Raw genomic sequence first — 72,089 nt, 5'->3', positions numbered from 1 at the left:
TGTGTGTGTGTGTGTGGTTAGGGTTATAGGCTGCGGGGTGTGTGTGTGTTTAGGGTTATAGGCTGCGGGGTGTGTGTATGGTTAGGGTTATAGGCTGCGGTGTGTGTATATGGTTAGGTTTATAGGCTGCAGGGTGTGTATGGTTAGAGTTATAGGCTGTGGGGTGTGTGTATGGTTAGGGTTATACAGTAGGCTGCGGGGTGTGTGTGTGTATGGTTAGGGTTATAGGCTGTGGGGGGTGTGCATGGTTAGGGTTAAAGGCTGCCGGGGGGGTGTATGGTTAGGGTTATAAGCTGTGGGGGGGGTGCATGGTTAGGGTTATAGGCTGCGGGGTGTGTGTGTGGTTAAGGGTTATAGGTGGGGGGGTGTATTGTTAGGGTTATAGGCTATGGGGTATGTGTGTATGGTTAGGGTTATAGGCTGCAGGGTGTGTGTATGGTTAGGGCAATAGGCTGCGGGGTGTGTATGGTTAGGGTTATAGGCTGGGGGGGTAAGGTGTATTGTCAGGGTTATAGGCTGCAGGGTGTGTATGGTTAGGGTTATAGGCTGTGGGGGGGTATGCATGATTAGGGTTATAGGCTGGGGGGGGGTATGCATGATTAGGGTTTATAGGCTGTGGGGGGAGGTGTATGGTTAGGCTTATATGCTGGGGGGTGTGTGTATAGTTAGGGTTATAGGCTGCGCGGTGTGTATGGTTAGAGCTATAGGCTGCGGTGGGGGGGGTGTATGGTTTGGATTATAGGCTGCGCGCGGGGGTAGGTGTATGGTTAGGGTTATAGGCTGCGGGGGGTGTGTATGGTTAGTGTTATAGGCTGCGGGGTGTGTGTGTATGGTTAGTGTTATAGGCTGCGGGGTGTGTGTGTATGGTTAGTGTTATAGGCTGCGGGGTGTATATTGTTAGTGTTATAGGCTGCGGGGTGTGTGCATGGTTAGGGTTATAGGCTGCGGGGGGAGGTGTATTGTTAGGATTATAGGCTGCAGGGTGGGAATGTTTAGGGTTATAGGCTGCGGGGGGGGTGTATTGTTAGGGTTATAGGCTGCGGGGGGAGTGTATTGTTAGGGTTATAGGCTGCAGGGTGGGTATGGTTAGGGTTGTAGGCTGCGGGGGGAGGTGTATTGTTAGGGTTATAGACTGCAGGGTGTGTATGGTTAGGGTTATAGGCTGCGGGGGAGGTGTATTGTTAGGGTTATAGGCTGCGGGGGGAGTGTATTGTTAGGGTTATAGGCTGCAGGGTGTGTATGGTTAGGGTTATAGGCTGCGGGGGAGGTGTATTGTTAGGGTTATAGGCTGCGGGGGGAGTGTATTGTTAGGGTTATCGGCTGCAGGGTGGGTATGGTTAGGGTTGTAGGCTGCGGGGGGAGGTGTATTGTTAGGGTTATAGACTGCAGGGTGTGCATGGTTAGGGTTATAGGCTGCGGGGGAGGTGTATTGTTAGGGTTATAGGCTGCGGGGGGAGTGTATTGTTAGGGTTATCGGCTGCAGGGTGGGTATGGTTAGGGTTGTAGGCTGCGGGGGGAGGTGTATTGTTAGGGTTATAGACTGCAGGGTGGTTGTGTATGGTTAGGGTTACAGGCTGCGGGGTGTGTGTATGGTTAGGGTTATAGGCTGGGGGGGTAAGGTGTATTGTCAGGGTTATAGGCTGCAGGGTGTGTATGGTTAGGGTTATAGGCTGTGGGGGGTAAGGTGTATTGTCAGGGTTATAGGCTGCAGGGGGTGTGTGTATTGTTAGGGTTACAGGCTGCGGGGTGGTTGTGTATGGTTAGGGTTACAGGCTGCGGGGTGTGTGTATGGTTAGGGTTATAGGCTGCAGGGTGTGTATGGTTAGGGCAATAGGCTGCGGGGTGTGTTTGGTTAGGGTTATAGGCTGGGGGGGGTAAGGTGTATTGTCAGGGTTATAGGCTGCAGGGTGTGTATGGTTAGGGTTATAGGCTGTGGGGGGGTATGCATGATTAGGGTTATAGGCTGGGGGGGTATGCATAATTAGGGTTTATAGGCTGTGGAGGGAGGTGTATGGTTAGGCTTATATGCTGGGGGGTGTGTGTATAGTTAGGGTTATAGGCTGTGGGGTGTGTATGGTTAGAGCTATAGGCTGCGGTGGGGGGGGTGTGTGTATGGTTTCGATTATAGGCCGGGTGCGGGGGATAGGTGTATGGTTAGGGTTATAGGCTGCGGGGGGTGTGTATGGTTAGTGTTATAGGCTGCGGGGTGTGTGTGTATGGTTAGTGTTATAGGCTGCGGGGTGTATATTGTTAGTGTTATAGGCTGCAGGGTTTATATGGTTAGGGTTATTGGCTGTGGGGTGTGTGTATGGTTAGGGTTATATTCTGCGGGGGGTATGCATGGTTAGGGTTATTGGCTGCGGGGGGTGTGCATGGTTAGGGTTATAGGCTGCGGGGGGGAGGTGTATTGTTAGGATTATAGGCTGCAGGGTGTGAATGTTTAGGGTTATAGGCTGCGGGGGGGGGGGTGTATTGTTAGGGTTATAGGCTGCAGGGTGTGTATGGTTAGGGTTATAGGCTGCGGGGGGGAGTGTATTGTTAGGGTTATCGGCTGCAGGGTGGGTATGGTTAGGGTTGTAGGCTGCGGGGGGAGGTGTATTGTTAGGGTTATAGACTGCAGGGTGTGCATGGTTAGGGTTATAGGCTGCGGGGGAGGTGTATTGTTAGGGTTATAGGCTGCGGGGGGAGTGTATTGTTAGGGTTATCGGCTGCAGGGTGGGTATGGTTAGGGTTGTAGGCTGCGGGGGGAGGTGTATTGTTAGGGTTATAGACTGCAGGGTGTGCATGGTTAGGGTTATAGGCTGCGGGGGGAGGTGTATTGTTAGGGTTATAGACTGCAGGGTCTGTTTGGTTAGGGTTATAGGCTGTGCGGGGGGGGGGGGGGGTTCATGGTTAGTGTTATAGGCTGCAGGGTGTGTGCATGGTGTGTCGTAGGCTGCAGGATGTTTATAGTTAAGTTAATAGGCTGCGGGGTGGGTGTGTATGGTTAGGGTTACAGGCTGCGGGGTGTGTGTATGGTTAGGGTTTTAGGCTGCGCGGTGTGTATGGTTAGGGTTATAGGCTGCGGGGGTGTGTGTGTGTGGGTAGGGTTATAGGCTGTGGAATGTGTATGTAGTAGCTACTAACCTGGCCCACTGTGCTTCAAAGGAGGCTGCTTCTGGGGGACACTCTGGATGATTCACCTCTCTGCAACTCTTCATTCATCCTGTCCGGTCCTCTGGTTCCAGGTTCCCTGCAGCCTTCTTCCCCCTCAGCTCTTCAGTGCACTCTCCTGAGCTTTCTAACCTTCTGCTTCTGACACCGCGCGGTTCTCCTCTTCTGCTCCCCTCCAGCAGCCAGGACTGGAACGGCACAGAGCAGGGTGAAATGTGTCCTGTGCAGGAGTAGAGACATTGAAGAAATCATCATGACTTGCGCCGTGAATGCAAATCCTGGGAATCCCGAGGCTGGCTTGCAGGGGGGGGGGGGGTGTCTGCGTACTTCCCCACTATGTACACAGGGGGAGGGGCACAGCGTACACATGTGGGGGGCAAGTCGGGCACAGAAAACACACGATGGGCACAGCGTACACACGGGGGCACAGCTTACACACGGGGGCACTGGGAGGGGGACAGCGTGAAAACGGGGGGCAGCATACACACGAGGGGCACAGCGTACACACGGGGGGCACTGGGGAGGGTCAACGTACATACGGGGGCATAGGGTACATAAAGGGACAGTGGGGGGACAGGGTACACATGAATTCTATCATGATCTCCATATCTAAATTCTGTCTGCAATATATAAAAAAAATGGACATAAATATGATTAGTTGGTAATTATACAGATGAGAATCAAAGGGTGAGAAAAAAAATGGCGTGGGGTTCCCCCTCCTGAGCATAACCAGCCCCGGGCTCATTGAGCCTGACATGGTTCCAAAAATACAGGGGACAAAAAGTTTAGGGTTCCCCCGTATTTCTGTAACCAGCTCCGGACTCTTGGGCCGGTTCTGGTTCCAAAAATACGGGGGACTAAAAAACTGGGGGTCCCCCATATTTTGGAACCAGCACCGGGCTCCAACAGCCTGTGGTGTCATGCCACAGCCGGGGGACACTTTTTACGTAAGGTCCCCCGGCCGTATCATGCTCATTGTGGCTGGTCAGCCCTGGATGGGGTCACTGGGGGAGATGGGACCCCCCCAATAAAGGAGTCACCCCCCCCATAATAGGCTTCACCCTTCCAGGGCTGAAGCCGGGGCTGTCCCCGGCGTCCCTGGGCGGTGGACGCCGGGCTGATATGGTACAATCACGCAAACAAAACATTGCTTTTTGCAGGTGAACTACAAGTCCCAGCAGGCATCCCCCCGCATGCTTGGACCTGGCGAACCACAAATCCCAGCATGCGGCGGGCCATTAATGGGAACCCTTGGACTTGTAGTCCACCTGTAAAAAGAATGTTGAATTAAAACACAGACACAGTGAAAAGTAAAAGTTTATTGTACACACACTAATTTTACATCTCTACTTATAAATTCCAGGTTCCAGCGTTGCCTCTCATGTCCTGCAGCAGCTCACCCCACACTGACTGGGGGGGGTGGGGGGGGGGGGGTGGGGGGCATTCAGCCCTGATTGGCTTTTGGCGTCTCCATGGAGATGCCAACAGCCAATCTGGCTCAAGGGCCGGTCCGCAGGAATCCTGGGAAAGTGGGGACTCCCTCTCTAGAACTTAACTGCCCATGCTGAAGCCCAGGGCTGTACCAGATGGCCGTGGGCTGTGGCCATCGGGCTGATGTAAAAAAAGAACAAACTATTGTGTATTGCTGTGGAACTATAAGACCCAGCAAGCCTGCACCGCATGGTGGGACATGGAGAACCACAAGTCCCACCATGCAGGGCAATAAAGGGCCTGCTGGGACCTGTAGTCCCACATCAGTACAAATAGTTAAATAAAAACACACACACACCTGAAAAATAAAACTTTAATGCATACAGAGCCCATTCATATAGCCATACCTCCCAACAGTCCCGATTTTAGTGGGACAGTCCCGATTATTAGGGCCAGTCCCGCTGTCCCACCCGCGGGCGGCAGTGTCCCGCGTTGAGGGGGGGCTGTTGGGAGTCCCCCCTGTCGGCTGCTAAGCAGCGGGGAATAAACGCTGTGCACATGCCAGGGGACTGGGGGCATGGCTAGAGGCTCACAGAGCCTCTGGGTCATGCCCCCATAGTCCCGGGTCCGGCGCACAGAAAGTTGGGAGACATGATTTAGATACTTACCTATGTTGCTAGTAGTTTGGTCCCCTTGTCCAGTAGTATCCAGGTAATGTTCCTGTTGAAAGAAATCCTACTCACCAGCCATCTTCCTTAAATAACAAGTGTGTAACTGGAGATGGGGGTGGTGCAGGGTGAGAGAATATGCAGGGTGAGAGTAGGACGTGGGGTGGCATAGGGTGCAGGGAGGGGGACGCAGAGTGGTGTAGGATGCGTGATGGCGGAGGATGCAGGGAGGGGGAATACAGAGTGGCGTAGGATGCAGGTAGGTGGAGGATGCGGGGTGGTGGAGGATGCAGGGAGGGAAAATACAGAGTGGTGTAGGATTGCAGAGAGGTGTAGGATGTGAGGTGGTGGAGGATGTGGAGGATGCAGGGAGGGGGGATGCAGAGTGGCATAGGATGCAGGGTGGTGGAGGATGCAGGGAGGGGGAATACAGAGTGGCGTAGGATGCAGTGAGGGGATGCAGGGTGGGTGTAGGATGCAGGATGGTGGAGGATGCAGGGAGGGGGGATGCAGAGTGGCGTAGGATGCAGGGAGGGGGGACGAAGAGTGCCGTAGGATGCTGGGTGGCGTAGGATGCAGGGAGGGGGATACAGAGTGGCGTAGGATGCAGAGAGGGGGGACGCAGGGTGGTGTAGGATGCAGGGAGGGGGAATACAGAGTGGCATAGAATGCAGGGAGGGGGGACGCAGGGTGGTGTAGGATGCGGGGTGGTGTAGGATGCGGGGTGGTGGAGGGATGCAGGGAGGGGGATGCAGAGTGGCGTAGAATGCAGGGAGGGGGGATGAAGAGTGCCGTAGGATGCTGGATGGCGTAGGATGCAGGGAGGGCGATACAGAGTGGCGTAGGATGCAGAGAGGGGGGACGCAGGGTGGTGTAGGATGCGGGGTGGTGGAGGATGCAGGGAGGGGGAATACAGAGTGGCGTAGGATGCAGTGAGGGGATGCAGGGTGGTGGAGGATGCAGGGAGGGGGGATGCAGAGTGGCGTAGGATGCAGGGAGGGGGGACGAAGAGTGCCGTAGGATGCTGGGTGGCGTAGGATGCAGGGAGGGGGATACAGAGTGGCGTATAATGCAGAGAGGGGGGACGCAGGGTGGTGTAGGATGCGGGGTGGTGGAGGATGCAGGGAGGGGGAATACAGAGTGGCGTAGGATGCAGGGAGGGTGGACGCAGGGTGGTGTAGGATGCGGGGTGGTGGAGGATGCAGGGAGGGGGGATGCAGGGTGGCGTAGGATGCAGGGAGGGGGGACGCAGGGTGGTGTAGGTTGAGGGATGTAGGATGCAGGGAGGGGGATGCAGAGTGGCGTAGGATGCATGCAGGGAGAGGGGACGCAGGGTGGTGTAGGATGAGGGATGGCAGAGGATGCAGGGAGGAGAAATACAGAGTGGCGTAGGATGCAGAGATGGGGGACGCAGGGTGGTGTAGGATGCGGGGTGGTGGAGGATGCAGGGAGGGGGAATACAGAGTGGCGTAGGATGCAGTGAGGGGATGCAGGGTGGTGTAGGATGCGGGGTGGTGGAGGATGCAGGGAGGGGGGATGCATATTGGCATAGGATGAGGGATGGCAGAGGATGCAGGGAGGGGGAATACAGAGTGGCGTAGGATGCAGAGAGGGGGACGCAGGGTGGTGTAGGATGCGGGGTGGTGGAGGATTCAGGGAGGGGGAATACAGAGTGGCGTAGGATGCAGTGAGGGGTTGCAGGGTGGTGTAGGATGCGGGGTGGTGGAGGATGCAGAGTGGCGTAGGATGCAGGGAGGGGGGACGAAGAGTGCCGTAGGATGCTGGGTGGCGTAGGATGCAGGGAGGGGGATACAGAGTGGCGTAGGATGCAGAGAGGGGGGATGCAGGGTGGTGTAGGATGCGGGGTGTGGAGGATGCAGTCAGGGGGAATACAGAGTGGCGTAGGATGCAGGGAGGGTGGACGCAGGGTGGTGTAGGATGAGGGATGTAGGATGCAGGTAGGGGGATGCAGAGTGGCGTAGGATGCATGCAGGGAGAGGGGACGCAGGGTGGTGTAGGATGCGGGGTGGTGGAGGATGCAGGGAGGGGGAATACAGAGTGGTGTAGGATGCAGAGAGGATGGACGCAGGGTGGTGTAGGATGCGGGGTGGTGGAGGATGCAGGGAGGGGGAATACAGAGTGGCGTAGGATGCAGGGAGGGGGGACGAAGAGTGCCATAGGATGCTGGGTGGCTTAGGATGCAGGGAGGGGGATACAGAGTGGCGTGGGATGCAGATAGGGGGACGCAGGGTGGTGTAGGATGCGGGGTGGTGGAGGATGCAGAGAGGGAGAGGGGACGCAGGGTGGTGTAGGATGAGGGATGGCAGAGGATGCAGGGAGGGGGAATACAGAGTGGCGTAGGATGCAGAGATGGGGGACGCAGGGTGGTGTAGGATGCGGGGTGGTGGAGGATGCAGGGAGGGGGAATACAGAGTGGCGTAGGATGCAGTGAGGGGATGCAGGGTTGTGTAAGATGCGGGGTGGTGGAGGATGCAGGGAGGGGGGATGCATATTGGCATAGGATGAGGGATGGCAGAGGATGCAGGGAGGGGGAATACAGAGTGGAGTAGGATGCAGAGAGGGGGGACGCAGGGTGGTGTAGGATGCGGGTGGTGGAGGATTCAGGGAGGGGGAATACAGAGTGGCTTAGGATGCAGTGAGGGGATGCAGGGTGGTGTAGGATGCGGGGTGGTGGAGGATGCAGGGAGGGGGGATGCATATTGGCATAGGATGAGGGATGGCAGAGGATGCAGGGAGGGGGAATACAGAGTGGCGTAGGATGCAGTGAGGGGATGCAGGGTGGTGTAGGATGCGGGGTGGTGGAGGATGCAGGGAGGGGGGATGCAGAGTGGCGTAGGATGCAGGACGAAGAGTGCCGTAGGATGCTGGGTGGCGTAGAATGCAGGGAGGGGGAATACAGAGTGGCGTAGGATGCAGGGAGGGTGGACGCAGGGTGGTGTAGGATGCATGCAGGGAGAGGGGATGCAGGGTGGTGTAGGATGAGGGATGGCAGAGGATGCAGGGAGGGGGAATACAGAGTGGCGTAGGATGCAGAGATGGGGGACGCAGGGTGGTGGAGGATGCAGGGAGGGGGAATACAGAGTGGTGTAGGATGCAGAGAGGATGGACGCAGGGTGGTGTAGGATGCGGGGTGGTGGAGGATGCAGGGAGAGGGAATACAGAGTGGCGTAGGATGCAGGGAGGGGGGACGCAGGGTGGTGTAGGATGCAGGGTGGTGGAGGATGCAGGCAGGGGAGATGCAGAGTGGCGTAGAATGCAGGGAGGGGGACGCAGAGTGGCGTAGGATGCTGGGTGGCGTAGGATGCAGGGAGGGGGAATACAGAGTGGCGTAGGATGCAGGGAGGGTGGACGCAGGGTGGTGTAGGATGCGGGGTGGTGGAGGATGCAGGCAGGGGAGATGCAGAGTGGAGTAGGATGCAGGGAGGGGGACGCAGAGTGGCGTAGGATGCAGGGAGGGAGAATAGGATGCAGTGAGGGTGGACGCAGGGTGGTGTAGGATGAGGTATGGCAGAGGATGCAGGGAGGGGGAATACAGAGTGGCGTAGGATGCAGAGAGGTGTAGGATGTGAGGTGGTGGAGGATGTGGAGGATGCAGGGAGGGGGGATGCAGAGTGGCATAGGATGCGGGGTGGTGGAGGATGCAGGGAGGGGGAATACAGAGTGGCGTAGAATGCAGGGAGGGGGGACACAGGGTGGTGTAGGATGCGGGGTGGTGGAGGAATCAGGGAGGGGGAATACAGAGTGGCGTAGGATGCAGTGAGGGGATGCAGGGTGGTGTAGGATGCGGGGTGGTTGATGCAGGGAGAGGGGACGCAGGGTGGTGTAGGATGAGGGATGTAGGATGCAGGGAGGGGGATGCAGAGTGGCGTAGGATGCGGGGTGGTGGAGGATGCAGGGAGGGGGAATACAGAGTGGCGTAGAATGCAGGGAGAGGGGACGCAGGGTGGTGTAGGATGAGGGATGGCAGAGGATACAGGGAGGGGGAATACAGAGTGGTGTAGGATGCAGAGATGGGGGATGCAGGGTGGTGTAGGATGCGGGGTGGTGGAGGATGCAGGGAGGGGGAATACAGAGTGGTGTAGGATGCAGAGAGGATGGACGCAGGGTGGTGTAGGATGCGGGGTGGTGGAGGATGCAGGGAGGGGGAATACAGAGTGGCGTAGGATGCAGGGAGGGGATGCAGGGTGGTGTAGGATGCAGAGTGGCGTAGGATGCAGGGAGGGGGGACGAAGAGTGCCATAGGATGCTGGGTGGCTTAGGATGCAGGGAGGGGGATACAGAGTGGCGTGGGATGCAGATAGGGGGGACGCAGGGTGGTGTAGGATGCGGGGTGGTGGAGGATGCAGAGAGGGAGAGGGGACGCAGGGTGGTGTAGGATGAGGGATGGCAGAGGATGCAGGGAGGGGGAATACAGAGTGGCGTAGGATGCAGAGATGGGGGACGCAGGGTGGTGTAGGATGCGGGGTGGTGGAGGATGCAGGGAGGGGGAATACAGAGTGGTGTAGGATGCAGAGAGGATGGACGCAGGGTGGTGTAGGATGCGGGGTGGTGGAGGATGCAGGGAGGGGGAATACAGAGTGGCGTAGGATGCAGGGAGGGGATGCAGGGTGGTGTAGGATGCAGAGTGGCGTAGGATGCAGGGAGGGGGGACGAAGAGTGCCATAGGATGCTGGGTGGCTTAGGATGCAGGGAGGGGGATACAGAGTGGCGTGGGATGCAGATAGGGGGGACGCAGGGTGGTGTAGGATGCGGGGTGGTGGAGGATGCAGAGAGGGAGAGGGGACGCAGGGTGGTGTAGGATGAGGGATGGCAGAGGATGCAGGGAGGGGGAATACAGAGTGGCGTAGGATGCAGTGAGGGGATGCAGGGTTGTGTAGGATGCGGGGTGGTGGAGGATGCAGGGAGGGGGGATGCATATTGGCAGAGGATGAGGGGACGCAGGGTGGTGTAGGATGAGGGATGGCAGAGGATGCAGGGAGGGGGAATACAGAGTGGCGTAGGATGCAGTGAGGGGATGCAGGGTGGTGTAGGATGCGGGGTGGTGGAGGATGCAGGGAGGGGGGATACAGAGTGGCGTAGGATGCAGGGAGGGGGGACGAAGAGTGCCGTAGGATGCTGGGTGGCGTAGGATGCAGGGAGGGGGATACAGAGTGGCGTAGGATGCAGAGAGGGGGGACGCAGGGTGGTGTAGGATGCGGGGTGGTGGAGGATGCAGGGAGGGGGAATACAGAGTGGCGTAGAATTCAGGGAGGGGGGACGCAAGGTGGTGTAGGACGCAGGGTGGTGTAGGATGCGGGGTGGTGGAGGATGCAGGGAGGGGGGATGCAGAGTGGCGTAGGATGCTGGGTGGCGTAGGATGCAGGGAGGGCGATACAGAGTGGCGTAGGATGCAGAGAGGGGGGACGCAGGGTCGTGTAGGATGCGGGGTGGTGTAGGATGCAGGGAGGGGGAATACAGAGTGGCGTAGGATGCAGTGAGGGGATGCAGGGTGGTGTAGGATGCGGGGTGGTGGAGGATGCAGGGAGGGGGATGCAGAGTGGCGTAGGATGCAGGGAGGGGGGACGAAGAGTGCCGTAGGATGCAGGGAGGGGGATACAGAGTGGCGCAGGATGCAGGGAGGGTGGACGCAGGGTGGTGTAGGATTCGGGGTGGTGGAGGATGCAGGGAGGGGGAATACAGAGTGGCGTAGGATGCAGGGAGGGTGGACGCAGGGTGGTGTAGGATGAGGGATGTAGGATGCAGGGAGGAGGAATACAGAGTGGTGTAGGATGCAGAGATGGGGGACGCAGGGTGGTGTAAGATGCGGGGTGGTGGAGGATTCAGGGAGGGGGAATACAGAGTGGCGTAGGATGCAGTGAGGGGATGCAGGGTGGTGTAGGATGCGGGGTGGTGGAGGATGCAGGGAGGGGGATGCATAGTGGCCTAGGATGAGGGATGGCAGAGGATGCAGGGAGGGGGAATACAGAGTGGCGTAGGATGCAGAGAGGGGGGACGCAGGGTGGTGTAAGATGCGGGGTGGTGGAGGATTCAGGGAGGTGGAATACAGAGTGGCGTAGGATGCTGTGAGGTGATGCAGGGTGGTGTAGGATGCAGGGTGGTGGAGGATGCAGAGTGGCGTAAGATGCAGGGAGGGGGGACGCAGGGTGGTGTAGGATGAGGGATGTAGGATACAGAGTGGCGTAGGATGCATGCAGGGAGAGGGGACGCAGGGTGGTGTAGGATGAGGGATGACAGAGGATGCAGGGAGGGGGAATACCGAGTGGCGTAGGATTCAGAGAGGATGGACGCAGGGTGGTGTAGGATGCAGGGAGGGGGAATACAGAGTGGCGTAGGATGCAGGGAGGGGGGACGCAGGGTGGTGTAGGATGAGGGATGGCAGAGGATGCAGGGTGGGGGAATACAGAGTGGCGTAGGATGCAGGGAGGGGGGGCACAGGGTGGTGTAGGATGCGGGGTGGTGGAGGATGCAGGGAAGGGGGGTGCAGAGTGGCGTAGGATGCATGGAGGGGGGACGCAGAGTGGAGGGGACGGATTTACCTGGGTGCAGCTGCAGTACAGGGGGGACAGAGTACACACAGTGGGGCACGGTGGGGGGGGCAGCGTATAAACGGCGGGCACTGGGGGGACAGCGTACACATGGCGGGCACGGGGGGCAGGGTACATACAGGGACAGTGGGGGGAAGGGTATGCACAGGGATAGGGGTGTGGGGACAGTTGGGGGGACATGGTGCACACAGGGATAGTGGGGATGGGGGACAGGGTACACACAGGGACAGTGGTGGGATGGATTTACCTGGGTGCAGCTGCTCCTCTCATGGCCCGAATGGCGGAGGCAAATCAAGGCCGGGGCTTCACCAGACTGTTAGGGCTGCAGGCTGTGGAAGCGGCTGAACCTGGTCCCGACGAGTCCCGGTGGCAGCATGAGGAGGACAGAGTCTGGGCAGGAAATATAATAATAATAATTATTATTACAACAACAATAATGTGTACACATGGGGGGGGGGGAGGGCAGCGTACACACGGGGGGCACTGGGGGTGGGGGACAGCGTACAAATGGGGGGACGTACCACAGCGTACACACGGGAGGGGTGTTTGGGGGGGCGCAGCGCGCACACGGGAGGGGGGCAGCGCACACACGGGGGGGGCACAGCGCACACACGGGGGGGCACAGCGCACACACGGGGGGCACAGCGCACACACGGGGGGGCACAGCGCACACACGGGGGGCACAGCATACACACGGGGGGCACAGCATACACACGGGGGGGCACAGCGTACACAGGGGGCAGCATACACACGGGGGGGCACAGCATACACACGGGGGGGCAGCATACACACGGGGGGCACAGCGTACACAGGGGGCAGCGTACACACGGGGGGCGCAGCGTACACACGGGGGGGCGCAGCGTACACACGGGGGGGCGCAGCGTACACACGGGGGGGCGCAGCGTACACACGGGGTGGCGCAGCGTACACACGGGGGGGGCAGCGTACACACGGGGGGGCAGCGTACACACGGGGGGCAGCGTACACACGGGGGGGGCAGCGTACACACGGGGGGCAGCGTACACACGGGGGGGGCAGCGTACACACGGGGGGGGCAGCGTACACACGGGGGGGGCAGCGTACACACGGGGGGGGCAGCGTACACACGGGGGGGCAGCGTACACACGGGGGGGGGCAGCGTACACACGGGGGGGGGGGCAGCGTACACACGGGGGGGGCAGCGTACACACGGGGGGGGCAGCGTACACACGGGGGGGGGCAGCGTACACACGGGGGGGCAGCGTACACACGGGGGGGCAGCGTACACACGGGGGGCAGCGTACACACGGGGGGGCAGCGTACACACGGGGGGGCAGCGTACACACGGGGGGGGGCAGCGTACACACGGGGGGGCAGCGTACACACGGGGGGGCAGCGTACACACGGGGGGGCAGCGTACACACGGGGGGGCAGCGTACACACAGGGGGCAGCGTACACACAGGGGGCAGCATACACACAGGGGGCAGCATACACATGGGGGGGCACAGCGTACACACAGGGGGCAGCATACACATGGGGGGGCACAGCGTACACACAGGGGGCAGCATACACACGGGGGCCACAGCGTACACACAGGGGGGGGCAGCGTACACACGGGGGGGCAGCGTACACACGGGGGGGCAGCATACACACGGGGGGGCAGCGTACACACGGGGGGGGCAGCGTACACACGGGGGGCAGCGTACACGGGGGGGGGCAGCGTACACGGGGGGGCAGCGTACACGGGGGGGGCAGCGTACACACGGGGGGGCAGCGTACACACGGGGGGGCAGCGTACACACGGGGGGGCAGCGTACACACGGGGGGGCAGCGTACACACAGGGGGCAGCGTACACACAGGGGGCAGCATACACACAGGGGGCAGCATACACATGGGGGGGCACAGCGTACACACAGGGGGCAGCATACACATGGGGGGGCACAGCGTACACACAGGGGGCAGCATACACACGGGGGGCACAGCGTACACACGGGGGGGCAGCGTACACACGGGGGGGGCAGCGTACACGGGGGGGCAGCGTACACGGGGGGGCAGCGTACACGGGGGGGGGGCAGCGTACACACGGGGGGGCAGCGTACACACGGGGGGGCAGCGTACACACAGGGGGCAGCGTACACACAGGGGGCAGCATACACACAGGGGGCAGCATACACATGGGGGGGCACAGCGTACACACAGGGGGCAGCATACACATGGGGGGGCACAGCGTACACACAGGGGGCAGCATACACACGGGGGGCACAGCGTACACACAGGGGGGGGGGGGCAGCGTACACACGGGGGGGCAGCGTACACACAAGGGGGGCAGCGTACACACGGGGGGGGGGGGCAGCGTACACACGGGGGGGGCAGCGTACACACGGGGGGCAGCGTACACACGGGGGGGCAGCGTACACACGGGGGGGGCAGCGTACACGGGGGGGGCAGCGTACACGGGGGGGGCAGCGTACACGGGGGGGCAGCGTACACACGGGGGGGCAGCGTACACACGGGGGGCAGCGTACACACGGGGGGGCAGCGTACACATGGGGGGGCAGCGTACACACGGGGGGGCAGCGTACACACAGGGGGCAGCGTACACACAGGGGGCAGCATACACACAGGGGGCAGCATACACATGGGGGGGCACAGCGTACACACAGGGGGCAGCATACACACGGGGGGCACAGCGTACACACAGGGGGCAGCATACACATGGGGGGGCACAGCGTACACACAGGGGGCAGCATACACACGGGGGGCACAGCGTACACACGGGGGGCAGCATACACACGGGGGGCACCATACACACGGGGGGCACCATACACACGGGGGGCACCATACACACGGGGGCACAGCATACACACGGGGGGGCAGCGTACACACGGGGGGGCAGTGTACACACGGGGGGCAGCGTACACACGGGGGGGGCAGCGTACACACAGGGGGCAGCGTACACACAGGGGGCAGCGTACACACAGGGGGCAGCATACACACAGGGGGCAGCATACACATGGGGGGGCACAGCGTACACACAGGGGGCAGCATACACACGGGGGGCACAGCGTACACACAGGGGGCAGCATACACACGGGGGCACAGCGTACACACAGGGGGCAGCATACACATGGGGGGGCACAGCGTACACACAGGGGGCAGCATACACACGGGGGGCACAGCGTACACAAAGGGGGCAGCATACACACGGGGGGCAGCATACACACGGGGGGCACCATACACACGGGGGGCACCATACACACGGGGGGCACCATACACACGGGGGGCACCATACACACGGGGGGGAAGCGTACAGAAATCATGTGAAAAATCCTGCCCCAGGACTTGAGGCACCTACTTTTCTTTCCTGCCTGCCCTCCGATACCCCCCTGTGTCTCTGGTGCTGTCTGTTGCCCTCCGACGGGTCCCCCTGTGGCTGTCCTGGGTTAGTGGTCCTGGGCCACGCTGTGTGGCTGTCTCCGGGGGTTAGGGTGAGATGGTGACCGGGCGGCTGCAGGGTCTTCTCCCTCCCGGCTGGCGGCTCTGTGCGCGGCTTGGTCCGGGCGGGCGGCTTCTGTCACTGCTCCTGACTTGGGGGCTGGCAGGGAGCCAGGCACCGCTCCTGCTTTGTCAAGGAGGCTCTGTCTGGACCGGTGAAGGCAGGGACTCAAGGGCTGCCTTCACCGCAACTCACCCATCGTGCCGCTTCCTCCTCTGGCGCTGCGCTGGCTGTGGGGAGCTGGACGAGCCAAGCAGGTGGCGCTGGCTGTTTGGAGCGGGACCAGTCGGGCAGGGAGAGGCATGGGCTATGAGCCGGGCAGGCGGCGCTGGCTGTGGGGAGATGGATGAACCAAGCAGAAAATATGAATGAGTCGCCGGCGCCACCCACTTTCTGTCCCCCCAGTACCTCAACGCTGTCCAGGCAGTTTATGGAGGTTCTGCCCACTGCACTCAATATTGCTTCACAGTCGGCCATGTTTGTACACCCAGTGAAGCCTCTCTGTTTACTCCCCCTGCTGGGCTGGCGGCTATTTACTGCGCATGCACAACAAGTTGGAGCTCCTATCTCTATAATGGGGCATGTTTCACTAAATTATAAAAAAACTGTACCTATCTGAAAATCCTCAACCCCAAAAGGCACTCCACTGGGACAATATCTACCTAATAAAACAAACCCCAAGTCTCAATTGTTCCCCTACCCCGAGTTATGCCTTCCCAAAAAAACCCTCATAGACTAACATGGGTGACAAAGTGTCATTTCTGAAGTGTCAGAAAAAAACTGGCAGTTGGAAGTTTAGATCGCTCCCAATTGGTCATTTTTTAATATTTCGCCCTGAAATTTGGCATGAAGCACCGATTGACGATTCTACGCGTACATGCCAAATTTCAGCTCAGTACGCCCAGTCACTTTTGAGGTGCAGTCCCTCAAACACCATGCCCCCATCCGAAAAGTTCCCTATGGGAAAAATCCGTTCGTTGGATTCAGCCTTAATATAAGGGCACTACCGTGCCCTTATAATATATAAATATATATATATATATATATATATATATATATATATATATATATATATATATATATATATATATATATATAGACCCCAGAAAGACCGCACTCACACTTGATTGTAGACAACTTGTAGGGGTGTTCAAAAGAGGAGACATGTGAACCATGCCCCTCAAATATAGTCCAGATATCCCTCCACCTTTTTTTTGGGGGGGGGGGATTTAAACACTCTCCTTAAGAATAATACAGAGTCATTGGTTTCGTAAAAAATGGTAATACTGGTACAATTTATTTCATTCTCCTCAAGCCCCGACGTTTCGGTCCATATTCAGACCTTTATCAAGGAGCCTATAACAACAATACATATACAAAATGCGATTTAGATGTCTGCACATAAACCACTAAGCAAACATCCATAATGCAAAAAGAGCAGAGTTACATACTTTTATGAAGAGTCATCAACGTGTATGTGGAGGCAAACGCCTCAGCCCAGGAGACCGGATCAGCCACACCATAGGACTGTCCTGGTCGGGCTTTTATACCCTAATGAATCAACTAAACAAGGATATTTTTGGCGCCAATCAGTTGATCGGCGCGGTGCTGCGCGCACGCACTTCCGGTAAAACCGGAAGTGCGTAACCAGGAAGTGACTCCTGGTGGAACGCACAGATGAGCCGCACATCGGCTGAAGGTATCAGTCGATGTGTTACAGGATCGGGGGGCCAAAGATCTGTGCTAAAGTGATTACAGCGGACAGTTAGCAAATCGCTAATATGATTTGCTGCAGTGCATAATCATATATGAAAAAACTGACCAGAACGTGGTCGTGTGCGGGTAAATGAATAAAGATGGCGTCTATTTGAGCCGCAGGTGGAACGCATGATGTTTCAGCGCCACCTAAGGGTTGAAAAGTATATTGCATCAAAAGACATAAAGATATTAGATGAACATATGCACTGCTTTTAAGCCCGTTGTTAATATGGGTATAGCCAAACCATAATAGGATGTGACTTAACAAGGGACCACCCATTGGGAGACATGATAGAAATTCGTCTAAAGTGACGTTTAATTTATAGAGATATTGGATTTTTAATTATTAAAATTTTTATGGAATTCTTTTATATTTTTAATATTTTTATTATTTAAAAAAAAAAAATTGTTGTTTTTCCTAATAAATTTCTAAGGTACTTGTGAGTTATCCGGGCGTCCGATTTTTAAATTGGGTCGGATCGGGACATCGCATCGCATCGCATGCGACCATCGGATGCGATGCGATGCGATGACCCGATTTTTCCATAGAAATCAATGTTAAAATGGACTGAGTCCATTTTAACATGGAATTCAATGGGAAAAAGGGGTCCTTTTCATACCCCTACTATCCAAGTGGGCATGGAGTTGGATATAAACCTGTGGCGAGCGTAGCGAGCCACTGAGCCCGAAGCGTGGCGAGCGTAGCGAGCCCCGCGAGGGGACACGGAATACCGTCCCCTCGCGGGGCTCGCTTCGCTCGCCACGCTTCGGGCTCGGTGGCTCGCTACGCTCGCCACAGGTTTATATCCAACTCCATGCCCACTTGGATAGTAGGGGTATGAAAAGGACCCCTTTTTCCCATTGAATTCCATGTTAAAATGGACTCAGTCCATTTTAACATTGATTCCTATGGGAAAATCGGGTCATCGCATCCGATGGTCGCATGCGATGCGATGCGATGCGATATCGTATCGCATCGCATCTGATTGTATGCCTTAACTTAAGGCATACAATCAAAAAATCGGACGCCCGGATAACTCACAAGTACCATTTCTAAATATTGTTAAATATTTGTATTATTATTTAGATTGTTTTATATGTGGTTACATGTGGTTAACAATGGGTGGTTCTTTATATTACAATAAAGTACAATTATTACTAATATGGGTGGAACCAAATGAAGTCTCATCCCTGGTGCCATGGTCCTGACAGTTGTTGAAGTGCCCAACATAGAGTTTATTATTCTCATGAGTCTTGGATAATGAAGAATGATGGTCTGTGTAAGAGAATAATCTCTACACAGTATTGCGGATAGATGGTGGTCTTAGCTTTTGAGGAATATAGCTAGGGGATTATGTTCATTAAGGCCCCCTGGGGACAGTGTACCCAATTGGTGGATCCACCTGCATTCCACTTTTCTCAAAAGTAGTCCTCGATCACCTCCCCTTGCTAATGGGGGGACCCAATCAATCAGACGGCATCTTAATGTTGATGTTTGATGGCCCGCCGACAAGAAATGTCGGGGCACTGGAAGCTCAGCTTTCCCTGTCTCTAACGCTGTTCTGATGGAATTTCGATGGTTGGCCATCCTCTCACGGAATTTCCGTGAGGTCATTCCTACATAGGCCAACCCACAGGGACAGTTGAGAAGGTAGATCACGAAGTCCATCTGGCAATGCAGGCGATATTTGATTTTTATCGGTTTCCCAGAGTGGGGATGCAGGAAGGTGGGGCCCTGCATCATGCTGCTGCACGAGCAATTCAAGGAAAGTCCATCAAAAGGTCCCATCACTCCCTTTCGTCCACCTTCAATGTACGACCCCGCATCATCTAATGCTAGTATTAAGACTTTTTCCAGATTAGTCGAACACGAGATCGCTGGAACCCCAAGGAAACCAGAGTTCGACAACCTCACACAAGATGAGAGAACGGCCCTGAGTACACTTAAGCAAGACTCAAGCATAGTGATCCGTCAAGCGGACAAAGGAGGAGCAGTCGTCATACAAAATTGGACTCAATACGATAAATAGGTTATGCGCCAATTGTCCGACACAAACACATATAAATTACTTAAAAACAATCCCATCCCAGATTTCAAAAAGCAAGTTGATACAATACTACTTCAAGGATTCAATTCAAAATGGCTCACCAAAGAAAACTTTGAATTCCTCACAGTACCATTCCCGGTGTGTCCAATAATATATACCCTCCCCAAAATCCATAAATCTCATGTTGACCCCCCAGGTCAACCCATTATTTCGGCACGATCTTCACTGTTACAACCGTTAGCAATATTTTTGGATCATCATTTACAACTATTAGTCACCACGAGCAGCACCTACATAAGGGATACCTCAGATTTTATTGATAAGATTTCAGATGTTAACATCACTGGCACTGAAAAACTGGCAACAATGGATGTCTGTTCATTGTATACAGTAATCCCGCACAATGAGGGCCTAGCAGTGTTACGGAAAAAATTGGATACAAGAGATGTATTGGAACCACCAACAGATTTCCTAATTCAACTGGCCACACTAATCCTCAGCTGTAATCATTTTATGTATGACGGCAGGTATTATGTACAACTCTCCGGGACTGCAATGGGGTCAAATTTAGCCCCAGCGTACGCAGGACTTTTCATGCTTGATTACGAAGTGACTCACATCCTGCCAAAGTATTCTGAGTCAATTGTCTTTTATAAACGATTCATTGATGACGTCTTTGTTCTTTGGGATGGCCCCACTGAATCCTTTGAAAACATGGTCAGTGACCTAAACAAGCTAGACAATCCCATCAAATTCACGCATGCCATCGACTCCAACTCCATCAACTTTTTAGACATCAACTTATCCTTGATTGACCATTCCATTCAGGTGAGCTTATTCCGAAAGGAAACTGACAGAAACACGTTGTTGTACACAACGAGTCAACATCCTCCTGCTTTAAAAGAAAACTTACCTATATCTCAGTACATGAGAGTAATTCGGAACAATTCCAATCAAGTCTTAATGGAGAAACAGATAAACGAGATGACTGCACGCTTTATGGATAGGGGCTACTCAAACAAAACTCTGACGAGATGTCTACATAAGGCAAGAAAGAACATTCAAAAAAAGCAAAGAACACGTGACCAAGACATAACACCAAAAACCAACCAACGGATGATTTACGTAAACACCTACAATCATGCATCTGAAGATATACAACAGCATTAAAAAACATTGGCCAATAGTGACTTCTGATTCATCACTAAAACTGCAACACCAACATCCTCCGATGTTTGCCTACAAAAAGGGAGCTAATTTGAAGCAGCTACTGATGAGACCTACCCTTAATCCAAAGTCCGAACATAAAACCACGTGGCTTTATAGTAAACGTCCAGGCTGTTTTCGATGTACAGGGTGCACCACGTGCAGCAGCATGATGCAGGGCCCCACCTTCCCGCATCCCCACTCTGGGAAACCGATAAAAATCAAATATCGCCTGCATTGCCAGATGGACTTCGTGATCTACCTTCTCAACTGTCCCTGTGGGTTGGCCTATGTAGGAATGACCTCACGGAAATTCCGTGAGAGGATGGCCAACCATCGAAATTACATCAGAACAGCGTTAGAGACAGGGAAAGCTGAGCTTCCAGTGCCCCGACATTTCTTGTCGGCGGGCCATCAAACATCAACATTAAGATGCCGTCTGATTGATTGGGTCCCCCCGTTAGCAAGGGGAGGTGATCGAGGACTACTTTTGAGAAAAGCGGAATGCAGGTGGATCCACCAATTGGGTACACTGTCCCCACGGGGCCTTAATGAACATAATCCCCTAGCTATATTCCTCAAAAGCTAAGACCACCATCTATCCGCAATACTGTGTAGAGATTATTCTCTTACACAGACCATCATTCTTCATTATCCAAGACTCATGAGAATAATAAACTCTATGTTGGGCACTTCAACAACTGTCAGGACCATGGCACCAGGGATGAGACTTCATTTGGTTCCACCCATATTAGTAATAATTGTACTTTATTGTAATATAAAGAACCACCCATTGTTAACCACATGTAACCACATATAAAACAATCTAAATAATAATACAAATATTTAACAATATTTAGAATTTTATTAGGAAAAACAACAATTTTTTTTTTTAAATAATAAAAATATTAAAAATATAAAAGAATTCCATAAAAATTTTAATAATCAAAAATTAAAATTAAAATTAAAAATCCAATATCTCTATAAATTAAACGTCACTTTAGACGAATTTCTATCATGTCTCCCAATGGGTGGTCCCTTGTTAAGTCACATCCTATTATGGTCAGGCTATACCCATATTAACAACGGGCTTAAAAGCAGTGCATATGTTCATCTAATATCTTTATGTCTTTTGATGCAATATACTTTTGAACCCTTAGGTGGCGCTGAAACATCATGCGTTCCACCTGCGGCTCAAATAGACGCCATCTTTATTCATTGACCCGCACACGACCACGTTCTGGTCAGTTTTTTCATATATGATTATGCACTGCAGCAAATCATATTAGCGATTTGCTAACTGTCCGCTGTAATCACTTTAGCACAGATCTTTGGCCCCCCGAGCCTGTAACACATCGACTGATACCTTCAGCCGATGTGCGGCTCATCTGTGCGTTCCACCAGGAGTCACTTCCTGGTTACGCACTTCCGGTTTTACCTGAAGTGCGTGCGCGCAGCGCCGCGCCGATCAACTGATTGGCGCCAAAAATACCCTTGTTTAGTTGATTCATTAGGGTATAAAAGCCCGACCAGGACAGTCCTATGGTGTGGCTGATCCGGTATCCTGGGCTGAGGCGTTTGCCTCCACATTTTTTTTTTTATTTAAATCGTTTTTATTAATTTTTCATAGAACATTCTACACCAAAGTTTTGTAGCATACATAGTTGAATTAATACAATTAAATCCATACACAATTAATCCTTTTCATCCCCCCCCGCTGTCGACATAACGTCTCTCAACATTACAGAATTATATATTCCAACTATATTCCGATAAGTTCCCTATTCCGGGAGCCAAACAGGCTTCCGCCTGTACCCTCAAATTGATGGCACGGGAGGAAGAGGGAAAAAAAAAAAAAAAAAAAAATTAGGTAATATCAGGTGTCTAATTGTATTGTGTCGTCAGTGTAGATGAAGTGAGCTAATTCCAAGTGCTTAAATCTCTGGAAAAAATAAATAAATAAATAAATAGATTTTGTGATAGTGATGAGTAGGAATGAGGCACCCGATCCTTGGTAATATCGGGTGTCTAATTGTTTTGTGTCGTCAGTGTAGTAGAGGTGAACTAATTCCATGTGCTTAAATCTCAAATGCCTAAAAAAAGAGAAAAAAGAGAAAGATTTCCAAGGAATCCCTATTGTCTTGCGGTGTCTAACCGTGAGAAAAGAAGAAAAAATATCCTGCACTGATATGCCCTAAGTGACGTGTATATTACTCATGTGATTATATACTTAAAGGTGGGAAATTATACTAAATAACCCAGTGTGTGAAATCTAATTTACCACAAAAAAAAAAAAAAAAAAGAAGGAAAAATTTTATTATTGTTGAGAGATGTTAGGTGACAGCATCCACCCCGATTACAAGTTTACTCCTGAAATCCCCCCTACTCCCACGAGCAGCTCCCGTTTATCAACTTCACTTTCTGTAACCAAGGTATCCCGCATATTCCTTAAACTTTAGGGATAGATCTTCAACCATTTATCCCATTTCAAATGAAATTTGCCTTCATTCCTTCTAACAAAATATAAATACTTTTCATGGTCAGCAGCCGAACTAACCAATGCGAACCATTCCTCGATATTTGGCCCCTGTTTTGCCATCCAACATCTAGCAATGCAAACCAGAGCAAGGGTACATAGGTTGATCACTAATTCCCAAAGATATTTATTCACCCGTCTCTCTCCATTCACCATAAGTATACAACTTTTAGGGGTGCAATCCCTTGCTGGAAAGCCCAATTTCTCCAAGGTCTCAGTAATTTTTCCCCAAAATGCATGGACCTTAGGGCATGTCCAGATCATATGAAAGAATTCGGCTCCAACTCTCCCGCATTTAGGGCAGGATGAACTCTCCCTCCCTCCCATTCTAGCTAAGCGTGCTGGGGTGATGTAAGTCCTGTGCATCACGTACAGTAATATTTGTTGATGTTTTGTCTGTGCTGAGGCCCTTTGTACGTTTGCCAGGGCTTCCCTCCATTCATCCTCCTTAATTTCTCCTATATCCTGCTCCCACTTTTCCTTTACAACCTCCAAATTATCGGTCTGCACTTCTCCCCTCAGGTATTTATAGCACTGGCCGATTAAATGGCCTGAACGTATCTTACGTAGAAATTTTTTTGTAGGGGATTCTTCTAACACAGGGGAACTTGATCGAAACTGTTTGTTCAGGGCATGTCTTAATTGGTAATATCTAAATCTGTAATTATTTTCTAACCCATATACGTCTTTCAATTCTAAGAAAGAACGCAGTCCTCCTTGTTCATATAATTGTTGAATCTCAATTATACCCTTTACACCCCATACAGAGTCCATTTCTAGCTCACGCAGCTCTCCAAGCCTGCGGGAATTAGTTAAAGGAGTTTCAGGATCTACCCCGTGTCTACCAGTTAGCCTTTCAATCTGCTTCCAGACTAAAATAGCCTGATAAATAATAGGAGGGGCTTTTTTCGAGTATGTTCCGGAAAGTAGATAGTGTATCGGGGTATGATTTGGGGAAATTTCCCGTATTAATGCTTCTACTAAGTTAGAATCTTGCCCTTGCTTTACCCAGGACCGAATGAAGGTCAATTGTGAGGCCAAATAATAGAGCCAAAAGTCTGGGAGAGCCAACCCCCCTTCTCCCCTTGGTCGCGTTAAAACTTTACGGCTTATTCTGACTCTACCCTTGTTCCAGACCAGGGAGGATATCAACCCCTCTATCTTATTGAATAACTTACGGGGTAAGTATGTTGGGGAGTGCTGCAATATATATAATAATTTGGGTTGTACCATCATTTTTACTAAATTGACTCTCCCGGTAACGGAGAGAGGCAACTTAGCCCATATCTTGATTTTCTGTTGGAGGTAATCCAGTATGGGACTGATATTAAGAGTAAGGAAATCCTCTGTGTTCTTAGATATTACCATCCCCAAATATGTAAATTCTGATACCACCTCCAAAGGGGTAAAGGCTGCGGCACTCCCATCACCCAATTTTGCCAGAGGTAATACACAGGATTTACTCCAGTTTATTTTTAATCCAGAGAACCTTCCAAATTGATTAACTATCTCAAGGACTCTCGGTAAGGAAAGCATGGCCTTATTCAAAAATAGCAGGATATCATCCGCGTATAATGCAATTCGATCCTCTCTCCCTCCCAGACAGAGCCCACTCAATCCCTGTGCCGATCTTATCATAACTGCTAACGGCTCGATCGCAATCGCGAATAACGCTGGGGATAGGGGGCAACCCTGTCGGGTGCCTCTCTTTATAGAGAAATTATGGGAGATAAAGCCATTGACCATTACTCTGGCACTGGGACAGGAGTAGAGCAGTCTCATCCATCTTATGAAGACTGGCCCAACGCCGATCCACTCTAGCACTCCCCAAAGATATTCCCATTCAAGAGTATCGAATGCTTTGGCCGCATCGAGCGAGATAACAGCAGGGGACTGCGACTCATCATGTTTGGATTGGATGTGAGCATATAGCCTTCTTAAGTTTGTGGAGGCCGATCTTCCGGGTATAAATCCCGATTGATCACAACCGATGATTTCCCCCAGAACCTTATTCAGCCGTATGGCTAAAACTTTGGCAAGAATTTTAACATCATTCGTTAACAGAGATATAGGTCTATAAGACTCTCTGAATCTAGGGTCTTTACCTTTTTTAGAAATATTTATAATTAAGGCTTCTGCCATTGATGGAGGAAGTTTTGCCTCTTGATAAAGATTATTATATAACTCGAGTAATTTAGGTGCGAAGAAATGTAAGAAGGCTTTATATAGGTCATGGGGAAGACCATCGGTCCCTGGAGCTTTCCCCCCCGGAATTGATTTAATGGCATCGGTTATTTCCGATAGTGAGATGGGAACCTCAAGGCTATCTCTGGATTCCTTGGAGAGCTTAGGGGCTTCTATGTAAGCTAAGAAATCTCTTATTTCTGCGGGAGTCACATCGGACTTGGTGTCATATGTAGACTCATAATATCTAGCAAAGCTTTGCCCAATCTCTGACGTGGACTTCAGAGTCACCCCTGTCTCCTCCTGGATTTCGAGGATCGTGGATACTGTTTGTTCGTTTTTAACTAAATTTGCTAAAAAACTACCCGGTTTGTCCCCTTCTAGAAACTTCCTATGGTTCCTGAAGACTTCTTTGTACTTATTTTTTTCCTCTATTTTTTTTTTCCAAGCTTCCTGAGCCTGAGTCCATTTCTCCCTGCTTTCGCTAGTTTTCTCTCTCAGATAAGTCTGCTCAGTTACTTTACTCTCTTCTTCTAATGATTGTTCTTCCTGCCTAAATTTAAATTTCAGATCAGCAACAGACTTGATTAGAGTACCCCGGATCCCGGCTTTAAAAGCATCCCAAACCTTTTCGATTGGAGCGGTCCCCTTATTTAGTTCTAGGAATTCCTCCCATTGGTTCTCAAGACCAGTCTCAGGAGTTACCCTAGCTAACCACCGAGAATTAAATTTCCAGTATGTGTACCCTCTATCCTGACCTGGGGTCAAAGTTATCTCTAAGGGGGAGTGATCCGATATTCCTCTGGCTCTATAAACCGCCCCCTGAACTATAGGGAAGAAATCCTCTGATGCTAAAGCAAGATCTATCCTCGAAAAAGACTCATGTGAGCCAGAGTAGCATGAGAACTCCCTGGTCGTAGGATGGAAACTTCTCCAAATATCCCTTAGACCCATCTCGTCAGTCATTAATGCAAATTTATTTTTAGGCCGCTGGGTGCTCTGTGGATTGAGCGACCATCTATCTAGGTGGGTGTCCAGGACATTATTAAAATCCCCAAGTACAACCGAGGGAGTTCCAGGATGCTCGGCCATAAACTCTGCTATCTTACGCAGTGTTTGGAAATTGAAAGGGGGGGGGGAAATAAACAGCAAACAATAGAAATACATAGGAATCCAGTCTGCACTTTAGGAACACATAATTCCCCCCAGGGTCCACGTTCACGTCATCTACCCCAAAGGGGATACCTTTCCGTACTAGAATAGAAACACCCCTGGAGGAGGTAGTAAATGTGGAATGCCATGTCCATCCTAGCCAGGGCTTCTTTAAGGACAATACTCTAGTCCCCTCCAGGTGTGTTTCCTGAAGACACACTATATCAACCGCGTATTTACGTATTTCTCTAAGTACTAATGCCCTCTTGAATTTGTTATTAAGGCCTCTTACATTCCAGGTAAGAATGCTATACTTCATAACCCCCATAACACATAAGCAATTTTATATTGAATCTTGCGGGTATCACCTTGTATGATAAATCTAACTTGAAAGCTGCTCCTAGCACCAACCCCCCAGAGTAAACTTGCAATCTTTCTTCCCTTCCCTCCCACCCTCCACCCTGCATGCCCCCCTCCTCCCACGACATGCCTACTCCAACCCTCCCTACCCATCCCCTAAAGATCCCTCCTTGAGGTTTCTTTTCTAGGCAATAGATTTAATAACCACCCTGTAGGGCTCTCTCCCACCCACCCGTGTTTGATCCTTTAAATTATAATTTCTTTTTAACCACCCAGATCCCCCGGGCCACACATAAATATATGATTCAACAAAATAGCTCAAAGGCCCATATAACTTCTCCGCCAGCTATTTCCGTTAGATAGTGACGGCATACACAACTAATAACGGTAGCATCCTAGATCATTCAAACAATGTAGTGGATAATCAGTTATCCAAATCTAAGAGCCAAAAAAAAAAAAAAAAAAAAAAAAAAAAAAAAAAAAAAAAGGGAATTGTTCAATTAACCGTCTTATAGCCAAGTGTATTCTTCTACTCAAGAGCCGTTCATAGCCCGTGCTGCCGGAAAGTTCCTGTCTAACCAGTCACTGACTTCAGATGGAGAGGTAAAAAAGATGGATTTCCCCTCAGATATAACCCTGAGTTTGGCTGGGAACAACATTGAGTAGTTTAACTGGAGCTCCCGTAACCTTTTTTTCACCGGAATAAACTGGGCCCTGTCCCTCTGAACCCCTCGGGCATAATCAGGGAAAATAGAGATTCTCTTATCATTCCACATTATCTGGCCTTTTTCGCGGCTTAGCCGGAGGATTGAATCTCTGTCTGGATAAAATACAATCTTAGCAATGAGAATTCTGTCCGGCGCTCCTGGGGGTGGGGGTTTCAGAGGAACCCTATGAGCTCGTTCGATAGCGAAGAGATTAGAAAAGGCCTCTTTTCCAAATGTATCAATTAACCAATTCTGCAGGAACTGAGTGGGGTTAGTTCCTTCACTTTTCTCTGGAAAACCCAAAAATCTCAAGTTATTGCGCCGTAAGCGCCCCTCGATATCGGTGATTTTGTTATCCAGATTCTCGACCTGCCGCTTCATTATTTCCAAGTTCTGGATTAGGGGTGGAACCAGATTCTCCAGTGACGAAGTCCTTTTTTCTATCTCAGCTGTGCGTTCGGTTATTTTTTGTACTGATAATCGGATACTATTTAAGTCTTCCTGGACCTTCTCAATTTTCACAGCTAGGCGCCCTTCACTTGCTACGACTGCATCTAAAACCTTCTGAAGTGCATCTCCATCTTGGCTTTTCTCAGGGAGCTTGGGGGGGGTAGTGGGAGGAGTGCCATCGCCCTTGGTTGACGAGGTGGGGGTACGTGCGTATTTAGCCAGTTTGCTGGCTGCTGAGGAGTTCTGGGATTTTCCCATGGTAATGCAGGGGTGAGCTTTTTGACTGAACAAATATTGTTACCAGGGGCCCTTTAACAGTCACACAGTGGGTCTCTGAGCCAGTATTAAATTGGTGCACGTCCACCCTCCATATAATTATATGATCGCACAACCGGTTTCAAGGTTGTAAGCAAATACTTGCCGTATCATTTAAACAGTTCACCCTCCTGCCAATTAGGTAGTACGGCTTCCTCACCTCCTATTTCAACACTTTTATGTCCCCAAGAGGATATGATAATAGTAAATGTCCTTTAGCCTTGTTGTTGTTTAGCAGACTTTGATATTAACCTTGAGCTACTGATAGAGCAGAAAAGTAACTCACCCCTCCCTGCTGGACCACCAGAGTAAAGCCGGTCAGCAGAGTTAGAGGGAGTCCAGCTGTATTTGAGTCTCCAAGCAGGGGCTTTGTGGCACGTGCAGCCAGAACGGCGTGCAGGAGGAAGGAGCAGGTAAGACAGGCTGTCGGGTGGCTGGCGGGCTATACAGCGGCGATTATCCACTCCAGCCCCAGAGTCCGGAACCAGCCAGGCGGGGTAAACTTACAGCGTCTGGCAGGAAGATGGTAAAGTGTCTCGGCTCGTCTCTGCACTGCGATGCGCTGCGATCAGATAGAACAGGCTGCCGGGTTAACGCATCAATCAAAGCTGGCGTCTGCGCCTCCCAACACTGGTGCCGCACACTTCAGGTTCCTGCGAGTAGCTAGCCGGCTGCACGGCGTCACTTGTTATCTCCAGCCCCAGTGTCCAGGGCTAGCAAGGCTGAGGAGATTCTCGGCGTCTAGCGGGAAGGGGTGAGGTAGCACGGCTCCTGGGAATACTCAGCCACGGGTGGGGAGAGAGAGACGTTGCGTATCACACCCTACATCACGTGGTCACCTTGCCTCCACATACACGTTGATGACTCTTCATAAAAGTATGTAACTCTGCTCTTTTTGCATTATGGATGTTTGCTTAGTGGTTTATGTGCAGACATCTAAATCGCATTTTGTATATGTATTGTTGTTATAGGCTCCTTGATAAAGGTCTGAATATGGACCGAAACGTCGGGGCTTGAGGAGAATGAAATAAATTGTACCAGTATTACCATTTTTTATGAAACCAATGACTCTGTATTATTCTTAAGGAGAGTGTTCAAATCCCCCCCCCTCCAAAAAAGGTGGAGGGATATCTGGACTATATATATATATATATATAATTGCCGTGTTTAATATTTAAACAATCTATGCGCACCACTTGTTTTATATGTAGGAAGGTGTATTTGTAATGCAGTGTGTATCCACACCTGCAATCTGGCAATACAATGGGTTGTGCAAAGTCACTATAGTTTTCTTGATTTATGGTTTTACACAGAGAGCGGCTTAGAAGATTTTGTATATAATTGCTGTGTCTTTTTCATGCCGTTCGTACACATAACTAATGCTTGACTAGTGGGTTTGGTTAGTCAGTACATGCAATTTTAACAATTTATTTTTCATTAGACCTATGCCCAGTCGTTGTGATTTTTGAAGTTCCACATAGAGAACGGCTCAAGAAGTTATGTCTACAGTTGCCGTGTTATGTTCCTACAGTTTTATACACGCAACTGATTTATCAAACAAGGACAAATGGCTAATAGGTTTGAGTGGTCTATGCGTAGAACTTGTTTTGCATGAAAAAGAGGAGATTGGATTGGGTTGGGTGTGTACCCACGCCTGCAATCTTGCAATGTAGCAATTTATGCAGTTGCTTAAATTAAATCATCTCAATTTTACTTGTTGTTTTCACAAGGAAAGGATTTAAGAAGTTGCATGTGTGATTGCCATTTTTTGTATTCATACAGTCTGCACATGCAATTAATTTCTCATGCAAGAGAGAAAGGCTAATGGGTTTGTATACCGATGCTCATAAGAAAAATACATTTACGTCTGGACCCCACATTGATAAACTGCATGCAGACTCATAAATCCTCTCAGTGATTCCGCTTTTTATTATATGTATGCGGTTTCCATGAATTTGAAATAGAGGTAGCTGCAATGTCTATCATCTAGCCTGTCTTGTAGTCTCGACTGACTGACAGGATCTGAGCATTGCAGCTCTCCTATGCTGTAAGAGTTGCCAATGTCACAAACCGCACTATTAGTATCTTGTTTTAATTACATAGCGGGGACATTGTTAATAACATTGGTAACAAAAACTAAGTTTTCTAACACATTATTACAGCACGTGCATCAGGCCAACGCGCGTTTCACACTACGGCTTTTTCAAGGCTGGACCCGAGCGTCACAGCCGGTGGAAAGATATTGAGATAGAGGACCAATCTGGTTCATTGTTGTGGTCACCTGATGTTCTCGCATCACTCGTACACATGTCTCATTCATATTTCTGTATTCTGGTGTTTCATGTAGACAATGCAAGCTGTTGTAGTTATTAGTTCACTGTTCAGATGGGATGCGGTATCGACTTTGTGTGTCCGCATTTGGTTTTATGATACTTGATTTATAATTGCGGGACCGGGAGAAGAGAGTGTCACTTTTGGTTTTTAATTTTTGTTGTTTCATTATTCATTGTTCTGTAGAAGTATCGTAATATGCACAACCGGGTGAACATTACACAAAATATAAATATAAACAAATAACGGTGTAGTGAAGTGAGGTACAAAAATGGTGAAAAATTGTGAGAACAGTGGATGTGGAATGATCAGTGATGTGAGTTATCGAGATCAAATAATAATAATTTGGCCTTGAAATCATGTTGCTTGTGCAAGCAAATCCTAACCGTATGTGTTTGGGTTGATTCCAAGAGGTGTGATGTGATTGTGTGGTTGTCATTGGGTGTCATGAGAGGGTGATTATGGCGGATTATTATAACCCGCACTTAATATTTGCTGTGATCCCTGTAAGTTTGTGCATGTGTGTGTATATATAAGAAAAGAAAAAATGGTATTGTTTTAATTCCATAGACTCAGTGTTCTTCCGGTTATTTGTGGTTGAATAGCATCTTATTGATCTTCATATGTATGTTGAGAAACTATTATTTTCATTGAGGCCCATAGGCTGTAGGCTATTCATCAAGAATATCATTTTGGTTTCATATTTGAGGAGGGCTTTGTCGACATCACCACCACGCATGTTCATCTGGATATTTTTCATGCCAAAGGCTCGTAGTCCTTTGGGGTCACTATTGTGGACTTGCAGAAAATGGTTGGCTATTGGTGTTAAGGTCTTGAATTTCATTCTGTCCTGTTTGGCGTTTCTAATGCTGCCAGCATGTTCTAAGATTCTCGTTTTCAGCTGTCGCTTAGTCTTGCCTATGTAAATTTTGTCACATGGACAAATTAGTTGGTATACCACTCCTATTGTTGTGCAATCTATATAGGAGTGAACTGTCCATTTTTTGTTATATCTGTCCAGAAAGTGTGTTGTAGTTGTCATGTGTTGACATGCTTTGCATTGTCTACAATTGTATGATCCTTTCTTGGTGTAGAGTGGCCTGGTTGGTGTTGTTAGGTGACTCTGTACTATCTTTTCCTTTAGGCTTGGGGACCTTCTCCAGCTTGTTTCTACTTTAGCTGGGAGAATTTCTTTTAGGTCTGGGTCTGTTTGTAAGACCTTCCAATGTTTTTGGAGTATTCCTGTTACTTCGCGCCATTTATCATTAAAAGTACCAATGAATCTGACTGGTTCATCTTTGGTTGTTTTTGTTTTGGGTACTAGGAGAGATTCCCTAGAATAGTTTTTCACTTCTCGTTTGGATGTTTTGATATTTCTATTGCTGTACCCTCTTTGCTTCAGTCTGTCGCACAGTTGTTCTTCTCTCATGGCGAAATCTGATGGTAAGGAGCAATTTCTCTTAGTTCTTAAGAGTTCTCCCTTAGGTATTCCTTTAATTGTAGATGGTAAATGGGAGCTTGATGCATGCAAGATATTATTAGTTGCAGTTTTCTTGCGATACATGTCTGTTATAATTCGTCCCTCTTCATCTATCTTGATTGTTAAATCCAAAAATTTCACCTCCTTCTGGCTTTCTTCTCCAGTGAGTTTGAGGTTCAGGTCATTCTGGTTCAGGATGGCTATGAACTTCCTCAGATCCTCTTGAAGCACATGGTTTGTATAGATGTCATATTTTTCAGAAAAAAATGTTTCTTTCTCCCACCATCCCAGCTAGAGGCCCACTTAGGTCGTCGCACATGCCGTTCCCATCGCGGTGCCTCTTACCTGCAGGTAGTATTTGTTGTTACATAGGAAAAAGTTTTTGGTCAATACGAATTCTAGCAGTTTTAGTAGAAAGAAGTTAAGATCTTGGTGTTTGCCCATACCCAGAAAATATTCTATTGCTTTCATTCCGTTCTTATGACCAATGCTTGTGTATAAGCTTTCTACGTCGTATGTGGCAATCCATGTTCCTGGTTTCACTGAGATATCTTGTAATTTCACCAGTACATCACTGGTGTCCCTGACATACGACGGTAGGGATAGCAGATGTGAACGTAGGTATTGGTCCACAAAAATGCTTGCTTTCTCTGTCAGGCAGCCCATTCCAGAGACAATTGGTCTGCCTGGAGGGGTGGCAGCATTTTTGTGGACTTTGGGAAGGAGGTACAGTGTGGGTGTTATTGGTTTTTCAACTCTCAAAAACTCAAGATCTTTTTTTGTAATTACTCCATTGCCAAATGCTTCGTTAATTATGTTGTTGTACTGATTTTGATAGTTGGATGTTGGGTTGAACGTAAGTAATTTGTAGCATGTGTGGTCTCTTAGTTGTTTGATAAGTTCTTTTACATATAGGTCCTTCGACCACAGTACCACATTGCTCCCCTTGTCTGAGGGTTTGATAATTGTGTTGTCCCATTTAGAAATTTGTTGAAGAGCAAGTCTTTCGCCTTGGGTAAGATTATCTTGTGCTTTGAGGGGGGAATTTTGGGTACATAATACATCCAGGTCAGTGGATACTAGGTCCAGGAAAACTTTTACAGGTGGACATATTTTGTGGTCAGGAAAGAATCTCGATTTGTTCTTTAGTTTCATTGGATCATGTGGGCGTGGGGATTCTTCGGTATTTGTTTGTCCAGATTCCAGTTCTTCCAGAATTCTTATCATAGCCAGGTCTTCATTGTTCAGGGGGGTAATAGATGTTGTTGGGTTAGAGTGTTGTGATTGTAATTTTGATTGGTTAATGAAGAATTTTTTCAAGAGAATCTTACGGGTAAAGAGGTGTAGGTCCTTCTCACACTCAAACCTATCAGGTTGTGTTACTGGTGAGAAAGATAGGCCTTTTGATAACAGTGAGATTTGATCATTTGTAAGTGTCTGGTCTGATAGATTTATTATTTATTGTATCATCCCTTATCTCTTGTACCTTCTGTTTTCCCTGAAGTCTTCTCTCCACTCTCTGTTCTCTCTCTTTCTTCTTTCTGCCCTTCCCCCTCCTGGTCTTATATAGTCTGTATTGGGCCGGGGTCCTCTCATACCTGGATCTAAAAAATCCTTCCCACGTCCTGGATTAAACATGCTGAGGGGACCTTCCCCTTCTGCTGAATCCACATCAGATGTTGTGTAATTCATCCTATTATCTTCTCTATGTTTTTGATTATATGTTTTCCACCTGTAAACATTATTTTGTGCAAAATCTGTTTTATCTCTGTAGAATTTTCTACGTTTTCTCTCAACAATGGTTTGTTCGAATTCCTCTAATTCTTTTTGGTACTTTTTGTATGTGATTTGAAATTTTTCGATGGTCTGAAATTTCTTGAGTCGTTCCCCCAGTGTATTCATTTCTTGAGAATATTGATTAAGAAGAATTTCGTTATGCTTTATCAGGATTTTTATGAGGTCCTTGGAACATTGGGTTAATGTCTTCTCCCATTCTTTTTTAAGTTCTGTGTTCGCCAGCTCGAAAGTGGGGAACACTCTGGGTCTTAGGCCTCGCGGGGTAATGTCGTTCTTGACATAATTGTCAAAAGTGTTTCTGTTCCACCAAGTTTTGGCCTGTTTTATTTGAATCTGTTTTAAGGAATAGAGGTCATCCAACCAATCTCTATTAGCTGAATCATTTGTATCAATATCTCCACCTGACATAATGTCTAGACTGTTTTTTAATTTCTCTCGTCTATTCTCCAAATCTCGGGTAAGGCTAAACGTAGCCATTCTGAAGTTTGTATATTGATCAAAGAAAGATTTAATGCGGTTTTCTGTGCTAGAAGAAGAAGACTAGAAACCTAGTCAAAAAACTTGTATGTCAAAAAAGGGAAAAGGGGGGAAATGGAGTTACTTCTGCACCAGTTTTATTAGTTGTTTTTATCGTGAAGGTTCCCCAATTATAATTGCTGTGTTGTAATTACAGTCAGAACAAAATAGGGGGTGCTGCCAAAGACAATAGGTTAGGACTAGGAAAGAAAAAAGAAGAAAAGATTGTCTTTTTTGCTGGCGCACTAAAGAGAGAAAAGTCTTTGTTAAAATATACCTTTTATTAGTATTCAAATAAAACCGTTAAGTAAAATGTATACCACTTAATCAATAAACATTTAACAATATGTTTTAAAAGATGCACGTTCTGAGTATGTGTTCTTTTGTGGGTTGTATTATATAATCCTGTACGTGTAGGCTAAGAGCATCGGTTTAGTTCAAACACAAAATGTTGTTTCTGTGTGTATTAATATGTATGTTGATTATGGGCACAGGACATAGATTTCAAAAGACTTTTAAGCCGTTGTATGATTGGTCATCTGTATTCAATGTTATGGGATATCAATCACTGCCCAGTATGATGCTAGGTAGGATGTTGCTGTATATTATGCAATTTTATTAAACACCTCTTGGAAGATACTTGGTTATTTTATTTCTAGTGGTAGCAGTGTGGTACTGTGGTCGAAGGACCTATATGTAAAAGAACTTAACAAACAACTAAGAGACCACACATGCTACAAATTACTTACGTTCAACCCAACATCCAACTATCAAAATCAGTACAACATAATTAACGAAGCATTTGGCAATGGAGTAATTACAAAAAAAGATCTTTAGTTTTTGAGAGTTGAAAAATCAATAACACCCACACTTTACCTCCTTCCCAAAGTCCACAAAAATGCTGCCACCCCTCCAGGCAGACCAATTGTCTCTGGAATGGGCTGCCTGACAGAAAAAGCAAGCATTTTTGTGGACCAATACCTACGTTCACATCTGCTATCCCTACCGTCGTATGTCAGGGACACCAGTGATGTACTGGTGAAATTACAAGATATCTCAGTGAAACCAGGAACATGGATTGCCACATACGACGTAGAAAGCTTATACACAAGCATTGATCATAAGAACGGAATGAAAGCAATAAAATATTTTCTGGGTATGGGCAAACACCAAGATCTTAACTCCTTTCTACTAAAACTGCTAGAATTCGTATTGACCAAAAACTTTTTCCTATGTAACAACAAATACTACCTGCAGGCAAGAGGCACCGCGATGGGACCGGCATGTGCGCCGACCTACGCGGGCCTCTAGCTGGGATGGTGGGAGAAAGAAACAGTTTTTTCTGAAAAATATGACATCTATACAAACCATGTGCTTCTATACCTAAGGTACATAGATGATGTACTGATTTTATGGGATGGACAACAAGAGGATCTGAGGAAGTTCATCGCCATCCTGAACCAGAATGACCTGGACCTCAAACTCACTGGAGAAGAAAGCCAGAAGGAGGTGACATTTTTGGATTTAACAATCAAGATAGATGAAGAGGGACGAATTATAACAGACATGTATTGCAAGAAAACTGCAACTAATAATATCTTGTATGCATCAAGCTCCCATTTACCATCTACAATTAAAGGAATACCTAAGGGAGAACTCTTAAGAACTAAGAGAAATTGCTCCTTACCATCAGATTTCGCCATGAGAGAAGAACAACTGTGCGACCAGGGGTTAAAGTGGGCCGGAACGGGGCGGAACTGAGTTCCGGCAGTTCAAATTGAAGCCGGAACTCAGTTCCGCCTCCTTCAGACTCACCATGCCTGACTACAGTTTCATGAAGATTATCTCCAGCGAGTCCACCGGACCAGCAGGCGGCTGCTCAGGCTGCAATAAGCCATATTAGAGCTCCGCCCACCTGCACAGCCCACCCAGTGACGCCCTGCAGCCCGCCCATGTCCCTACAATGATATCAGTGCAGCCGCACTAATGAGAGTTGCCGCTGATGAGAGGAAGGAGGATGCTGAGAGGCAGACAGTGTGGCTCACTGTCTGCCTCTCAGCATTGATTTATCCTCTCATTAGCTGCATAGCCAGCGCCCAGCAGACCAGCATACTGTGTACAGCTACCCCCACCAGCCGTACACAGTGTAGTCAGTGTCTCACCACCGTTCGCCGCTGCCTCACATGGAAGCTGTGCTGCCTGACACATAAGCTGTGCTGCCTGACACATAGGCTCTGCTCAGCCCCCTCACTCCACGCTGTCAGCGGTCCCAGAAGGAAAATATGAATAATAATGAGGTGGGGGGCGGATCTAAGGGGATGATGGGATCTGGCACATCCTGCCTCCTGCAGTCCCTCTATTGACGTCAGCATGCTGATAAGAGAGATGAGGAGCTGCAGACAGCTAACCTTTTACCCACGAGGTAAGGGACAGGAAGAAGCTAGCATCACCAGGTAATCAATTTACCTGGTGTTGCTCCTGGTTATATATTGGAGAATTTAAACATGTATTTAATTGTATGAAGTTTTTTCAGTTAGGAAAGTGCATTATAAAATAGGATTCTAATAATGGCTACACTCTCTCTCTCTCTCTCTCTCTCTCTAGCAGGGGTTAAAGTGAGCCAGAACGGGGCAGAACTGCGTTCAATCAGTACCATTTTGGAAACGGAAAGGTTCCGCCTCCATCCGCTCACCTTGCCCGCTTTGCCTGTCCCTGCCTGCATCGCTAAATGAGACAGCCGGGCACTGTGGTGGGAAACCCGGCTGTCTCAAAGCACGTCAACGCGGTTATTTGAATTGATGCGCCAACTCGTAGCCCGGTAGCCAATCAGGAGCCACCGGTGTGTCATTTCAAATAGCCGGGTTTTCAACCACAGTGCCCGGCTGTCTCGTTTACCCAGTGTTGCAGGCAGGGGCATTGGAATGACAGATGCGCACAGACAGAAGAGCCGCAAGCAACCCCCTGCACCATTTACTTTTTTGTTGTTAACAGCAGGGATCCCAGGCAGCAGGGGATGGCTGGTATGCATCAGGCGGCGGGGGGGGGGGACCCTTTGGTGGAGCGGTATCACCGGGACTGTGTGGCCTGGTAATGCACAGCTGACTCACAGCTCTGCCCACAGTGTCCAGATCAGTGCAGGCCACAGCAGCGGAGAGAGCAGGAAAAAGATCAAGGTGAGGGGCCCTGTGCTGGCCATGACATCATTGGTTTTATAATTCTGGGTACTTATGTAGTAACTGGGCTGCCGATTTTGAAATCGGGTCCATCGCATCGCATCGCACCCGACCATATCGCATGCGATGCGATGCGATGCGATGCGATGGACCCGATTTTTCCATAGGATTCAATGTTAAAATGGACTGAGTCCATTTTAACATGGAATTCAATGGGAAAAGGGGTCCTTTTCATACCCCTACTATCCAAGTGGGCATGGAGTTGGATATAAACCTGTGGCGAGCGTAGCGAGCCACCGAGCCCGAAGCGTGGCGAGCGTAGCGAGCCCCGCGAGGGGACACAGAATACCGTCCCCTCGCGGGGCTCGCTTCGCTCGCCACGCTTCGGGCTCGGTGGCTCGCTACGCTCGCCACAGGTTTATATCCAACTCCATGCCCACTTGGATAGTAGGGGTATGAAAAGGACCCCTTTTCCCATTGAATTCCATGTTAAAATGGACTCAGTCCATTTTAACATTGAATCCTATGGAAAAATCGGGTCATCGCATCGCATCGCATCGCATCGCATGGTCGTATGCGATGCGATGCGATATCGCATCGCATCGCATCTGATTGTATGCCTTAACTTAAGGCATACAATCAAAAAATCGGCAGCCCAGATACTACATAAGTACCTAATTCTGTCACTTTAGCACATGTGCCAATGTTGTATATGATGTCTTTATTCTGCAAATGATGTCATGTTGGGGTGTGATGCAGGGTATGTGACATGCGGCATGATGTAGGGAACGGAACCTTGCAGCATGGTGTGGGGTTGTGCAGTGTGATTTAGGGGATGGAGATGTATTGCGTGATGCATGGGGTTGGAGATGTGTGGCGTGATGTACTGTAGGTGACAGGGACATGCAGTGTTATGTAGGCGGTGAGATGTAGAGTACATAGACTTGCAGTGTGATGTAGGGTACAGGGATGTGCAGCGTGATGTAGGGTACAGGGATGTGCAGCATGATGTAGGGAATGGGGATGGGCAGCGTGATGTGGGAGACTCGGACGTGCGGTGTTATGTAGGCGGTGTAATGTAGATGTGCAGTATGTAATGGCTATTACGGTGTGCATAATCCCCATGTTCCACAAAGCCATGCCCTAAATTTTTCATTGTTATGGTTCTTACTTATTTTTGGGCTTGTTTGCCACTTTTCACCATAATTTCAATTAGGGGTGGCATTATGTGCCCCACATGATTCTATTTCATGGGTGTGTGTGTGATAGACCAGAAATGTAAAGCTTGTAGGGTGGCGCTAACACCCTAGCACCCATCCTGGCTGTGACATATATTGTTGGGGGGGGGCGCGAATGGCAGCAAAGGTGAGTTCCACCACCTCCCCAGGACCACTTTAAGCACTGTGTGCGACAGACTGAAGCAAAGAGGGTACAGCAATAGAAATATCAAAACATCCAAACGAGAAGTGAAAAACTATTCTAGGGAATCTCTCCTAGTACCCAAAACAAAAACAACCAAAGATGAACCAGTCAGATTCATTGGTACTTTTAATGATAAATGGCGCGAAGTAACAGGAATACTCCAAAAACATTGGAAGGTCTTACAAACAGACCCAGACCTAAAAGAAATTCTCCCAGCTAAAGTAGAAACAAGCTGGAGAAGGTCCCCAAGCCTAAAGGACAAGATAGTACAGAGTCACCTAACAACACCAACCAGGCCACTCTACACCAAGAAAGGATCATACAATTGTAGACAATGCAAAGCATGTCAACACATAACAACTACAACACACTTTCTGGACAGATATAACAAAAAATGGACAATTCACTCCTATATAGATTGCACAACAATAGGAGTGGTATACCAACTAATTTGTCCATGTGACAAAATTTACCTAGGCAAGACTAAGCGACAGCTGAAAACAAGAATCTTAGAACATGCTGGCAGCATTGGAAACGCCAAACAGGACAGAATGAAATTCAAGACCTAAACACCAATAGCCAACCATTTTCTGCAAGTCCACAATAGTGACCCCAAAGGACTACGAGCCTTTGGTATGAAAAATATCCAGATGAACATGCGTGGTGGTGATGTCGACAAAGCCCTCCTCAAATATGAAACCAAAACGATATTCTTGATGAATAGCCTACAGCCTATGGGCCTCAATGAAAATAATAGTTTCTCAACATACATATGAAGATCAATAAGATGCTATTCAACCACAAATAACCGGAAGAACACTGAGTCTATGGAATTAAAACAATACTATTTTTTCTTTTCTTATATATACACACACATGCGCAAACTTACAGGGATCACAGCAAATATTAAGTGCGGGTTATAATAATCCGCCATAATCACCCTCTCATGACACCTAATGACAACCACACAATCACATCACACCTCTTGGAATCTACCCAAACACATACGGTTAGGATTTGCTTGCACAAGCAACATGATTTCACGACCAAATTATTATTATTTGATCTCGATAACTCACATCACTGAACATTCCACATCCACTGTTCTCACAATTTTTCACCATTTTTGTACCTCACTTCACTACACCGTTATTTGTTTATATTTATATTTTGTGTAATGTTCACCCGATTGTGCATATTACGATACTTTTACAGAACAATGAATAATTAAACAACAAAAATTAAAAACCAAAAGTGACACTCTCTTCTCCCGCAATTATAAATCAAGAATCATAAAACCAAATGCGGACACACAAAGTCGATACCGCATCCCATCTGAACAGTGAACTAATAACTACAACAGCTTGCATTGTCTACATGAAACACCAGAATACAGAAATATGAATGAGACATGTGTACGAGAGATGCGAGAACATCAGGTGACCACAACAATGAACCAGATTGGTCCTCTCTCTCAATATCTTTCCACCGGCTGTGACGCTCGGGTCCAGCCTTGAAAAAGCCGTAGTGTGAAACGCGCGTTGGCCTGATGCACGTGCTGTAATAATGTGTTAGAAAACTGAGTTTTTGTTACATATGTTATTAACAATGTCCACGCTATGTAATTAAAACAAGATACTAATAGTGCGGTTTGTGACATTGGCAACTCTTACAGCATAGGAGAGCTGCAATGCTCAGATCCTGTCAGTCAGTCGAGACTACAAGACAGGCTAGATGATAGACATTGCAGCTACCTCTATTTCAAATTCATGGAAACCGCATACATATAATAAAAAGCGGAATCACTGAGAGGATTTATGAGTCTGCATGCAGTTTATCAATGTGGGGTCCAGACGTAAATGTATTTTTCTTATGAGCATCGGTATACAAACCCATTAGCCTTTCTCTCTCAAGTAAAATTGAGATGATTTAATTTAAGCAACTGCATAAATTGCTACATTGCAAGATTGCAGGCGTGGGTACACACCCAACCCAATCCAATCTCCTCTTTTTCATGCAAAACAAGTTGTACGCATAGACCACTCAAACCTATTAGCCATTTGTCCTGTTTGATAAATCAGTTGCGTGTATAAAACTGTAGGAACATAACACGGCAACTGTACACATAACTTCTTGAGCCGTTCTCTATGTGGAACTTCAAAAATCGCAACAACTGGGCATAGGTCTAATGCAAAATAAATTGTTAAAATTGCATGTACTGATTAACCAAACCCACTAGTCAAGCATTAGTTATGTGTACAAACGGCATGAAAAAGACACGGCAATTATATACAAAATCTTCTAAGCCGCTCTCTGTGTAAAACCCTAAATCAAGAAAACTATAGTGACTTTGCACAACCCATTGTATTGCCAGATTGCAGGTGTGGATACACACTGCATTACAAATACACCTTCCTACATATAAAACAAGTGGTGCGCATAGATTGTTTAAATATTAAACACGGCAATTATCTATATATATATATATATATAAATTTCTTACGCCGTTTTCCGCACACAACCATATAAAAACACTAAAGATTTGGGATAAGCAATCCAGCAAAAATTTTTCAAATTGTAAGATGTGAAAAGGCGCACACACACCCAATGAGAAATTGGAACCACTAATCATATTGTAAGGTTGTGGACGTAGGCACACATTCAAATGTGAATGAGCAATCGAATTCACACTAAAGTACCCTTTCCGCTTTCTCTTTCTGTATGTGAAATAAGTTACGTGTTAAATTGTCTGCACATAACTACACACACAGCCCCTCAAGCCGTTTTTGGTCAAAAATATTTAAAAGGGGATGTTGATTTAGTCATTTACAAAGATTAATTTGGATAAACGTTACAAAACTATACTGTAACCGACATAAGATATCCTATATATTACAGGATATCTAAATCCACACTGTAAGGTGTATATCAAACATCAACCTGCACTCGAGATGGTAGACACCATAACAGGAATACAGTAACCATGTCATGTCTCTGGAAATACCTAAAATCTAAGGACATAATCTAAATGCATATGCAAATGATCCTTAAGGTGACAGATAACCACCCACATATAAGCTAATAGGACCTTGTATATACAAAGAGTAGCACCATAAAAGGAATACAGCTACCATTACACCAAGGATACCTATAGATAATTGCTTATAAACGGATAGAATATCTGTGACCAATATCCACAAGACAGCACTATAACAGCGACAAAGGTGCAATACAAATACTGGGGTGAATAACAATGTATAGAGGATATACCCCATCAACATACACTGTGCTGAAAAAACACTGCTATATATTAACAGTGTAGTTACTGTGATAACCACCAACTGAATCTCTTACTCTCCTAAGAGAAATCACTGATACAAAGCCCATTTTTCATCTAAATAAGGGCAACAGTGTTACCAATCTTTGAAAATAAGCAGACAGCCTCCACATAGACACTGCTACCACTAGAAATAAAATAACCAAGTGTCTTCCAAGAGGTGTTTAATAAAACTGCATAATATACAGCAACATCCTCCCTATCATCATATTGGGTAGTGATTGATATCCCATAACATTGAATACAGACGACCAATCATACAACGACTTAAAAGTCTTTTGAAATCTATGTCCTGTGCCCATAATCGACATACATATTAATACACACAGAAACGACATTTTGTGTTTGAACTAAACCGATGCTCTTAGCCTACACGTACAGGATTATATAATACTACCCACAAAAGAACACATACTCAGCACGTGCATCTTTTAAAACATATTATTAAATGTTTATTGATTAAGTGGTATACATTTCTCTTAACGGTTTTATTTGAATACTAATAAAAGGTATATTTTAACAAAGACTTTTCTCTCTTTAGTGCGCCAGCAAAAAAGACAATCTTTTCTTCTTTTTTCTTTCCTATATATAAAAATGAGCAAGACGGGCCAGAGTTCGGCTGCTGTCCGCCTGGAGAAATATGCGCACTCACAGACCCAGGCAGGGAGCAGCTCTCATACTAATACCCCGCAGACTACTCCATCTAAGGGATCCAATGATCCACGCCCCACGGAGGTTACATTACAGCTGGTTCTGGATACAGTTAATACCTGTGAAGCACATCTGTTGGAACAGATCAATAAAGTTCAATCTGATATTTCATTGTTGCGGCATGATGCCCAAATAATTAGAGAAAGAGTCACGGAAGTGGAAAATCTGGTCTCTTCTTTGGAGGATGTAGTGGCTCCTCTCCAAAATCAAGTCAAAGTTATGTCTGGGCAAATGGCAGACTTAAAATGTCGGACATTGAGGGAAGGCTTCGCCGTAATAATATAAGATTTATTGGTTTCGAAGAAAGAGTGGAAGGCAGTCTTCCAGAAAAATATCTTGAGGACTGGCTTGGGGAGAGATGCATTCTCCACGCAATTTATGATCGAAAGAGCCCATTGTGTGCCGGCTCATCCTGCACCGCCGGGGGGGACCCCCGCACACACTAATAGCTAAAATTTTGAACTTTAAAGATTGCGCCTAGCAAGGAATAAGGCGGACTTTGGCTATATGGGCTAGAAAATCTCGGCCTTTCCGGACTATCCAGTTGAAATCCAGCGAGAGAGAGCAAAATTTAGAGACGTTAAAGCAAGGCTTAGAGAACTTGATTTAAAGTATTCCATGCTTTATCCCTCCAAATTGAGGATCGAAGTTAATTGGATGACTAAATTCTTTTTCTCCCCAGGAGATGCTGTGGGTTGGCTGGACGGGTCCTACCCTGGTAGGAAACCGCTTGCCAATCAATAGATGTATTATAATCATAATACAAATTTGGGGCTCTGCTCTCTGATGTGCTATTAGACTTATTCGCAGTTAAGTGTTTTTTGCATATGCATGGGGGGTTAGTAGGAATAATGTAAGGGTTAAGTCCTGTCTATTGGTAGGGGAGAGCCGGCCACGTGAATGGTGGCCAATAATGAATCGCCCCTAGCGATTCTAGCTTAGGGTAAGAGAGTAGAGGGGCAAGCAGGGCTCCAGGTACGCCAGGGGATTTAGATAGTACAGGGTGGGGGGGGGGGTATATGTAATGTATGTTTGTCTGTGTCATGTTTTTGGTAAGTCACATTTCAAAATAGAGTGTACACATGGAGAAGGGAGAGAAGCAAGGAAGAGGGGGAAGAGGAGACGGAAAGAGAGATTGCTGGAGAGAATGATAAGAAAATGTGGGGATGGTTAAAGTGGTAACTTGGAATGTCAGAGGCCTCAATGATAAGGTGAAAAGATCGCTAGTATTAAATTATTGCAAATCTTTAGAGGCTGACATAATTTGTCTTCAAGAAACATATCGGTTTGGGGATAAATTGTCCACCTTAAAACGACCATGGGTGGGGTGGGAACAGCATTCCATGCTCCTTGTTCATCCTCTTCTAGAGGTGTTTCTATTTTAGTCAGGAAATCTGTGGTTTTTGAAAACCGCACAGTGAAGATCGATCCGGGGGGGCAGATATATTTTTATAGACTCTAGCATTAACCACGTTGGTACAAGCCTATTGGCTGTATATATTCCTCCCCCCTTCTCCTATGAGGTGTTGAGGGCGGCAGTCGATTTCACCTCCTCCTTTCCTGCAAACAATCTGATCTGCCTGGGAGACGTTAACAATATTATCTCACCTCAACTAGACAGATGAGGAAAGTCCAATAAAGTAGTTAGCAAGGGAGGGAATAGATTCGCAGAATTTATTGATGGGATTGGGTGGAAAGATCCATGGAGAATGAGACACCCGAAAACTTTCCAATTTTCTTGTTATTCAGCAACATATAGGGTCTTTTCTAGGATAGATTTGATTTTTGTATCAGATACATTATTAAACAAGATTACCCATATCGAATACAAGGCCCGTGGGATATCGGACCACTCCCCTCTAATCATGCAGCTAGACTTGGCGGAACCAGTGGGGTTTAGGTATTGGAAGCTCCAGCCCTATGGGCTTGCCCAGATGAATCTGGCAGAGATTGAGGGTGAAATACTGTCCTTCTTTGAGGCTAATGAAGGTTCGTCCTCAAATGTCTATATATGGGATGCCTTCAAGGCCTATCTGCGGGGGGGTGTTTATTAAGAGGATTTCGTACCTCAAGAGGTCGCACCGAGAGAAAGTGCGTGATCTTGAGGCATGAACACTAGAATTAGAAAGTGTCTATCAGGCCAGTAATCTTAAATCGGATAGGGTGGATTGGCAAAGGATGCAGACAGAGTGGTTAGAATATCTGCAGGAAGTAAACTCCCGCAGACTCCTTGTACATTGGTATGCCACTGGTATGCCGGCTCAGATAAATTGGGCAAGTTTTTGGCTCTTTAACTAAGAATGGGTAGATCATCTAATGTTATAGCGAGTATTAGAACTGATCAAGGAGAAATCTTGACATTTACCCCCGATATAGTGGACGCGTTCATTGCCCATTTCGGTAAAGTCTATCAATCCATTCAGAAATTAAGTGATGATGACCTGCGGGAATTTTTTGCAGAATTGGATCTTCCCCTACTTACCCTAGATGCCCAGAGCTTATTAGATGCACCAATCACTATTGAAGAAGTGGAAAATGTAATCAAATCCCTGCCCCTAGGTAAAGCCCCTGGTTTAGATGGACTGCCAGGGGAGGTGTATCAAAAATTTGACAAAATCCTGGTTCCTCTGGTCATCGGACTCTTTCAGGGTATGATGTCAGAGGACAATCTGCCTTCCTGTATGGTTGAATCATCTATTGTGTTTATTCCTAAGAAGGGTAAAGACCCATCTAGTGTTGACTCATATAGACCAATTTCTTTAATGCCTACTGATGCAAAGACAATTGCAAAGGTATTGGCAAACAGATTAAGCATTGTGATTCAAGATATTGTACATCCTGATCAATCAGGGTTTATGCGTGGGAAATCCACTATGATCAATGTAAGAAGGGTCTTTTCCTATATACAACATATGAATGCCAGAGGGTTGAATGCTGCGGTAGCCTCAATCGCAGCGAACAAGGCATTCGACTGCATCGAGTGGGGCTACTTATGGAGTACTCTCAAAGCATTCGGTTTTGGACCAGGATTTGTCAAATGGTTGAGGCTGCTGTATAAGAACCCCAGGGCAAGATTCTCTATTAATGGGTATACATCCTAGTCGTTTCCCCTATTTAGAGGCACCCGGCAGGGTTGTCCTCTTTCCCCATTGATATTCGCGGTAGCAATTGAACCCCTTGCTTGCCTGTTAAGATTGAAATTGCATTATTTCGATATGGGGAGAGATATGAGATACAGTATAATCTGATATCCCTATACGCCGACGACCTGTTGGTCGGTACGGCGGACCCAAATGGAGATCTCTCCATAGTTGCAGATCAATTGAGCCAATTCGTGGTACTGTCGGGGCTTACCATAAACTGGAGCAAGTCACATCTATTGGTGTTAGGAGAAGATAGGTGGTGTAATATCGGACTTGATGTACCATTGGCGAAGGTCTTGTGCTTTAAATACCTAGGGGTTAAGGTCTCAGAGAAAACAGAAGACTTTTTGAAGGATAATATCACTACAGCGATTCAGGAGGTGAGGACAAAGTTCAGGTGTTGGGCCAAACTTCCCCTATCGCTCCAGGGTCATGTGAAGCTGATTTAAAATTGTAATTCTACCGAAATGATTGTACCTACTCCAACACTCCCCAATATATATATCAAGGATGAGTACTTTAGAAGTCTAGATAGTATTATCTCCTTGTTTATATGGGGTAGTAAGCACCCTAGAGTTAAAATAGCTACTCTTTGGAGAGATCGCGACAATGGAGGTCTGGCCCTCCCAAACTTTAAAAGGTATTATTTTGCGGCCCAACTACAACATCTAAGGTTTTGGTTCAAGCTTGAAGAGCAGTCTTTGGAACTATCCAGGTTGATAAGGTGTGTAGACCCTAATATCACGCCCTTACAAATACTGCTGTCCAGGTCCATTCAGAGAAACTACCCCCCTATTGTATCACAAGCTGTTAGAGTCTGGAGAGCGGTTTGTAGCAGAGATAAGTCTCTGGGGGTGGATCTAGATTTGTCTTTTCTTCTTCTGCCTATAGCTCAGGAGATTACCAGACAACAAGGTGGGAGACTCTGGTCCCAATATGGTGTATGTTCACTTGGTCAATTATTCCAAGATAAGATTTTTAAAACCTTTGATCAACTCAAGGCTGAATATGCATTGCCTCAATCAATGTTTTACAGATTCCTACAGCTCAGGAGTGCTATTACAAGCTATAGAAGGGGTAAATATGGGTGGTTTATAGAGACCCCTATTAAGTTGTATCTAAGAAAACTCACGCCGCAGAAAGGAGTCTCGAAAATATATAAGTATTTGTCCGCTACCGCCCCTGACGATGGGTTTAGTCAGCTAATGCAGAAATGGGCTTTAGATATCCCTGATATAAAAGAGAGTAATTGGCAGTTAGCCTTAGCAACCCCGAAAAAGGCAACAAACTCTATAAGAGTCCAACAAGTCCAGTTTAATATCCTTCATAGGACATATATGACTCCGGTCACGCTTAAAAAGATAAGAGGCTCTGACACAGATGATTGCCCAAAGTGTGGTCAGAATATGGCCACTTTTTGGCATCTTATGAGGTCCTGCAATAAAGTAGGTTGCTTCTGGGACAGGGTATGCCAGGTAATTAAGGGAATGGGGGTGACACAGTTTGTCCCCACAGATATCAATTTGGTAATGGGGATATGGCAAGTAGAACATTTGTCTAGAGAGTTGAGCCTCCTCCTAATGCACCTCACTGCACTGGCCAAGGTGGTCATAGCGTGATATTGGATGGCACAAAATGGTCCGATTTTTTCAGAATGGATAAATCTTGTGATCACGTTCTAGATCACGTTTTGTTTTTTTCTCTTCACGCGCCTTTTTTTCCCACCCCGATTTTGATTAGTAATTAAGTAAGATTCCTATAGTTTTTTCTCTTGAGTGACTCCTACTTTAGCACGTATATTTCACATACTTTGCTTTGCTTGTTTTATCACCATCGTTTAAATCTGACCAATGGGTAGGCTAGGCAAATATTCTATTAAATTCCTTCTCTATTGTGTAATCCCACCAAGGCTAACTGCGGTAGGTTATCTTTTGTAGGTAGTTCTAATGTGCCTCCCCACCCTTTAGGTATCCCTTACCAGGAATACGTTTTTTTCCCTCCCCAAGGTCTAACACAACAGCCCTGGTATAAGGGTATTACGTCTGATCTCCTTATTACCAAGCCTGTTGAACCCAGCATTTGTACTATGTTGTCTCTACATCTGAAATGTTATGGTAAAAAAAAATTATTCATGTGTCTCCATTGTGTACGTTGTTCCATGTTTTTTTTGTACGTATATACTGATGTCAACTCTCTTTGTATAGAATTTGTCTTTGTTTCGTGTTTGTATATGACTAAAAAATTTAAATAAAGACTAAATTAAAAAAAGTATTACTCTTGTAAAGACTGTGCAAAAAAAGAGAAACTTGAGCTTAACTCTAGGACAGACTTAATCCAAATACACAGTATCAATTACTAGGTGATCAGACTATAATTCACAGATAGGCTGTCACGTCTTAGGGATTTGATTAACCAGCTTGTGTGACTTGCTGTGGGGCTGGTGAGCAATTGAAGCTTGGAGTGCTTGATGTGGTTTGTCCACATAGAAGAGAGTACCACGGAGTGGGAGCCAGAGTCCCACGGCCTGATAGCTTAGGTTCTGAGCAGGTACATGATGGCTTACAGGGTCCAGGGCTGAGTCTGTGAATCAGCTGAAACTAGAGGAAATGCAGTTCGGCTAGAACTGAGGGAGAAACAGGAATCATCTAGAACCAAAGGAGATGCAAAAATCGATTGTAACTGAAGGAGATGCAGGAATCATAGGAAGCAAATGAAAAGGTCTGACCGATGTTGGAGGTGGTATATTGAAGATTATTAGTGAAGCTGAGGGCACCTCAGCAATAGCCAATGGTGGATGATGGTATAACAGTTGGAATCATCAGAAACTGAAAGAATTGGATCGTTTAAAACCGGAGGGAGCCAGGCAGTGCAGCAGGATGGAAACATGCACCGGAACTCTGTAATAAAGAAGATTCCCACAGGAGCTGAAGCCCAGTATACAAATATGCTAAGGACATGCACTGGCCATTGGGGTACATGTGCCATATTTGGCACATTTCAAACAATGTAAAAAAAAAAAGCAACAATATAGCAATGCATGCAATCAGGGGCTGGCTGGCAACTTTTAGCCTGGGGGGCAAGTCCAGAGCACTGGCCCATAAGTAACAGCGCATCGTTAAATTAAGGTTTTTTGTTTAATAAATTTGTATTATTAAAAGAAGATTAGGCCTGGAGTTGATTATACCATAGATACTTGATTGAGCTCAGCTGTCACTCGCTCATGCAAGTTTCACTGTCTATGTTAAGGCCCCCATACACTGTGTGATTTGGGCACAATTTCCCCGATTCGTATGAATTGGGCCGTGAAATCGGGCCAAATCGCATATGTTGACATCCCTTCCGACCCAATGCGCAGTCCCGTGCGCATCGGATCGGAGTCGGGAGGTCGGATGGGCTGCACATAAGATTTGATAAATCTTATGTGCTGCCCGGAGCCATGCAGGGGACTGCAGCTGGCGGGGGACCTACCAGGAGGGAGCAGGGGGGACAGCGCAGGGAACCGGGCAGGAGGAAGCCGCTGCCATCAGCAGGGGGGACGACGCAGGGAACCAGCAGCGGGAGCAGTGCACTTCAATAAAAAAAAAAGCCCATACAAACGAATAGGAAGCCATCGATTGGCTGAGTCCATGCCAAACTTGGCACATGAAGTGCCTAATCGCATGTGATCCCTCCCGGGGAGCTGCTGGGACAATCAGGTCCAACTTATCCTTAGGACAAGTCGGACTAATGTATGGGGGCCTATACAGCCGCCTATGCATGGCAGCATGGCAGTATTCGTTTGCTTTGTAGCTAATTTTGGACCTGCACAGATTCCGTAGCTGCCAGGGAGGTAGGGTTAGGCATTAGAGGAGAGGGTTGGGGGGTAGTTGAAAAAGGTAAGATCCCTTATAAGGCTCCTGTCAGGAATATCTATAATAGGATACCGGATCTGTCTTTTGACTGACCGCTGGGTCGTATGTATCCATTATGTGTGTATATATACACTTAAAATTATTTAATATTAAATTTTGTGCCCCTTCCATTATACATTTGTTAGTATTTTGTGTAGACCCCTTTTATATCTTATCACCCCCAACCTTTATGCATTTACATCATCACCACCCCCTATATTTGTGCCCATCAACACCCTCCTCACTCCATCTATATATTATGTCCATCACCACTTATACACTTTAATTATATCAGCCCCCCCCTCCCACCCCTTATATCATTTCTGTCCATCCCCCCCCTACATTGTATGCTCACATACTGGCTGGCTGTGCTTTGGGGGTTGCTCCAGGGTATGAGGTTCCTTCAGGTGCTGCAGTGCGCTGTTATGTGACTTCCAGCCCCTCAGGCAGTGCTGCAGCTGCACGCAAGCCGCTGCCAGCACAAACTTAGTGTAGATAGGGGAAAGCACCACAGGGCTTGCTGTGCGCCAGAGCCTCCATCCACCCACTACTCTGAACAACTACTTACAGCTCCTGGATTGATGACAGGTCGGTGCCTTTGGTGCTCGTCTCGCAGCTGTTCTTTCAGCAGCACGCAGTCAGGTGGGTGGAGGCTCCGGCGCACAGCACGCCCTGCGGTGCTTCCCCCTCTCTACACTGAGCTTGTGCTGCTGGCAGCGGCTTGCGTGCAGCAGCAGAACTGCCGGAGGGTCCGGAAGACACATAACAGCGGCATGCTCCCTCCTCCGCTCGCCAGCTCTTCCCCCACGCCACTTCGTGCGGCATCAGTCCCATACTTATCAGGTCCCTGGACATGTCCTCAAGCAGGAGGACGGCGGCCATGTTGTTGTAGTCCCGGCCATATACTGAAAGCCGCGGCCGGTGCCACCTACAGGAGGTGGTGAACAATAATCTGGTCCACCGGGCGGCCCGCAGGAGTACTTGATAGAGCGGCCCGGAGGCACATGGCCCCCTGGCCCAGCCCGCCCTTGCATGCAATAATAGCAATCCTATAGTTTGCTAAGTCATACAGTATGAACAAAATGAGACTATAGAACAACTGAAAAGTTAGAATGAGTAAAGGGTATGACTGAGGTTAAATTGAAGCTAATTTCACTGCAGGTAAAATTTTGTCTTAGAATGTGGAAAAAGAATCCTTCTACAGTAAATAAACTATTAATGTAATTATATAAGAATGTGTGTGTATAAGCTAGAGCTGATTTATGGAATATCAATGTTCACGCAATTCTCTGATCTTTTTTGTCTGCATATGCACAATAACCGCAATAAGCATGTGCAGATCTGGTGTAGTGATGTCAGATGTAATTTGGCTGCAAAGGGTGAGTGACAGTCTGCATCTGTATGCGGGTGGGGCAATGGAGCAGGGCAGAAAATGGAAGCGAGGCGGGCCATTTTCTAGGCACGCTATCTCATTCCTGTTTCCAGGAAACTCAATAAAAGATTTGCAAGAGTGCTGTATTCTGGCATTCATACTGTGCCCATTTTTGGTGTATAATGGTAGTATATGTTATGATGCAATTACACTTCAAAATAAAATGTAGGAGTTTATTTTTGTATAATACATATTATTGAATTTGTTGATAGAAATTGCAGAAAATATTTCTAATATATATATTTTTTTTTTGTTTATTTTATTGTCTTCATAAGTAAAAAAAATGGTGTATATGAAATTAAAGCTTGCATGGATTATATTGAGTCAAATAAAAAAAAACGTTTGTTAAATAATGTCTTCTATTACATTAATATGTCTATATTATAAGACTTATAGCATCTAAGGTGCTAATTAGCCATCAAGCACTCATTGTTATTTCAACAAAACCCATATTAGTAGTAGACACTTTTGATTGTAATAATATGAGAATAAAATAATAGGCATGGAAGGAAAATATATTTGAAACAATATGTGAGTATATATGGAGCACACATTTAATGCTGATTGTATTATATCTTTATGCCACCAGAAGAAAATCCAGTGACATAGTTTTCATTAGTGACTCACATTCTTACAATGATGTTCTAATCCACGGCATAATATTAAATGTTGTTTTCAAGAACTGTTATATGAAATGATTACCCGATGCTTGAAAAAGGTGCTTATTTTTGAGAAATGACAGATTTGGAATGAGCTTTACAATGAGCTGTGCTTTATTTGGTAACAGTAGTAGCAGCCTCAGTGTCAATTTTCTGCTGTTTAAGCTTATTATCTAATTGCATGCTTGCATTGACTTTAGAAACAGCATGACATTAAGTCTGACTTGTGCCTAAATTCTGCACTATTAGAATATTCAATTATTTGTTCTGACTTGTGTAATTCTCTGTATTCCAAGCTTGTTAATGTAATTACAGGACTGAAGTAAAGTGATTATACTAAATGAGTATTTATCCGCTAGGATATGCAAGTATGTCATCCCCCTCAACTCACATACTTCTCGTTTCTCCTCTCTGTCATCTACTAATGGAATGATTATGGCTTTAACTTTTACCCACCCCCCACTTCCCCACTTAAGCATAAGCAACAGAACATTGTATGTGCTGTCTGAGAGACCCTGTCATTCTGCATGTGTGTATGTAAAATAAAATGAAAAAAATCCAACGTTGAGAGCAGCACAGCACAGTTACAGTTAATGACCACTACTTTTCACTCACAGTCAGTGATGACAGCTTGAACTAACTGATAATGGCATGCCTGCTGTTGAGTCCCCCACTTATGTTATTTCTCTTGACATGATTTTAGAGAAGGCCTAATTTTTTTGACATTTGACCATGCAAATTTGAGTCCTGATACATTATTCTGCATTTACATTCTCCTACTGCTGCTGTTTAAAATGTGCTACAAGCTGTGGGAGCCCAGTTATTAAAGGCCACTGAATGAAAGCAAGTTAAATATGAATGTTTGAGGCAGACCTTAACTGAAGAACTTGCTTGTAAAGTTCAAAGATGACCTTCTGGAAAAACTGGCATGCAAATCAAAGCAAACTCATTTCTAAACCATGCGTATTTTCTTTAACTTTTTAGAATAGTACATTTTTAAACCATGGTTTTAAGCTTTTTTAAGTAAGAAAGTTAAAATATTTGTTGTTACTATTATTATGATAACCATTGCATTACTAAAATATTGAAGTTAATACAGGTAAGTCTCAATGTGCAAAATTCCAGAATACAAACTATTCCAAAATACAGAATATTTTGAGACGTATTTTATAGTGAGATATCTTGAGTATGGAAATACTAAACACAGAATGCATTTAAGTTTCCTATACAGCTTATACATATAGCCTGAAGGAAATTGTTATCAAATATTTATACTAATCTTGTGAAACAAAGTTTGTGTACATTGAACCATCAGAAATCAAAGGTTTAACTATCTCAGTCATGCTTAAAAAATTTCTGTATTTTGGAATATTCAGAATTCTGAATTTTGGATATGGCAGTCTCAACCTATAAATAAACTCATAAAGTAGTTTACATACAGTAGGCAAAATGTTGCTATAGTATACAGTAATATATATTGTTTTTATTAAAAATTTCGGTGGCATTATATTATTTATTATTAATATTTTTTCAAATATATATACTGATAGGGCAATTGGCTTCCATGAATGCATGTTCGTATACATGGGTTAGGGACAGGGCCGGCGCCACCACTAGGCAGGTTTAGCCTAGTGGTGAAGCTGCATCTGCCAAGCACTGCCAACTTCAAGCACTTACTCAGCTATTCGGTGAGTGATTCATGCTCTCCCTCCCCCCACTTGCCCGCCCATGTTAAAAAACTTGCTGCCCCCATCCCTGACTGGTCGTCAGCCACCAGGCCCTGGCAGCAATCCTCGTCAATCTCTGGCAGACGCCCGCCCCCCCTGATCTAAGATACATCCTTCCTATTCCTATGATGGTGCCCCCCATTCTCGGCTACCCTCTCCCCCACACAGGCTACCCCCCACATGCTCTCTCTCTCCTCACAACCTCAACCCCCCCTCCCCCCATTTGTGGCACCTGTGACCCCCCCCCCCTCCCCCACACAAGCTACCCCCTCCCCCACACAGGCTACCCTCTATTGTCTTCTCTCCCCATACAGCTCCAAACCCCCCCCATTCATGGCACCCACGCCCCCCTCCCCCACACAGCCCCCCCCCCTCCACAGGATACCCCCTCATGCTCTCTCTCCCCTCAAAACTCCAAACCACCCCCTCCCCCCATTTGTGTCACCAGCGACTCCCCCCTCCCCCACACAGGTTACTCTCTCCTGCCTCCCCTTCACAGCTCCAACCCCCCTTTACCACAGGCTACCCCCTCATGCTCTCTCTTGCCTCACAACCTCAACCCCCTCTCCCATCATTCGTGGCACCCGCGACCCCCCTCCCCCACACAAGCTACCCTCTCTCCCACACAGGCTACCCAGGGCCCGTGCTAGGGACCGGAGCGCCCCGGTGCGCAAACACTTACCCGCTCCAGGGGGGCCACGCTGCCGGGTCCATTGATGCAGTGCATGGTGCCGTGACCTTCGGGGGGGGGCTTGCTGTGCGCCGCCGCGACTCTCCCCAGGGAGGGGGGGTCCGGCGCTGTGACGTTCCAGGGGGGGAGCTTGCTGTGCGATGCGGCGCTGCCCGCAACTCAGCCCATGGACGGGAGGAGAGGGGGGTGTCCGGCCATGACTCTTTCCAGGGGGGGCGCCCTAGGCTAATGCCTAAGGCTGCCTAGTGGTGGCGCCGGCCCTGAGGCTACCCCCCTCTCTCCTCACAACCTCAACCCCCCTCCCCCCATTTGCAGCACCCACAAACCCCCCCACACACAGCCCCCCCCACATGATACCCCCTCATGCTATCTCTACCCTCAAAACTCCAAACCACCCCTCCCCCCATTTGTGGCACCAGTGACTCACCCCCCCCCCCCTCCCCCACACAGGCTACACTCTCCTGCCTCTCCTTCACAGCTCCAAACCCCCCCTTTACCACAGGCTACCCCCTTATGCTCTCTCTCCCCTCACAACTCCAACCTCCCCCACTGGCTATGTTTTGTCTCCTAACAGCTCCATACCCCCTACACACACTGCGCTGCCCTCTAATGCTCTTTCTCACCTAACAGCACATCTGTGGAACCCATGACCCCGACATGGGTTACCTGGTTACCCTCTCCTGTTATTTCTCCATCCACACGTCCAACCTCCCCTTCTTGTATTATTAACAGTGTTCTGACAGCATTCATAATGCAAGCATCGGCATAATGAACACCAGCCCCTATATACTGGGCACTACCATGTGTGAAATAATGTGTAATTGGCATTGCGGAGTGTGGTATAATGTGCAATGGTGCATTATACTGTGTGTGGCATATTCTGTTACAGACATTAAGGTGTGTAACATTCTGTAATGGGCATAACGGTGTTTGACAGAAACTTTTTGGCTGGGGGAATCCAAATGATTAGTTACACTGTACTGTGCTGTCTGTAGGCGGTGCTGTCTGCGGTGAGGTCCACTTGTCCAGGTAGGGTTGCTATTGGTAGGATCGGTGTTTGGGGGAAGGGGGTGCTGGTAGGGCTGTCTGCGGAGGCATTAGTAGGAACATGGTGTGGGCTATCAGTAGTGTCTGTAGTGGCAATGTTCAGGAATGGGAGGGTTGCTTGTTGCAACGGTGATGTCCCAGGCAGCTATGTGTTGAAGGTGGGATATGTTTTGGTCACTGAGTGCCCCTGCAAAAAAAAATGTCTTCAGCAGCTGCACCTTTCTAGTGCCTGAGAGGTGTCAGCTGCCTAAAGATGGCCACATCTATAAATCACATACAGTATACAATATACACTGCATATGTCTGTGTATATACTGTGTGTGTGTGTATATACAGTAGGAGCAAGTTTCAACTTTGCCTCTTTGTCCATGGCTAGCCATTGTTCTCAGCTGCAATACAATATGTATTGCAGCTGAGAACAATAGAATAGCCATGGCTAGCCATGGCCAAAGGAGCAAAGATGAAACTTGCTCCTACTGTATATGTTTTTTGAAGGAGGTAGGGGGGGGGGGGGGGGGGGGGGGGGGCGGCTTGCAGAATATTTGCCTAGGGTCCTGAGAAACCTTGCACCGGCCCTGGTTAGGTAATATAGATTGTAAACTCCACTGGGGCAGGGACTGATGTGAATGTTCAAATATTCTCTGTAAAGTGCTGCGCGATATGTGTGTGCTATATAAATAACTGCTAATAAGTAAATAAAAAATAATTGCACAGTAATGTACTGAGGAGCTGGAGAGTGTAATACCACTTTCTGCAAAAAGGGGGGGGGGGTTTAGTGTAGCGCTCCGCTCCTTGGGTGTGGGGTGTGTGGCTGATCTCGATTTGAAAGAATGTGCAGTGGGTTGGTTTAAAACAATTTTACTTTAAATGGTGCAGTCACATAAACAATTAATTACACATGAAACATTTGCTGTTACAATTATTGCAGTCAATTGAAATATACGCTGTTACAATATATATTACAGTTAAACAGTAACACAATGAGTGTTGCGGGAGTGGGGGGGGAAATACAGGGGTTTGAGGGTTTTCCCTCTGATGCGGACGGGTTCAAGGGGGGGGGGGGGGTTCCACAGTACAGTCCTGGTGTTCCCACGGCTGCGGCGTCCCGCTGTGCCGTTCCTTAAGTTAACTGTGCTGGTGCCTGGCTGCCGGAGGCTGCCCGTCAGTTGTTCTAGGCTCGGAGGGTGGTGGGGAGTTCTGTCTCCTCGGCATGAGCGGTGTTCTGGCTTGCTTGGTAAGGGGGCTGTGGTGGTGGGTCTGGGCGCTCCGTGTGTTCCCTCTCCCTATCCAGCCGGCAGCCAAAGGTGTCCGGTGTTAAACCGTATCCCCCGGCCGTCTGTCGCTGTGGGTATGGGACGTGGAGCGTCTGGCAGGGGCCGTTGGCAGGGGGAGCTTTTGATCACTCCTTCCCGCCCCGGTGCCTTGCCTACGGATCCACCAACTCACCTGCTCCCGTTCCCTGCGTCGCTTGTTGTTGCCCATCCTGTAGCGCTGGCTCTATTGTATCTTGTGCCGCGGTCTGCTTGCTGACGTCACCGCTCCGTGCCCGGCTCTGTCCTTCGTACGGCAGTCGTCTCCCTGGTTCCTCCGCTCGGTTCTTACTCGCTTGGGTATGGGTTGTGTGGATTGCTGTAGCTTCTCCAACGCGTTTCGGCCTTGTGCTGGCCTTCTTCTAGGGAGTTTGTAGTATGTTTCCTTCCACTCCTATTTGTAGGCAGTGGGCGGGTTCTTGGGCAGGCTGTGTGCTGATTGGTGATTTTGCTGCGTGTTGATTGGTGGTCTGGTTCCCTTCCAAGTTAGGTTGTGGCTGCATGCTAGTAGGTGATACGCTGGGTGCTGAGGTGTTCTTCTTTCAGGTTTGGTTGAGGTTTTTCTGCTTGCTGCTGTGTCCAGTCTCCATGTTGCCATGGTTACGCTGGTTCAATGTCAATCTTTTTCAGTAATGTACTGAGGAGCTGGAGAGTGTAATACCACTTTATGTCCACCAGATGTTGCTTTTTCTAAACTACACTGCACATGTGTCAAATAGACCAATGAAGTTTCTGTTACGGCTCCCACTGATTGGCTGATGGAACTTGTCTCATTGTACTAAGTAGAACTAAACAGTGTGTTTTTCATTAGGAGAAGCTGTAGAGGAATAAATAATTTGTTGTGAGTGTTCCCTTATTTTCTAAAATGCATACTGTTGTTGCTTTTGTTTGCATGGTCAGCATTTCACAAAGTGAGGTCAATTTATAGTCAATAATGTTCAGGTACTCTGCTGAACACCATTGATAGCAACCTCACTGTACAGTATAAATTGTCTTTGCCTAACACGGCAGGCAAAACAGATGGGAATGCATTTATGGCTGGAGAATATAGGCTAGTGGTTAAGGCGACACCTTGCATAGCCTTTACAGTAGGCTTGAGTCAGTCTAAAAAGCAATGGTGTTTGCAAATCATTATTTTATCTTCAATACATAATAACCTGTTTCCACTCAATTCACCATAAAATGTAATTTCAATGCTGAGCCACAGAGCTGAATTGGGCTCTAAACTGCTATTGACAGTGTGGTGTACTTTAATATAGCAGTGATGCAAACTGGCACAGTTAACTTTGTTGGTTAAAAGATGCATTTCTCAAAGTGAGTTCAATTCATATCTAATTAAGCTCAATATATTTGTGTGCTCAAATGTGTAAGGACTGAGATGCCCACTTTCAGTGTCTATAGATGTTACAATCATGCATGATATGCTGCAGAGTAGTGCCCAGTCAAAGTACACCAGACAATAGTACCTTTATCGGGGGCGGATTTAGGGATGAGGGCACCCTTAGGCACAACAATAATGTTCGCCCCCCCCACCCCCCCCGCCTAATTGTATTATTTTTATTGATTACTTATAAGCCCTCATTTGATAATAGCCAATATAATGGATGTATAAAAAAGCCACTAACTGTGACATGTTCTTTTATTATGAATACATATTTACTAGATAGGACAGTTACAGGGGCAGTATCTGCATGTCCCATCCATTTACACTCAAAAAGATGGAATATAGTATAGTACAGTGGATATTTTGCAGTTATTGGTACATTTTGGGCTGACAGTACTATCACAGGCATCCAAGTGCCGCCCCCAAACATGTGCCGCCCCTAGGCACATGCCTCACGTGCCTAATGGGAAATTCGACTCTGACCTTTATACATGATACACCCCAGTAGAGCCACTTACAGATGAAACGTCTCTCTTCCTTGCAGGGGCTGGCAGTAGATTTGAGCGCGCACGTCCCCTTACAACGGAGCTTCCCACAAGTCCCCGCCGCCTCGCGCGGGTCCCTCAATGTGGATTACATTGCAGGTTGAATACAGTGTTAGCCACTGTGAAAGAAAAAGCGTGCATTAGATACAGTGCAGGATACAGTGTGGGTCATATACATTGTTGGTTTCAGTGAGCATTGGATACATTGGGCTAATTCAGCATACCCTGTAGAAATGTGAAAATCTCAATTGCAGCAGCCTCAGTGCAAATGCATGAAGTGTCAAACTGCGATCACATCCCAGAAGGTTGAAATTGCCATTTGATGATAATGGCTGGAATTGTGTCTATCCCACAACTACTTTTGCACCTCAAGCTATTGAGGAGATACCAGACTCCCCATCACTGCAATCAGGTCCAGATCTAAGAAAAATCTGTTTTCTTCTGCAGCAGATTGACTATTCCTTAGACCGTAGCAGGCAGCTATCCGGGTGGTGGTAAGACCCCTATTAAGGGGCTGATCACATAATAACAATTAGATACAATTGTAAATACGACCCTGTAGATTTTTTGCCTGCAATTATTTTGGGAAAAGAGGCTTTATTGTTTCTTTTTTCTGCTCTGATTGGTCTGAGACTAGAAATATTACTTATGCCCCACATACACGGTCCATTAATCGGATCCGTTGTGTGCTTAAACAGCACACATCGGATCAGATCGCATGCCTAGTGCATGCAGTGTGCATGCACTGCGATCCGATCCGATGTATAGCTAGTACAAAAAGTATGTGCAGCACATACTTTTTGTACCGTACTATGTGATGCGCGGGAGCGCGCATCGCATAGTACAGAACGGAGCCATACACAACGGACCGTGTATGGGCTCCTTTAGAGTGATTTCTTATAGACATTTTTCCACATTTAAGGAATGAGATTTATATTTGTTTTCTCTTAGGCCCTTATTCTGATCGGTGCGTCCGGATCCGATTATGCGGCCAGGACCGTGCGTACGAAACCCCGCCTTCCATACGGATCGCCAACTTCGTCCGTACGCGGTAAGAAGCTGGCCGAACGGACCGCATGTGTATTTTTCACGGAATACGCCTCCTCCATCTCGGGGAACCTCCCCCATCATTCGATGGTCGCAGAACATCGAATGCAGGACCGAGTGCTCCACCAGCTCCCGCAACCTCAGACCACACGGACATTTTTCCGTGCAAAAGCAGGGATCTGGGCGGGCAGCTGACATCCGGCGATGTCATATGTCCACCCCCTACACGTGCGTCACGGCCGCATTACCATACGTACGCCCAGCGTTTGCATGGGAACGCCCATGAAACGCGGGGCGTATGCATATGGTAATGAGCCCAAATAGCCCTTCACGCCCCTCTCCAACCCCTGTTCGGAGTGTTCACATTTCATGCGGGATTTGGCCGTACGCCCCGCTCGCACATGCGCAGAGATGCCTCTGCACATGCGCAGACACAAAACATCGGTGGCACGAACGCACGCGGATATTACCGCACTGACCAGAATAAGGGCCTTTGTGAGAAGAATATAGTCAGTGACAGGAAATACTTTTTACTATTGTAACAAAAGTGATTAATTTATGAAAAAGGAAATTTGATATACAGGTGTATACTATAATACTGTGACTAAAGGACAATTTTCTTGATCCTTTGATATCTCATATTCCATATATCATAACTCTCACCTGTTATTTTGCTTTATCTACTTTCCAACTTTTTCTATGCAACTGGGAATCTTCTAAATTGCACTTAAAGGTGGGGTTCACCGCACGTGGGCCGCACAACTAGGAAACTCCGTATCAGGTTCTTAGAGCACCGTCGTAATATTAAAAAGAGTTTAATTTCACATAGTGTCTCTAGACATTTCTTCGAGAAGCACAACGCCGATCCCCAAAGCTTGGAACTGATAGGGGTGGAACATATTAAAAACACCAACAGAGGGGGGGATAGGTTCAGCAGATTGTGCAAACAAGAAGTTTTTTGGATGCACCTGCTGAACTCTATCCACCCTGAGGGCCTCAATGAGATGGTGGAACTTAACTCAGTCATTTAGAATGTATATTCCCATTCCATCACCATGTATGTCCGAACTCCACCATCTGTAAAAAATCATCCCACCCACTATAATGTGTGTGTGTATATATACCATCTGTGTGCACCATCCGTAAAACACCACCCCACCCATTGTAACATGTGTGTATATATGCGCCCACTCTTTTGGTGCAGTGCGCAGCCTGCAATAAAAATCGGATTGTGGGAGATTGCCATATATCCATTCTCCTTCCATTCACTCCTCTGAAAACTATAAATCATCATTATATACCATCTGTGTGTACCATCTGCAAAACATCATCCCACCCATTATAATATGTGTGTATATGCGCCCATTCTTTCGGTACAGTGCGTAGCCTGCAATAAAAATCGGATTGTGGGAAACTACCATATATGCATTCTCTCTAAGAACTATGAACTATCATGATATATGTCCTTCCTCCATTCATTCTTATTTTTATAAATTTTCTTTGTTATAAAAGTTCCATGTTTTACTTTTTATTATTCATTTATGATTATTTATTCCTTTTTTCTTGCATTTTCGGTTTTTATTTCATGAATACATCTTTCTGATCTTGATTCTTGTACTGCATCCTACTATATCCTCCTTCTCCCTCTGTATAAGTACCAACTGTGTAGTCCGGCCCAAATGAGGCATGTAAAGTGTACTCTAGTTTCCAACCACTAGAGGTCAGCCCTTTCACGTCTCTGGCCTAAGTATGAGATATGGACATCTCAAAATATCATTATATTGCTTTAGAAACTAAATGATATAAAATATCTCTATTAAATTGAAGTCAATACCATTATATGACATTTTTCTGTACCCATACAAAACAACTCTAATGGACACTGGGCAGCCACACGAAATTCCATTAGCTCACGCCCATCAGTACGACGCCTATTCAGGGTCATCCGCCCCCAACACACTATTGTAATGAGAGTAGGCTACTCCGCGCCTCCGGAAGTCCGGATGACGCGGCGGGTAACCTCAGCCCTAGGACCCCGCCCCTGGCATCACGATCTCCGACGAGCCGCGTCACCGGAAGCCGGGATGACGCGACTGCCGGAAGCTGTTGGAAATGCCCCCAACAACACGCCACTCGGTGGGTCGTGTCACCGGAAGTCCGGGTGACGCGACAACAAGCTCTGACATGCAATCCTCCCCCCCGCCATTAAAGCATAGAGGGGACACCCTTACAGGTCGCACCACAGGTACTTCCGCCCTCACAGCCCACATACCACAATAGTGTGCCGAGCGTAGCGAGGCACCGTGCCCGAAGCATGGCGATCGCAGCAAGCCTTGCGAGGGGACGCGGTGCTATGTTGACTGTGTCGACGCATGAGGAAAAAAAAAAAACATGTCGGCTTTTTCACTGTCGACCTAACACCTGTCGACCTTATGACCCTGTCGACCTAATCCATGTCGGCCTTCAGTCAGGTCGACATAATGCAAGCCGACCTAATGGTGTAGACCTATGCTTGTAGACTCAAATGCAGTCTGACAAATGATTCCATTCCGTTTTCAGGGAGGGACAACAAGCTCTGACATGCAATCCTCCCCCCTGCCATTAAAGCATAGAGGGGACGCCCTTACAGGTCGCACCACAGGTACTTCCGCCCTCACAGCCCACATACCATCAGGGCAGAATGACCTGGAAACTAATAGGTTATTCCTCCAATTGAAATGCACATTCGATAAGGTCATCTCAGTCACCATGACTACCATACTAACAAAATTGATTGCACAAGCTAGCGATCATAATCTAAGCACTTTACAATTAACAAACTATGTTTTAGTGTATATCTTATTATTGTATACTATTGTGTATGAATTTATAGTAACTTGCCTCCTACTTTAGCGCCCTATTTGTTTATAAAATAGATTGGTTGATCTAATCAAGTTGGTCACATGACCCATGTAACAGGAAATAAATAGCCAGCCATGTTTTAAACCTGTTATCCTCTGACAAAGCTGCCTGGAGCAGCGAAACCGGTCAGGACTCAGGTTTCTATCTCCTTCCAGAATACCAAATTGGTACCCCTAAAGAACCCGGAAGTGCCTATTTGTGCACACACTTACCACCCTTTGTCCAATTGGACCACCAAGTCCTAGCAGCAAGGTTGAGGTCGAGGACTGTATCCCGCTCTATTCCATCCAGCGGAGGGAGTCGGTTATTTGTGCCATCCTGGGCCGCTCCTTATCAACATCTTCAAGTCCTCCCCACCATCTGCTACATTGGAGACAACCATCACGCCTCACCAGGACCTGGGGGTCCCCTTGGGCCACGCACAGATCCCAGTCCGGTAATACCACCTCCACTGGTTCCATTTGGATTACAAATTCCTACAGTAAGGTAGAGGTAGAGGACCCATCCCGCTCCAGTCCATCCAGCGGAGGGAGTCGGCAATCCGTGTCAACTTAAGCCGCTCCTTATTCTTACATCTGGTCCTCCCTCCATACTGCTCCAATTGGGCATATCATTGCAGCTCCATACAGGACGATTTACATCTCAGCCCTATACAGGACTCTTGGGACTCTCCGGGCCATACATTTTCCCAAGTTTGGTTGGTGAGATATGAATTTTATGTGATTTTAGAGAATTATCAATGTATTCTGGCTATATGTATTTTATACATTAAATCTTTTTGTACTAGATCAACCAATCCCTCATTTTTTTCACCCAACTTTACAGGTTTCATTACCTCACTTTTTACAAAGTTATACCAAGCGCAGCTCAACACCCCTTTCTTTTCTTGTTCATTCAGTACAGGACTAACTATCCTATCCCAGAGCAGCAGCTAGGGAATCACAGCTCCAGCCAGGCGCACCTGCACCCAGACCCACTCTGTGTGGTCAGGGTCACCACCACCCCTTTTTCTATTGTTCACCGCTCATCGCCCACCAATACTGCAAAGCAAGTGGGAGAAAGCAGCGTGCACTGACACCCTACAAGGCAATAATTTTGTCTATTAAAGCTACACACTTTCTGGGCCCAAAACCTCACTGATTGAGGGTAGATTTCCCTGCAAGGGCCCTGCCAACCAGGGAGTCGCCCACTCTAACAGAGAGGGATTCAACAGCCCAACTATTTCACACCCTCATCTGCAACTGTCGCACGGAAAGACCCGCTCAATTGCACAGTCTGGTTCAGCCAGGCAGATAGAGCAATCAGCAGCAGTCACAAACAAACAAACAAACAAACTGCAGGGGTGTACTGACACTTTACTTGTTTTTCTTCCACCTCCTCTCCTCTCTTTCTCTCCATCTATTAAAACCTCCCCTAAAAAATTCTCTCTCCCCCCTTCTTCCCTTTTTCTTTCCCCTCTTTCTTTTTCTCTCTCTTTTTTCTTTTTCTATTTTCTCTTCTATCATATACCAGTCAATGGTTATATAATAAAGCATAATTCCCAGCAGAATCTTCCTGTCAAAAGTAATTTTGAGTGGCCTGAAAAGCAATAAATTATTGTGATAATTTGGTGTAAAATAAGTCATATTACCATATAGACAAATATTCGCGGTCCACTCCATATACTGTAGTACCTCAAAAATTGTGTGAGAAAGGTAGCTCCTAACCAAAATTTGACTGAGATTGGACGATCTTCTACCTGTAACTTACTCTGCAAATTGGAGTCTCAGGAATTTGTATATGTTTTATGTATGTCTGTCTTGTCATGTCTAAATTTATTTTAATGAAGTAATAAATAAACGTTAAGTTTTAATTTCAAAGCGTGCCCCCAAAAACAGAGAGTACTTTTTCTCTTTGCATCAATTTTTACTCTCAGGGGAGCACCTCCACATCACTCATTAATGCACAAGCATTTTGATATTATAAAATAGTGGATTTTTTTCATACAGTATATCACATATATACCCAAAAATTTGAACGTGGTACTGGTGCACAGGTTTTTTTTCCCAATTTACCTTTCCCCAGGTTGAAAGGATACAGTGTGGGTCATATACATTGCTGGTTTCAGTGAGCATTGGATACATTGGGCTAATTCAGCATACCCTGTAGAAATGTGAAAATCTCAATTGCAGCAGCCTCAGTGCAAATGCATGAAGTGTCAAACTGCGATCACATCCCAGAAGGTTGAAATTGCCATTTGATGATAATGGCTGGAATGGAGAATTTAGGGAGCACACGAATGAAAGCCGCTACAGTATTGTTATTTTAAAGCTGTATCATGCCCCAATGTGCAGGATATAGTGTGGGTTGGATACAGTGCAAGTTGGATACAATATGGGAGGGACAAGGTGCAGGTTGGACACAAAATTCAAATAGGGGAGCCACATTAACTGCTGCCCCAAATACTTCCAAACATTGCAAGCTAGGAGTCACTATAAGGTGATGTGGCTCCCATATCTAAATATGAAGTCCCACCTCTGCAACTGCAACTGACAAGGAAGTCCACGAACAGAGCAGTTTTTACCGAATAGAATGGGTCATGTTGGAGGGTATGCTCTAAGTGAGACCAGTCCCTTAATCAAAGAAATGATTGCAGCTGTAAAGCTGCACTTACTACACATCTGGCATTCCAGCTGCAAGGCAACAGCCTGGACCAGTAACTACCACTGCTTCCTGGAATCCCAGTTGCCTAGCAACCATGGGGGTCATTGGGCAGTGTTTGTACAGGTTGAGTATCATTTATCCAAAATGCTTGGGACCACAAGCATTTTGGGTAAGGGATTAATTCCGGATTTCAGATTTTTTTCTAACATACTCGCCTGGTGTTCCCTGGCATCCACATCGGCCATGGGATTCCTCTTCAGCGGCATCCACGGTCCCAAGGATGCATTTCACGGTTGCTCCTATGACGTCACTGGTGCACCCGTGCAATGCATCCTTGGGACCGGAGATGTAGCTGAAGAGGAGTCCGATGGCCACCATGGACACCGGGGATGAGGTAAGCATAAATAAAGGTACAGTAAAAAAAATAAACAAAAAAACCCTAAAATATTCATTTTGGAATATTTTAGTTTTGAGACATCCGGATAAGGTACACCCAACCTGTACAAGTTTGCTTGTCTGTGGAGCCAAGAAGAGATATGGGGCGGTATTCAATGTGAATACCAGCGAGGTGCAGCGAATCCTGTTTAGGATTCGCTGCACATTCGCCACGTTCCGGAGCCTCGCCGGCTCCGGTATTCAACGAGTCAGGAAGCCTGAGGACGGTGGCAGGCAGAGAGATGGAAGTCTCTCTGCCTGCCCCAGAACGTTTGTGGGGGGGAGGTGGGCTCCCCGGGTGCCAGGTAGCACAGGCTGCCCCCCGGGGGTGCCAGCAGGGGGCCGCGTATATTCACTACACCCGATCGTAACGATCGGGATCAGTGAATATATGAATATGTAATGAGCGGCTCGGCTCCGGCGCCCCCTGCTGGCTGCTGTGTAAAAAAAAATATATATATATATTTTTTTTTTAAATTAAATATATATTCATGTGCTTACAGCACATGAATAAAAATAGCATGCCCCTCCTCAGAATAAAATTCCTGATTTGTTGACACCAAATGTAAAAAACAAAACACTTTATTTTAAAAGTTCACATTCCACTTCTCCATAAAAAGATAGCGATTGCTACTCGGTGAATCATGGCGAAAAAAACCTTCAAATGTATTCGCCATGTGGTCATTGAATAGGGTGATTCACTGTTTTAGTCAAAAATTCGCCAAACAGCACAAATTCGCCATAAAAACATGGCGAATCAGGCTCATTGAATACCGCCCATGGAGTTAAAGGAGGGGAGAGGGTGATGTTCCCATACTTCATCCACTATAATTAACCTAACATACCACTAGGGGTATCCGTACTTATATGTATGCGCACACACACACACACACACACTCTTCTGTAAATACACATACATAAACACTGTTGACACACACATAGCATACAAACATGATACATACATACATAAACACATAACATGTGTAGATACAAACAGCATGAACACATAGAAACAAACACATAAAATACATACTGTACACACGCCATGTACATAACACAGACAAGTGGCGGCTCCTGCCTTTAGACGTAAGGGTGGCTGCAATTTTCTGGGTACTGCTGATTCCAAATGGTCATTATATATTTGCAGGTTATTAGTTTGATTTGCTCTGTACCAGTGTTTGTGTGAATTTACTATAAATACATGATATACTCATATGCACCCAAACACAGGTACAGAGCAAAATACACACTTTTAATAATGTTAATATTAAGTAAAGTAAATTATACAGTTATTAAAGATCTACACACAAATAATAGTTTAAAAAAATATTATTTACAGTGTCTCAATTATTAATAAAATTAAACAAACTTACACCTCTCTGGTGCAATGCATACCTTCCTTTAGCTGCATCACTCCGAGTGACTCACTGAAGTCTGGGCATGCTCACTGCAGAGGAATTGCTTCTGGGCTACACAAGCAGTAGCCCATAAAAGCACTGTAGCTCTGGTGATGTGCACAGAATGGCTTCCTGATGGAAGCTATTGCTGTCATTAAATCATGTACTGGCAGCCCGAGAGGGGGAGGAGTTTTGAGTCCTGTGTATGATGAGCAGTAGCAGCTTCCAATAGGAAGCTACTACATGCGGAACTCCTCCGCACAGGAAAGGAGGTTACACATGGAGCCTGGTGAGAAGAGAAACACGAGACACATGGAGCCTGGCGAGAGGAGAGACACAGACATCCAGCACCAGAGCTGCAGAGGTAGCACCCCCCCCCCCCCCACGAATGTGCACACTACCCACGATCGCACGGGGTTCACACTACCTCCAGAGCTCTGTTGCTGGCCCTATAGCAGGAGCCGCCACTGACACAGACACACAAACACACGCAACATAAAACCCCCTCCCCCACACAGCGACATGAAGCACTGCCACTGACTTGGAGTTGATGCACGCTGCCGCTGCAGATAGCTTTCCCTACTGTCAGACCGCACAGAGAAAGCCTGTTTCTCTAGCAGGAGGCATCTGCTGGGAGCTGCACAGCCACAGTCAGCTGGAGATTTTGTATCAAATTGGAGAGCTCAGTGGGCGAGTGTTCCCAGCTACTCGGAACTCCCCCTGCATGCGTTTATGAATACCCTTAACTGACCATCACTACCTGACACTTTTCCTCAGCCCTTACAATTCCCACTGACCTCATATCTCGCCCACTGATATAACTCTCATTCACCCTTAATCTCTGACACCATACTTCACCTATTGAAATAAAGCCACTGTTAATTCTTTGGCTTCCTTATACCAAGGTGTATGGTTACACAGTGACCTTTTTTTGTGAGTCTTCTCTTTTTAGCACATTTAATCTAAAACTTTAAAGCATCTTGACTTGTTTGTTTTGAGCTGAAACCCACAGAGAATGTACTTCACCCATAGAAATAAACCTCAATCATCATCAATTCCTGGATTCATACAGTACCTCGCCCATAAAAACATAATTTCCAAAATTTTTATTTCTTAGATTAAATTGTCCTACCTTCAATTGTCCTTCTCCTGCTGCAGGTGCACCTCCTATATAGTCCAGATTCTATGCAGGTAATGCCAATGTTTGCATATTTTAGTGATTATTTGCATCTATGTATGTGCATACATTTCTGATCATTTCCCACTGATTTTTTTATGAAGGTTTTCAGTGCATGTGTGAAGTTACTGTATATTAAAGGTTGGAGAGAGCCTGATAGATTGAGGGAGCATGTTGCATTGAAGGAGGCACAACATTTTTTATTCAAGCAAGATAAACAGTAACGAGGGTACAGGATAGAAAATGGGCTTGATTCAGACTTGATCACTGTGGATTTGTCTAAGCTGCAATGTGCATGCCGACCAGCGATGAATCTTCCCCCATCCACGGAGCTCCACCATCCCCAGCCACAGGAGCAGCGTGCAGTGTGCAGTAGAGGGGATGAAGACAGGCAAAGGAGGTGGGCAGGCAGTGGTGGAAGAGAAGGAAGGAAGCGTGCTCCGCAAGCCGAGGACGATATGGCCGGAGCTGGGAGAAGGCTGACCACGTCCCCGCCGTAGTTCACCTGCAATGGATGGGTGTGTGATCATCTCACAGGTGCCACTCACCCCTCCGCCTCCCCACCGGGACCCACCGAGCACTCCGACGCGCCTGCCGAGCTGACTGTGGCCTCCGGAGAATTGATGCCTGGTTCAAGTGGTGCAGTCGAAGCCTCTCCTGCCGGCTCTGACATGGCCCCTGCATCACGGGTGACGCGGCCGGCGCACTGTGGCCGAGAAGTGAAGGGATGCCCCCGGCAACACCACCGACCGGGGGGGACACCCTAGGACCACCTACACTGCCCTATGGATGCAGAGGGCCGGGCAAAAGCAGACCAGCGGACCCGGTGAGAAGGGACCCATCCCCCCCAGCTAGGACAGGAGGCAGATCAGCCAGAGGGACTCCCGGCAATACATCCAGAGGCCGGTAGGATCCCCCCGCAACAGGCCGCACCAGCCCCGGGTAACTCTTTTTTTTTAATTCTTTATTATTTGTATTTTGGTACTTGTTTCCTAGCACGGCCACAATCGCGGGCATCGCGGGTAATTTTTAGTGGCCTGCGATGCGACCGACGCGATGCCCGCGATTTCCCATTGAAATGCATTGAAAAAAGTCAAAATCGCGTCGGTCGCATCGCATGCGGCTAAAAAAGCCTTAAATGGTCCAGACGCGATGCCCGCGATTTCCCATAGGGAACAATGTTAAATACCTCAATTTACCCAAATCAACATAGGAAGCAATGGTAAATGGGCCAGAAACCCCCAAAAACACCCCTGAACAGTGAAATGGCCCCCAAAATTAGTTAACGCCACCCCACGATCAACGTGAACCCGAAGCATGGCGAGCGCAGCAAGCCCGCGAGGGGCGGCGGTACGCGTCCTCCGACCTTTTTATACCCCTACTATCCACGTCGGCGTGGAGTTGAGAATAGAATAGTGTGGCGAGCCACTGAGCCCGAAGCGTGGCGAGCGCAGCGAGCCCCGCCAGGGGACGCGGATACCTTCACAGGTAAACGCGTGCCTTCGCAGGCTTCACAGGTATCCGCTGCGCTCGCCACGCTTCGGGCTCGCTGCGCTCGCCACACTATTCTATTCTCAACTCCACGCCGACGTGGATAGTAGGGGTATGAAAAGGTCGGAGGACGTGTACCGCCGCCCCTCGCGGGCTCGCTGCGCTCCCCACGCTTCGGGTTCACGTTGATCGTGGGGTGGCGTTAACTAATTTTGGGGGGCCATTTCACTGTTCAGGGGTGTTTTGGGGGGTTTCTGGCCCATTTACCATTGTTCCCTATGTTGATTTGGGAAAATTGAGGCATTTAACATTGTTCCCTATGGGAAATCGCGGGCATCGCGTCGGTCGCATCGCATGCGATTTTTTGGCCCGCATGCGATGCGACCGACGCGATTTTTTTACCTGCGATGATCCAGATCATGATCGGTGTGGCCGTGCTAGGAAACAAGTACCTGTATTTTTACATATAATAACAATACAATACATTGATAGCATTATTAACATACAGTATGATACTCCTGGCAATTACTCAACTAAAAACATCCCCGGACACAATAGTCCCCCCCCCCCCCCCCCCCCGACATCTAGATATAGAAAAGATAGAAGAAAAAAAAAATTATGTTTGGGTCAATTACTCATTTCAATGTTAATTAAGCACCTTGTACTGTACCTGTTTGTTTTCTTTTTTTCAGCCCATGCTCTTCTCTTAGTCATCTTATAGATTCTTAATATTTTAGGTAGTAGCCTGTCCAAGAATTACATGTTAATTGCCATGCCTTTCAGGGCTTATAGCCGTGAATGGTGTGCACACTTTACTTTTTATTGGTCGAGCTGATTCCTATGTGATTAACCAAATTTATAGTTAAGTTGTTGTCTCCTCCTCATCTTGCCAGGTTGGGTAGTATTCCCGCCATCTATCCCATTTATCATGATTTTTTTTTTTTTGTATTTCTAGTGTAGAACATATGTTTTTCATGTTTCATGGTTTCTGTTACCAATGCTCTCCACCCTGCCAGTGCTGGGCTTTTAGTCGAAAACCATAAACGAGCTATAACAACTTTCGCCATTGTGATTAAGCTAATAGCATAGGAGTAAAGCATTGGTATATCTTTCCCCCCAATTCCTAGACCCAGGAGACAGGCTCTAGGATCTAGTTGGGTTGTTAAAGGGGTTGTCATTCTGATGTCGTTCCAAATTTTCTCCCAAAAGGAGTGAACTTCTGGGCAAGCCCAGATCATATGGAGGAAATCGGCCTCTATAATCTTGCATCTCGGGCATCTATCATCCTCCCTTAATCCAGCCCTGTACATCCCCATTGGAGTGCGATATATTCTATGAAGCGAAAAGTAGTGTATTTGCTGGTATCTGACAGAAGATGTTGCCCACTTAATGGACCCCAGTACTGCCTCCCAGTCTTCCAACAATATTGGGCCCAAGTCCACCTCCCATTTCATTTCCAATTTCTCCAGTGGGGGTGCAAGATGACATCTATTTAAGTTATTATATAGGCAAGATACCCGACCTCTATTGCCCAAACCTTGGAGGGTTTTTTTTATCGGGGATTCAGATATGGTCAGTTCTAGCCCCCCAAATTGGGCTTGAATTGCGTGCCTTTATTGCAGATATCTGAAAAAATATTCTTTTGGCAGATTGAATTCTCCTTGTAATTGTCCAAAGGTCTTTAATAACCCATTGGTATAAATTTGACTAATAACTATAATATTTAAGTGCCATACATTATTGGAAGACATTTTTTCTAACTCTAAATATTTTTTATTAAACCACAGGGGAGTTTCAGTATCTATCCCCATCCATTCCACTACAGAGTGAAGGGATCTCCATATTAACACCGCCTGGCGGAGAATAGGAGGGAGTTTATATGTGGAGATTTCTGATAGGAGTAGTGCGAGTGGGGAAGCCCATTGGCCTATCTGTTCTTGAAGATATGCTTGCAATAACGGGTCCTTTAATTTTTTGGCCCAGCCCACAAGATGTGCCGTTTGGGCTGCCATATAATAATTTCTTAAATTAGGAAGCTCCAATACGCCTTGTTTTTTAGAATTATATAATGTTTTAATTGCAATACGCGGTGACTTTTCATTCCATATAAAAGAAACTATTAACTTTTCTATCGCGCTAAAGACTTTTAATATATGGGCGGGATGCAGTTACGATCCCGGCGGTCGGGATCCCGGCGTTCAGAATCCCGACGCCGGAATCCCGACCGCCGAAATGCCGGCACATTCTCCCTCCTGGGGTGTCCACAACACCCCTGGAGGGAGAATAAATTAGTGTGCCGAGCGTAGCGAGGCACCGGGCCCGATGCGTGGCGAGCGCAGCGAGCCCGCAAGGGGGGGCGATCCACGTCCCCCCCTTGTCGGCATTTCGGCTG

General features: G+C 47.3%; 1 long non-coding RNA gene across 1 annotated transcript; it reads right to left on the bottom strand.

The window, feature by feature from the left end:
• Window positions 1–56,286: 56,286 nt before the first annotated feature.
• LOC146079613 (uncharacterized) lies at window positions 56,287–67,157 on the bottom strand. The gene is made up of 3 exons (XR_014474647.1): window positions 67,028–67,157; window positions 58,580–58,725; window positions 56,287–57,494 (listed from the first exon to the last, which is right to left on the bottom strand). It is a non-coding gene; the product is annotated as an uncharacterized LOC146079613 (long non-coding RNA).
• Window positions 67,158–72,089: the final 4,932 nt, after the last annotated feature.

The sequence above is a fragment of the Crinia signifera genome, chromosome 5, assembly GCF_055691185.1.
Source record: "Crinia signifera chromosome 5, ASM5569118v1, whole genome shotgun sequence".
Classification (NCBI taxonomy): Eukaryota; Metazoa; Chordata; class Amphibia; order Anura; family Myobatrachidae; genus Crinia; species Crinia signifera.
The sequence above is the reverse complement of the archived record's forward strand: the minus strand, read 5'-3'. Positions and strand labels throughout refer to the sequence as shown.